Here is a 61,731-nt window from a genome sequence, read left to right as displayed (position 1 = left end):
CTTACTCCCATCCAATGCTATCTGTACAGCTGTCTGGAAAAGAAACACATTAAAAGGACCAATAAAAGGACAGCCAGGACATAAAAGTGTTACAAGCCCTGAATAAGCAGAGGTTGGAAATGAAGGGAAGAAAAATTCTGATTAGCTCACCAAAGAAGGGAAGCACCTAGTGAAAAAAGAACTAGGGCATCTAGTGCTCCAGTCTCCTTACTCTGGGGACCAAGCAGGATGGGGATTATCACATCTTAAGATTTCTAATGATAAATGAAAAAGAATTTCAATCTTAAATCTGTCCCTGCACAGTAGAAGTATATTGCCTACATTAAACAACAGTGATGACTGATGAAACTACCAGCAGGAAGGATCAGCTGGGCTTCTTAATTCACTTTGGGCAACATAAACTATCTCAAAGCTTACCAGTATTAGCTAACCTAATCTGATTGAATTTGCAGGAATGAATTAGAACAAGCTCTCTGATAATTCTGTGCCAGAGAAACAGGAGGTACCAAGGATTTGGGTGTGACATTAATACATTAATTTCCAGCTGCACGGCCAAGATCAGGAAATCATCTACAGTCCATGCATTTCACTCCTCAGTCCAACACTATTAACAGGGATTTCAAATTGGCAAAATTCTACAGTCCGTACTGCAAGAACACTCTTCTGCAGATTTCCTTAAAACCAAACAAATAAAGTTTTGTTCATGCAGGTATCATGCAGAAAAACCATTCTGTCTCCCAAGATGATTTTTTTTTTGCTGGACTAAGAAAATTTAAACAATTAATTCTCCCTGGAAAGGAGGAAAATAACAGGCAACATATTTTCAAGTATCCAAAACAGCCACTGATGGTGTAACCTTTGAAGACAGGTATCTTTTTGTTAGACATTTCCTTTTGTTAGAGCTTGGCATATTCCAAGTCCAGAAATAAATGGAATTTCATTCAGTCAGAAATTAATTTACAGTAACACATGGGATACTATTAGAAGAAATATCTATGGCATGTATTTGTCAGAAAACAAAGACATAGGGGCTCCTCTTCATCCTAAGACGTATGAATCTGCACTGTGCAAGAGATTTAAAAATCAATATTTACTAGCACTACTAAAACACAAAACATTCAAGTAGTATAACTGTAATGCAAGCCCTTGCATGGCAATCCAAATTTATTGAACTACTGATGCTAAGTCATACAAAATTGCACCACTTTAATTAAGGCTTTTAGTTTACATTTGGCCACCTCCAAGCAGTTGTAACATTAGGTTGGTCAATTTAAATACTGTGGCTCCCTGTTGGATATACACACAATCTTTACACCCAAACGTTAATGCATACAAAGCAACAAGGCATTGTTAAATAAATCAGCAAAAGTTAATTACTGCAACTTAGGCCCTGTGACCAATTACACATGATTAAAATTACTTCCCACATTCACATCCACAGTACTCTTCCACCATTTAACATCTCAACCAAAACGTTACACATGTAAAACAATCACTAACAGGCAAAAGTACTAAACCTGTATATTTGGTATTGCAAATACACTTATGCATGAGCAAGCAAGGGAATTCACAGTGAGAATCTACAGCTGCAGAAGCCCAAAAATGATTTACAAAAAATTGTTAAATCATTAAAAAATTGTTTTAAAATATACACTTCTTGTTGTAGACCCCCACTGTACACACAACTATAAACATTGTTCCCTATGTAAACAAGGAAAAGGAAACATACAATAAAAGGTTGAAAAGTCTGGACATTTCCTTCCCAACAGATATTAAAGGCCATGTCTTTAGTCAGACGTTATACTGAAAGGACTCTTAAAGACTAGGTCACTGTCTCCACAGGTTTTTCCTAAAATTAAAAAACTATATAGCCGTTGTGTTAATCAAAGCGCTTTTGTACAATACGATGATGATGATGATCCTGTATTTCTTTAAAAAAGTTACAATAAGCTACAAATACCGATGAAGCAAAGTTATCTGGAGTAGTCTATATAGGAGCTCTTTGGACTTTCTTTTATTATGCTAAAATAGTGGTGCTTTTAGGATTTACATTATTGTACTCTCCAATAGAAAGTGGGGATTGTTGAAGTATACAGTACACAGTTTTCATACATGTACAACATTGGTGGATGAACAATGTCTCTTATCAGTAATACTGGATGTAGGCTCTGGTTTTACCAGTTGCATACACAGAATATTTAGAAGTAAAAATCTCTCATGACACTGGAAAGTGATAGAATGTGCAAACTGATGTAGCTTTCATCCATTTCTTAAAGGGTACCACCACAGGAAAGTCCATTTAAGATGTTGGTAGGTTTAATAAAGTTGGAATGCTGGCACTGTTGAATTGGGCAACAGTTCTTCAGACCTGTAACAACAAAACAAGGTATTAGCATTAGCAACAATTATTTGTCCTTGTTCTTTAGTTAAAACAGCTACAGCAGGAACTAGCAACGTTCTTGACAAACAGAAACCAACTTTAACACTTCTCTAATCCTACACTTCCTACTGTACACATACAAATAACACACTATCTCAATTACTATCCTAACTGGATTAGGATACATAGAGGAATCCAAGCTGCACTGTGGAAGTAATATTTGCTTGATGGGACAAGTTTTGCTTACAGCATGACAGTTCCCATGGCTTTGAAAACAAACACTATTGAAAGATCATCAAAGCTCTTGAATCAAAAGTCCTGTTAAAGAAATGGAGCAACCATTACTGCCACTCTCTGCTAATGCTTTTGGAACCATCTTAGTTTTACTTTTAACTGATCTAAGTTGTTCAAACTGAGGAGGTTTTAATATACCAAGAAAGAGTTACATATGGCACTACCTGATTATGAATAAAAAGCCTACGATTTCTGACAGTGAGCTGTTCTACTAGGATCCTTCAGTACATCCAATAGGTCACCTGGATGACAAAATAATGGATCACAGCACTGAAGTAACTGCACCACTCTACGCTCAGTAACACTGAAAGAAAGGGAGGTAATAGCCAACTTTGATGATGTCAGGTAAATCAAGACAGACTTCTGCTCATACTAAGGCTTGGAGACAGAAAGAGGAAAATAATCTGCCCAGAAACCCCCCAAAAATTTTGCAGAAAAAAAAATCCATGCCTCCTGACTAACTTCTGGAAAAGCTTGCTTAAAGAGCAGGCTGGAGCTCGCTTTATCCTTCAGCACCATTCTTTGTGCACATATTAAGTCATGTAGAAATTTAGCCAACTGCAAACAAGTAAGAAATTGGTCTAGTAACCAATAGCTTCAGGTAAAATATTTGGAGTGTTACAACAATCGCTTAACCTTTGTGATCCAAATATACTAATTACCATTTGGCCTCCAAAATATCCACAGCCTCAAGAAAGGAAGCTAAATTCCTATGACATCACACAAGCATATGCAGGAGTTCAAAGCAGAAAGAGACACCAGCATGCAAACTACAATATTGTAGTGTGTGCATTCCAGATAACTGAGCTCTTGCAGTAGATTTCATCAGGCTTAAAAGAGAAAACCATGTTTCCAAAAGCTTTGAAATATCAGAGGAAACACTGTTAATTTGAGCTCTACCAAAACCTTAAAGCTTGAGAAAAAGCCCCCCCCAGACTAGTGTGAACAGTGTGTCTTGCACATATTTGTAGTTCTGACTTTGAAATGGCAAAAGGAAGACCATTAAACATTTCTATGATAATGTAAATCAATAATTTTCAATCCTGTTCTGCATCAGCTACCAGGGCTGTTTAAGGTTTTTTAGTTGCTGCTTTGCTTGTTTTGAATAGCCATAATGCACAGAAAAATTTAAAATGTTTACCTGGCTCAGAGCTACAGTACAGCTATGCATTAAAGTAGCTGACATGATGACTTTTTGCGTGCTTTTCCAGGCACTGGAGTTTTTCTGTTAATTTGTCGCACAAGGTCATAAAAGATCTGAAAAGACAGAAATCAGATGATTATGGATATTAGGAAGCTTCTCTTAAAACTTTAAGCCTTGAATTTTCACACATAACGCACTCACATACTCAAGGACCCCTGAAAATATTTAGTCACCACAAAGCTATAAATTGTATACTTAGTTACTAACTGGTTGTTTTTTTTTCTTTCTTAAGATAATTGTCTGCCAAGGGTTCTACAGTTTCAATGAAGCAAACTGAAAAGGCATCTATAACCCACAGCTATTTAATCTCTGGGTCAAACTTATCTGAACTCACATGAAAAATGCCACAGTGATCAACTACTGTATAGTATTACTTTGCAGTTTAGCACTAAGGTCAATAAACAGGTCACAGCTTTCTTCTAACTCAAATCACTCGTAGGATATTCTTTTAAAGAAAATTCTAGTAAGTTTTAACTACACATTTTTCATGGTAACTCACATATACTACATATTCAGTAATAGTCTCTTGTATTTGAAGGAGATCATGCTTTTCCAGAAACTTAAAAAATACTGAAGTCTAAAGAACTAATTCCACCTGTCTAGAGCTACAGCATGATGGAAGCATAAAATTTCCTAGAAAAGTAACTCATTTATGAGACTCTCACACTTTGAGTCTCCTAGAAGTCTAATAAGAACACAATTTTTTCGAAAGGCTAATTTAAAACAAATCAACATACAATGTTTCAACAGCATCTGTTTCATTCATAATTGACATTGCTCTAATTACTTCTACATCTCATAAACTAAGGAAGCCCTCATGCTAAATCCATCCTGGCACTTTCTTAAGCACAGGCTGCAAAGCAGCAAATGTTCTAACAAGGATTTGCTGGAAGTTCTAGTTTATTGAGTGTATGAATTTTGTACAGCTATGGTGATTAATTCAAATTTTTTAAAAAGTCAGTGGCTTCCAGAAATTCCCACCTAATTAAACACACATTACTTATTTTAAAAATCAGCTGTGTTAAAACCACCATACTGTTTTGACTACTTGCAAGTCTGGTACAGAGGCCCTTTCAACTTCACTGATGCTGCCAACAGTGTTTTCCAGATGACCTAATGAACTGTAGGATTTATCATAAAATTCAAGCTGTTCCAGAAATGTAAATACTAACACAGATTCGTTTTCTAAATTTTTTGTATCCCTTTCCTCATGCTGGCACCCCTCACTGGATAAAAAAGCATGCATTATGGCAAATCCCCAAAATTCATGCATTTGATTAATTGTCTAGCTCCTGTTAAATAAACAAGTAGATACATAGTAGAAAGGCTTTTGCATCCCTTTTACTTTAGAGAGAAGCTAATTTTAACAAAACATTCAATAGTTTTTCTATTTACCATCTCAAATACTATTAACACCAAGTAACTTAAATCAAGTAGTTTTAGTGACTTAACTCTCTTAAAAGTCTTTAAAAAAAGAAGTCTAGCAGTACAATCTCAATTGATAAGAGACTGCAGCAACTAAGGAATGGAACATGAGGGAAATATTTATCCTAAATTATTACAAAAATAATTTGAAAATTACACTAATTACACTAAAATCAATATAATTTGAAAAAAATTCCATGTCAAAGCTAAATATATCCCTTAACATAAACATCTCATAACATTTGTAGTGAATATTATTTCATGATTTTGTTAGTTTTTTCCTTGACAAACAGTAAAGAGTTATCAGGACAGTGTCCCATTCTTCTACCCCGACACCTCTCCCCACCCCAGGTAAAATGCCTTACCTCGTTAACATTTATCTTTGATTTTGCAGAAGACTCTAAGAATGCACAGTTATTCCATTGCCTTGCTAGGTTCTGACCTTGCTCCTTTCCCACAACTCTTTCATCTTCCAAGTCACACTTATTGCCAACCAGAATCATAGGCACCTAAAAAACAGTTCAAAGCCAGTAAAGAAACAACTACAATTTTATAGCAGCACAGTGTAAACGCACACCTAAAAGCCATCTGATTCCTTAGAGGATACTGATTTTCAAAATAATCAAGCTCTGGTATAATGACTCTTACCAATTCCAAAATCCTGGAAACAGTGTCCTGTCCTGGGTAGCATGATGAAGGATGCTAAAGCTCCTTTCACCATTCCCCTACTCTCAGCATATCACAGAGTTCTTATGAGCAAGCTACAGCACACAGAGAAAAGGAACATGATACCTTACCAGGATTCCCAATTACAGAAAATGCTGAATTGACCTTTGCAGCAAGAAAACATCATAATCTATTTTTCCCCCCTTTGTTTCTTTTACTAATTTAAGGACATAGCTAAAGTCCTCACAGATTCAAGTGTTGAAAAAAAGTTTACAATATTTTGACCATTTAATTTCCCCCCACTGAGAAAGCAAGTCATGCCTAAGCTTGGGCATAAGAAAAACTTTTTCTGGGAATTCTGATGGAAACTGAAGTTGCAACTTGAAGCTTACTATCCTTCTCCTGATACTATGGAATGCCTTTCAGGACTGAGCAGTACCATCTAAAAAAATACAATTCTAAGGAAATACCTCCAAAAATGCTACTAACCAGTGTAAATATAACATACAAAGTAAGATTTTAAATATCATGATACTTACCTTGATTTTATTGTACAAAACTAATTTCATGGTAAAGAAGGCTGTAACTTGGTAGGTTGTGGATAGGAAACTTAAATATTAACCTTCTGAGATACATTTGTGGTAATGGGTAATAAATTGCTTCAAGAAGAAATCTGCTGAACATAGGCAAGACCTGCAAGTGTTTATGGTCAAGAAAGTGCAAAGTGGTTTGTATTAAAAAAGTCTTAATGCACTTCCCTGAAACTGAAATGGTTAATATATTCTGTGTCTGCTGACAGCAGAAGCCTATGCAGTAAGGAATGTATCAAAGTTATCAAAGTTTGCATAAACACAGTTTAAATTATATGATCATGCTTACAAACTGTTTATTGCTTATTTTTTTCTTCAAGAAGGTAGTTTTTCTGCCTGAAGGCTAAAAGCTAAAAGGTGTTTCTGTTAAAAACACACTCTTATTGCTATTTTCACATTTGAAATACTCCTTTTTCTTTATTAGGGGACCAAGCATTAACTTCCTCCAACTGCTGCAAGGTTCTTTTAATAATTGATAAAATATGTTTTAACCTCACTTTATATCTTTAATAATGCTAAGAGATGCATAATAGAAATTGTGGGGGAATAGCTTGACCGAACTTAATTGTGAGCAGACAGACAAAATATAAAAGCTACATAACATGCAAGTTTTAAGGTTACAACTTAAAATTTTACACTTTTAAAATATAAACAGGAGGGATATTGAGCAGAAAACTTCACTCATAGTAATTAAGGCAACAATAGTTGTTTTAGAAATGTTTGCTGCAGTCTAATGAATAAAGTTATACCCAGTTTCAATTAAGTTTATTTAAAATAAAGACTAAACAATTGTCCATATAACACATGACAAGTTACATTTCTCCAGTTTACCTTAACAGTTGCATTCCTGTACAATGCATCTACTGGTTCATACATCTTAAAACTTGGAGACACTGCAACACACTAAGGAAAACTTTAAATATTAAAAATTTTTAGAGATCTTACATCATCAGTGTCTTTGACTCGAAGAATCTGTTCTCTTAGATCCTGTAAATCATTAAATGTAGATTGAGCTGTGATGGAATATACTAACGCAAAACCTTGTCCATTTTTCATGTATAGATCTCTCATCGCTGTAAACTGTTCCTGTAATTACAAAAAAGACAGATGTTGCATTCAATTTGCATTTTACTTGCACAAACTGCTATAAACTTTAGGTCTAGTTTAGAAAAACTACAGTAATTTCACTGGAGAGAAGTACAGTAGAAGGTACACTATAATCTGTAGATTACAGAAGCTAAACTGCTCCTGAACCTCTCCTAACACACCAACATTTTCTCCATATCCTGACAGTTCCTTAAAATGGATCATAAAGTGAATGCATCCCTTTTCACACCCAATTTTGTAGTCTAGGAAACTTCCTAATAAATTCTATATTAATTTTCAAGGAGATGGACTAGAGGATGGAGACACTCAATAGACTTGTCACATTTCCATGACTTCAGGGCCAACCATGACATTGCATATAAAGACTTGCTGGTGCACTTTTATCAGTACAACTGTAGAATGGCACATGCCTCTTTCTCATTGGTGACTTGGCTATGTGGTGCCTGATCAATCACTCCCTGTCCCTTGCTGTATGTCAGATGAAAAGTGCCATTTATTGCTAGAAAACACCCACTCCATCTTACTGTATATTTACAGAGTATTAATCTAATAGGGAATTTAAATAAGTTATTATTGTACCAGATTACTACCACACTTCAGAGAACACACGTTAAACTCCAAGAATCTTGAGCTTAAACTCACTGGAATCAATAAAGGAAATTACTGGTTTCAGTAATATTGGAACTAGTCAGAGCAAAACCTGACCAGTATGCAAAGGGTCAGCTCAAAGCTGTGCTTTGAGCTCCTACAAGCTGACAGAAGCAATACTATTTTTATCCCAATGTCACTGCACATCTCACACACAAAAGAAAAAGGACATCAGAAGAAAGCACGTATTCTCCACAGCAACGGAAATCAAATTGCAGTGGCCAGTGGGTCCTAATTTTTTTCTGGGCAACAAACTTAAAACAAGAGCACAATCTCTTTTAAAATGCTCCATTTCTTTCCCCTGTTACAGAATATGAGCCCATGGGAAGCTTGCAAATAAGTTTCTGCTGTGAGACTCAAGTTTACTTTAGAACACACTGTATTATCAGTATTTAGGAAAGCTGTTCTTTACATACCGTTCCTGCAGTATCTAAGATTTCAAGCATACACTGTTGTGCATCTACTTCAACTTGCTGTCAAGAGAGAAAGATATGGTTATAATTTTTCCCCTTGCAACTCTCCCCTCCAAAGACATCAGAAATTGTGTGATTTTTTTATAAGTAAATTCATAATGTATAAAGCAACATAATGGCTTAAGAAGATTGTTTGGATATACACTTTGAAAACAGCAGGAAGAAGCCTTTCAAAGAGCCCTAGTGACATTTTCAAATGCAGTGTCAGCAGCCAACTACCACTTTGCAAAGTGATTAGGGATTTTTGATTATTTAAAAGGAGGCTGCTAAATTTGTAATGATGGTTATCAGCAACTAGCACATCTAATTTCCACTTGTTTCAGGGATCATCACAGATTGGAAAAAAAGTAGAAGTGAAAGCCAGAAAACTAGACTGGCATACTAAGGCTCATTTAATAGTAATTTGCATCTACAAGAGAGTAAGTAGTACACAGCAAACAATTAAACAGCCACCACTACAAGTGGTGTTCCCAAAACAAGCCTTTAGGAACACTAATTAGAAAAGTGACCCAGCTTGGAAAAGTTTGCAAAGAATGGAAGGTTTAAGAAGACAGAAGAATTTCTGTATTCATTCCAGAGTTCCTCTATCTACTGGACATAATCTCAAAGAAATGGCCCTGAGGGCAGCAAAGGACATGGAAGTGCCCTCAAGCTGTTTCAAGCAGACTAACCACATTTTAATTTTTTTTTCTTTCAAGCTATTGGTAAACTTCTCTTGTTTCCATTTGCGTGTAAAATTCCTAATTAACATATTACATCTTCTGCTTTTAACATTTTACATCTTCTGCACTAGTTTAATTTGCAGCTGTTCTTCTATAACTAGATTTGAGCTGGGGACAGGGAAGAGGAGTACTTCCCCTCCTGTCACACCTCCCCCCTGTCCCCTATGGATTGTGATTCCTTAAAAAAAAAAAAAATCACTATTTTAACAGGTATTGTTGCTGAAATTATTCAGCTAATTAAGTAACATTTATTAACTTTATGAAGAAATATTTGGGAAGTAAACCAAGGCATAAAGTTTCAAGACTTCAAGCTCAATTATTTAGATGAACAAGTCGCATCTCTCAACTTTAAATATTATAAAATTACATTTAACATAAGTGACATAGAATTTCAACTGCCAAAACAATACATTTTGAAGGCAAGAGGCAAGTTAGAATTGTAATCAACAGCGAGAAGGTGAAAATGACTACATAAAATGTTGTCCAGGCTTTAGCAAGACTTCAACAATCTGGCTGATTTGAAAAGAAGAACACCCAGAGTTATTACTAGTTATTTCAGGAACAAACCTGAAAGGAATAGGATAAATCTTTAATAGCAGCAAAACCAAAAAGAAATGTAGTTAGCAAATGGCAAAATTTCTTAAGATGGCATTACTTTTTCAGGCTCCATGGAAACAGTCTCTGGAAAAATTCACCCAGAAAACATCATGAGTCTACTATGACCTAAAGAACATAAATATATAACAAAGGAAACATTTTACTTTAGATCCTGTATGTTTTTTGGAGCCTGTGAATGTTTTTTGGAGTAATTTACTGGGCCTGACCCATCAAAGTCCTGCGCTAAACACTAAGATATGGTCAAAAATTCCTGCTTCTCTAATACAGAAGAAGTGTCAACATAGAATTTTGAACTAGTCAGAGCATTATTATTATTATTATTATTATTGTGTCTTTAACAACAGTTCTAGCTTTGGTTGGAAGCCCCCATACTTAAGATGGACTTGGGTTTTTCCAACATACAGTTTATATAAGGTCAAAGAAAAGATGTTTGAAATTATTATTTTGTTCTCACTAATTCCTGTTCTGTTCAGAAAAGATTCTGCTGACTGTAGGCTGCAACAGTTGTTAATGTACCACCTTTGTTCCAATACAAATGTTGCTCAGTGCTGAAGGAGGAGGTCTTGCAGTTTGCCCATTCTCAGCTAGGGCTTGTCCATTATGCCTCCCTTGTATAGACACCAATATTTTTGTGGCCACACGATGAGCAACATCAGAGTATTAATGTATATGAAAAGTAATTCAGCTAAAGAAGACAGATTAAGAAACTGACACAGCCAAAAATTTATCTCTTGCACTAAATGGTTAATGGTAGCAGTCTGAATATAAATTATCTTAGTCTGGAATCTTAATCGTGGTCTCAGGTGAAACTGAAGAGTGAGCATTATGGAGATTCAAGATGATGCAAGCAGAATCAGACCTTTCAGCCTGTCATGCTGAAGACAGGAAGAGAGAAACTAACAGACCACTTGCTGTAAATGCTTGTTCATTTATGACAGGCTTGTGTTAACTTATTAATAAAACAACAACCCATCTAATGGAAGCATATCTAGCTATCATTTAAATTGTTATGTGTACAGTATGATAGATGCCAGAGTTCTAAGGGTGTGAAGTTGTTTTTAGCTATTTTTCTAGTAGCAAAGCAGCATAGTACCTCCAAGACCAAATCTACCTGGAAATACTAAACACAAACAAACTAATAATAAAGATTATAAAACTGAAAAGTGGTAATTTTTAAATTTTTTTTTTGCAATCCCTGTTCCCAACTCTCACAATGAACTAACCATTTTTTACTGACTAGCCAGAAAGATACTATGCTTAAACGTTAAAATGTTAGTCTTGAATTATTTCTTTTAAGCAAACTTTAGGAGAACATTTATATTTCAAACTTGTTATCTGGTTTAATATGGCATACCCATTTTCAAGCAGTGAGTCAAATATTTGACAATATGTATTACAGCTCTAACACTAGAGACATCTTTTGTATATACCTTTCTGTAGGAGTCTTCTATCGTAGGATCGTATTTTTCAACAAATATTCCTTGAACAAACTGTACAGTCTGCAACACAAAAGTTCTTGTAAGATTCTCTTACATAGTGACATTTTGCAAACAATGTACACAAATCACTGTTCTAGGTATATACTCTGTTACCCATAACATTTTTAAAGCAAATCAAACAATTGTCATAACTACAATTGTAAGAAACAACAGAAAGCTAGATCTGTATGCTTATTTAACTGTTAGATGAAGCAATGCTACACTTGCCTTTATCCACCACCACATGGAGGGTAAGAATTAAAGACAGCATCAATTTAAGGTTTGCCTAACTCTTGAAATTAGTATTAGTTTCTAGTTGACCAGGATACAATACATTTGCACAGCTTTTACATTTTTATTTAGAACTACTTCATCTTCTACTTATTTGTCAGCACAGGAATTAGTCAAAAAACAATTGCCAGCTTTTACTAGTCTTAAGTACACTCAGTAGGCTGTTCCTGTGTACCTAGCACGAAGGATGTTTTTAGCACAAGTCAAAGGGAACTTAAGACTCAATGGCCAAGTCAGAGCAGGCACATTCAAATCCAGAAATGCTGCAGTGAGATATAGAATTCAAAGGTGAACAAAAATGTTATTTCACAATCTAACATGTTTTAAGCTTTTCTTTATGAACTGCTGCACAAGAGAATACTTCTTACTCAAGGGAGTGAGTAAGCTCTGGAGCTTACTTTATGGTAAGATGCACAATTAAACAAAAAGAGGCAAAGTTCTCAGGTGAGCTGAGAGTATCATATTTTGTGAACTTTTTCAATTCTAGGCTAGGTCAGACTAAAACTTTCTGTAATCATTAAACTGTAAATAGAAGAGCTCATGCATTTTAATAATCTACCTGCCACAGGTATATACCTACTCTCACAGAAAGGATACAACAAACACATTAAGCTTCCCACCAACACACAAATCTGTATTTCTCTCTGCATAAAAACATTAGTGCTAAAGACACTATGCAAACAGCACTCTGAAGACCTTTCTAGAGACAGGACTTAGAGGGGCAAGCTAGTTCATATCCTTTGAGAGATTCCCAAAGGAGCTTGATTTCCCACAGACTGATAGCCAGTTTATCTGTTGAAACCAGACACCCCCATAATGCTGCAGCTCTGCACCTCAGTGCACGAGATGATCAAGCACCATCAACCAAACCCATACAACAGCAGCAGCCTGGGAGATTGCACCAATGGATGCAGATGCACCCAGTAAAGGATCTACCTACTGGCCATGATGCCTCACTGGGCATTACTAACACTTATATTTATTTGTGCACACTTACATAAAGAAATATACATTAGTAGAGAGTGAATTAGAGAAAAAAATACAATAAGCCTAAAAAAACACCATACTTGAACTGCCTCATACTTACCAGAGCAGACTTTCCAACACCTCCAGAACCAAGAACCACTAGCTTGTATTCACGCATGATGCAAGAGATAAATCACCCTCAATACCTAAAACACACAAAACACCAGTCTGATTAAAACTTGACCTATATGCAGGAAGTACAATAATGACACCACAATCCAGTTCACTAAGCAGGGTTTGATAGAAGTTCCTTAGTTAACTTCTTTAATACAGCAGGTTGTTTTCTAACTATCAACTCTTATTGCAGCCACAGTAAAATGCTGCAAACCATCAGATAAACTATTTTCTCTACCTCATTACTGGTTCTCCCATAAATATCAAATAAACCCTACTATACTAAAGCTAACAGTTACTATTCATAAGAAATAATTATCCAAGAGGAGATAGCATGAATTTTAAGCATGAATTTTATCATTCTGAAACACTTAAGCACTAAACAAAGAAGCACAGAGACTTTTACAAGAAAATTAAAACCTCTCCTTCCCAGCAAACAAACACTTCTTAAAAAGACCAGCAGAATCCCAGAAATCACTTTCCAAAAAAATCCCTTCCCTAGTCTGAAAACTGTTAAATGTTCCACTAGATCTATTATGACTTATTTAATGAGTAAGTGGAAGCAATTAAAATTGTATTTTGAGACTACATCTCTTCTACAAGCTAGATCTGCTTCACTAGCTGGTGTGGCTACCAACAGCAAACTATGGGATCTGTTTGCTCATCTTTATTGGAAACTGAGCCATCAAACCAAAACAAGGCCACAGATTTTGGGACACGTCTTTGGGTCATACCACTCAAAATCCCTCACCACCTCTTGCAGTCGGGCTGGCAATGAGCCAGCAGGACTGATACTGCTTTCCTGAGCAAGAGCTCAGCTCCTTTCCTGCAGGGACTCTAGCCCTCATGAGATTCAGTTACCCGTTTTCTCCCCTCTCCACCCCTAAAGAAAGATGAAACCCTCCCCAACTAATGAATAATCTACAGGCCAGGGAAAAGGGAAAGTGCAAGGATCCAACTCAGGTGCTTGTAAAAGGTAAGCAGTGGGAAAGTAAGGTAAGAAACACCCATCTCATCAGCAGTAATTTGACAGCATCTCTGAAATTTCTGAAACACCGTCTGTTAGGTGTTGAGCACAAAATGCTAAGATGATTTACACAGAAATTAAACCACCATAGTAGAGTTCTGCCTTTACCATCACAGATTAAATCTACTGATTGTCAGAACACAGAGAAATTAAGAGTCGAGGTCCTATATCTTCATGCAAATGCATAATCTTTCAATTATCTAAACTGTCCCTCACAAAAGGAATGGGAGAAGAAAGCCTTAAGGAAATTATTGACCTGATGTCCAGCAAAAGAGTTGTCTCCACAGGCTTCCATTACCAATACATTTTGAGACTCTTTGGTGATTTTCACACCTAATAGGACATCTTTTCACTCCTGACTTAAAAAACCTCTTTCCCTCCCTACATAATTTTTTGCAAACACAGATCATGAGAACCACTCACACCACAAGTTTCATCTATTTTGCACCACTGTAAATGCTGTTAGATTCAAAAATCCATAAATTGTCCAGTGTTTCCATAAACAGGATTGTTTCCAGCTGTCCTGAAAGGCACCTCTCAAACTCATTACAAGTTAAGCCTATAACTACATTATTGTCATTTATTTAAAACAAACATTCAGTTATCCTTTTATTTTTATAAGGGTATCACTCGAATGACAAAAACATAGTGGAAATCCCAGTAATCTGGGTGAACTGCAGAAATTTCATTGTCTTTAAAAGAAAAGTTTAAGCTGAATTTTTCAGTCCTCAGACTGAAGTTAGCAACTAAATATGGAGATATCAATAATGAAGGCTGACAGTAGTTTAAAAGTAACAGAACTTCAGCAGCAGGTACCACATATCTGTTTTAAGTTATTTCTGACTTTTTCTTACTCAATTATCTGCAATTCCAAATCCTGAAATAAACTAACTTGGTTTTAGTGAGAGACTGCCAATTTCATTTTTGGCTCTGAAACAGCAATTCAGGAATTTAATGCAAGCTGAAGCTTCTTTCAGCATCCAGATTTGAAAGTTCAACCCTAAATATCCAATCATTGTACAATATTCTGGAGCTGATTTTCCTGCTTTAAGTGGTGGCACACAAAGCATATACAGACAGTATTACAGTGTGGTTAGGCAATCTTCTTAATCAATGAATGCCTAAGTAAAAAGCTTTTTAAGATCTTTGAGGACAAAGCCACACTGCAGTAGAAGGTCAACATTTCTCTGACCTTCCCTCCAAACTCAGGCAATGGACAATACAAAGACTAACTTCTTTCCCCATGACAATTTTTTGTCATTTGTACAGTTACTCTTTAACTCACCAAGAGCACACGGTAATGGTTAATATATGCACACACCCATGTAGCATAGAGGTAGCTTGGCTCCCTGCACTGATGTTATCATCTGCCATTACACCTTGGAACGGACACAAATGAATGTATTCTCTAAAACAGTTTAAGAAAGCTAACCTGCACATCCCTAACACTGCAGGCAGCAGAGCACCTGCTCCCTGCTTAGAGCCTGCTGCCACTTACATCTACCACCCCACTGCCTTTGAGCAACAGTACTGATGTCACTCCACCTTTCTTACAGTTTTCTAACAGAAAAGAAAACTTCAACTCCTATCTAAAAGAGCTTTCCTAAGAAAATTTTCCTGCTTGCAGGTCTTTGCCTCCTCATCCAAGAAACCACTGGATCATGCAGGACACAGCAGTCTGCCACACTACTTGTTGTTGTTAAAGCCTAGCACATACTTTTTCATGGACCAGTATGCCTGATACTCAAGCATGCCCCAGACTCAGCTTTGGCTCTGATCCTTCCCAAACTTGACTTTCCAGCGATTCCCAGCTAACCTGACCTGGCTCTGCTCTTGATCAAACCTATTTTTCCATATCAGATCTTGTAGAAACTGCTGGCATCCTAAATCTCAATCATGCCCTTACTTTATTTTTCAGTTGATACAATGCTTGACTCTGGAACTAATAATGTATCCAGATTCATCCGGATGCCAGCAATATTTCCTTCTGACTCATTAATGACAAATGAGTGAGGGAAAAAGCAGAAGACAAAGTCTAAAAGAGGAGGTTTAAGCCATGAAACACCGTGTCTGGCTGGCATTTGTAGAATAAGTTAGGGTCAAGTACAACAACAGTATCTGTCTGTAGTCCCCAGACCACTTTGGGGATACAAAATGATTATACTTGAACAGGCATAACAGAAATAAAGATACTGGAATAAGTGAACAACAGACAGGCAGGATGTCCCCAGATTTATTGAACGCCTGAGATGTATCTACCCAACCATCCAACAGTTAAATCGAAGTAAGTTTAAACTTATTCCTAGCAAATATAACGAGTAACTTGTCTGAATTCCCCTCTCCATTTAATGGAGTTTATTTTAAGGGAGAAATTTTGCTTTAAAGGCTGTCTACCTATAAGGTGACTGATCTGCAAGAAGGGAGAGCAATGCCAACTTTCCTATTCCCCTATCTTTAGACAGGAAAATACTGTCAACTATAGCCCCTATGCAGACGCTAAAGTGCAAGAAGATAGGAAGCATGCAAAAATTAAAACCTCTTTTTTCATTTAGTTTGAGCAGATACTGCCTTTTAACAGCTGAGCTGAGTATTTGTATGCACAGATATATCTGACATAACTGAACTGTGGAGATGCTTAACATAAGATTTAGCTAGAAAAAATGAGAGAAGCTACTCTTTAAAAAACAGCACTATCACAAAATTGATTCTAATGCTGTCTTAAGTGTACAATCACTCAAAAGTACTGAGCTCAATTCTAGACTGCCTCCATTAACTGCCAGTGACACCCCAGGAACTGCCTTCTGTACTTCCTGAGATGTAACTCCATAAAATCATTGTATCTGTGCCTCTCTCACTAGTCTGTTCATATTACCTTTTGTACTTAGTGCACTAGTGCAGAATGTACTAATGAAAGTATTAAGGTAACTGATTAATTCTACTTCATGGCATACTTAAAGTACTTGATAAACTACGAGAGCACATGCACACACTTGATATGCACATGGACACTTTTCCCAATAAAGATTCTCTCTGAAGGATGAGCAGCACATCTTTGAATAAACCTATTAGAACAGAAGAAAGAAAGGTTAACGAGGACAAGACACTGAAAATGCAGCATTTCAAAAGTTTCACATCTGACAAGGACTGTAAACATGGAACTTGCTTTTTGCTTCTGTCCTTCTCAGATAAACCACGAAAAAAGTGCCTCCTGGACATTTTCTTCAATAGCTTCTTGAAGCATGTCTCCAGAAAAATGTAAACCAAAGATAATGCTAAGGAAGTTGAGGAATAAATAACCTTACTATAGAGGTGAATGGAAAAAACCCTGCACACTTACTGCTTGTAAAGCTTTTCTAAAAAGCAACCACTCAATGAAGAATTCAAGGAAATTCATACACCATTGGTAATTGGGCTTGATGTGATAATTGTGAAATTGGGGTGGGTTTTTTATTTTTTATTTAGCTATCTTTCAATTCCTTCAGTTTCAAATTTTGGGTTCTGACTGAACTTTGTTATTTAAGGGATGGGAAAGCTAATAAACCTATTTTTTCAAGTGATAGTAAGCCATAAAAAGCTGTAAGTAGACCTCAGCCCCAGGCTGAAGACATGAACTAAGTACAGTCACTTACTTGAAGATATCCCCAAGACTTGCTTATATGAACTAGTTGTTCAGGTGTGGAATTAAATAAACTGGCCCTCCCAGAAGCCTTATCATTTTCAGAAGGGTTCATGATAATTCAGTGCTTCATGGACACCATGATTCTTATTCAGACCCTGACATTTTGGTTGCACTGTATTCACTAAAATTTTCCTAATTCTTTTGCCTCAGACTATTTACCTCTGTGGAAAAGAGACTCTGTTAGAACCACCTTGAGAACAGCACTCCTAAATTAATCCCAAATATTTGCATGAGAAAAAAAAAAAGAGTCATACACTAGATTGACAGATGAAACAAATTAACTGACTGGGTTTTTGGCGGGAAAAAAAGCCAAGGGAAAAAAATCCAATATTTTTCTCAGAAAGGGGATACTAGCTGTGTGACAAAATAAGATAACAATGCTCAGATATTTGAAAAAATAGCACTAGTTCAGTCACAGGACCAGCCAAACTCAGAGGATTATGTCTTTTCAGAGATGTTTCTCATTTCTGATACTGGAATAGACTCAGATGTCCAAACCATCCCAGATTCCACTATGTTTTTAATCTCCTGTTTTAGAACCTTCTTTTCAGGTAAACAACTAATTAAGAGATGATGTATGCTGTTCTTAGTATTCCCCAAACACTTGCATCTGAGATGTCCTAAATTCTTATCTCTTATCCCAGAGGGGTCCCCCCCTCTGATATAATTTCAGGGCATAAGCAAAACTTTGGCAACATAGCCCCAACTGGAAGCCTGTTCATTTTCACCAACTTTTAGAGGCTTTAGAAATTAAAGCAATTCAGATAGCCCTTACTCAACAGGGTAAGTGTACCTCTAATAAAAGAAATTAAACTACTCCAGAGCTGACTTTGACACATTTATAAAAATTCATAAAAACCATTATTCAGAAATCAGTTCTGAAAAGCTGATCGGGATCTAATAAAGACTTTCATACTCAAGATTCCTGTAAGTACAGCTATCAACTGTTCAGTAAACAAAGCAAGAAGCAATTTTTATTTCTAGTTTTTACTTGTTTTTGATAGTTTCTGGTCTTGACAATGTATTTCATCAGTTGAACAGCTAGTATCTTTTGGGCACTAATACTGTAATTTTTCTTGGGACAAAAATAGCTCTTCAATTATGTTCAAATATTTTAACTGATGTCAGACAACCTTCAGAGGATTTTCAAAAAGCTGGCTGAGTGGTTAAGCTTATTCAGTGACATGAAATCATACTGACCACCTGAGAAAGAGCCAGAGACCTGAGAACAAGCTACTGCAGCACAAACATGGCACTAAGGTTTAACCTGCTCCTCGAACAGCCCACAGGGACACTGACACAGAGAAAGCTTAACCAAGTTTTCCTTCCACTGAAGGGAGCTACCTTGATTAATACTGCACACAGGGACCATTTCTGCAAAAGCAGCTAACAGCATCTGACCTTGTGAGACTAGCTCCACTGTCTATAATTAGTATGGCTGAATAAAACCAGATTTTTTTTTCTTAAGTCAAAGTTAACTCCCAGCTAGATCTTAAATTTGAACATAAATTTATTGGATGTTGTAAAAGTAAAAGCAGCCTGTTTAAAGTCCCTGATACCTCAAGATGAAAGTTTCCTGATGTGAAACTAGCAATCATGTGCAACTTGCAGTAGATTCACACAAAATATAAAAAAGCATTTTCAAAGCAAGTGATGTAATGAACATTCTTATGCTACCAAGGATATGCTATGCTTCAACACTTACTGAGTTAAAGTTTCAACTTTGTGCAAAAATTCTAACCTGTCAATTCAAATGTGTAGTACTATGCTGCAGAATCTATTTAAGTTTCAAATGCAATTTGTAGCATTTATCAGGTATATTCTTAGTTTTTGTGGCTGTTTGCCACGATCTTGCATTTTCTCCCTATTCCTGTCAAACAGTCACCATCCCCCAGGAAAATTGTTTGTGAATGTCCTACCAGTCAGACTTACAGTTAAAATTATAACCTTGTAATTCCTGAACAAACTGAATTGCAAGTAATTTTTATGCTTGCAAAGAAAATCCAGGCAGGCAATAAACAGAAACAACACAGAGATTTTAAAAAATACTACAAGGATATTAAATTCAGAGAATGCATAATTACTATGTTACAATATCTGGCTATGCATAAGCTAGATATTCAACCATAAAGCAAGTTCTGAGAACTGAGCCAGCAATTTGATGCTGTGAATTTGGCTCTGCTGTCATTACAGAGAAGGATCAGTATTTAGCTCTACAATTTTTCCAAGTTAATGGATTGCCACATCATAGTACACACAACATTACCTGATATGCATGCTCCTGATTAAAAGCAGATGTAACTATTTGTTTGTCCCCATAATTGTCACACTAAATTTTTTCTTTCAAACTTCAAAACAAGGTGATACCCAGCAGGACTACAAATAAGGCATGGAAGTTTTCAGAGTTAAGATATTTCTTTTGTAAGTGCAGTTTGAAAGTTACTTTAAGCTTGCCAGCTGGCTTAAGGTACTCTTCTTTGGAAAAAGGCATCTTAATTTCTCTTTCAGAAGCAAGACCTAGTCTCAAATTCCATCTGGTATCTGCTTAATATCTGGCAATCCTAGCTGTACTTTGATTGTGACACTGGCTGCTGAACTATAAAGCCTGGTATCGGGTTTCCTCCTACAGCTGTAAGCCAATGCTGGGTTTAACTGCAATTCCAGGATCACCTTTTGCCTCTCTATTTTTCTCCATAACATACAATTACATATATACCCCTGGCAACACCAGAGCTTGCAGGCCAACATATCATTACTCGTACTATCTTCGCTATAAGAAGTGTGGGTTTTATTCAGGTTTGTTTACATTATGAACACATCATCAAGGCACAGATATAAAGATTTCCTTCATCATTATATGAAGTTTTGTTACTGGCCATTTAAATCCAGCTAGTGTAGGCCCTTTTATGTAAAAAGTATCCTTCTGCAGTACAATTTACAAAAATTCTATTACTAATCAGGTTGGTAGCCAGAGAGAAGTTTTACAAATTCCCATATGTCATTTTAATTAAGATTAGAAGCTTTATCTGTTGAAAAGACACTGATTCTATGCAAATTGAGACTACTCAGCACTAGCATTCATTAACAGGAATAAAATTATCTCTTTCATGATAACTGAACCATACCAGTTCAAGTCCCAAGTAATTGTAACTCATGTCTGTTTTAACTCTCAATACTTCCCTAAGAGAAACATGGTATTTGAACATGAGCAACAAGCCTCACTGAAAGTCACCCAAATGACACATATTTTCACCAATGGTTCTTTTGTCACAGCTTCAGACATCTTCCTGAGGGTAACCTGAAAAAGGCATACACTGACCCCCAGCAACAACCACTATTTTCTGCCACATGGTTTTGCTACTTGTGCAATGACAGAGGTTCAACCTTAACTGCTCTTTTTCGCAATTAGCTTCATTAGCTGAATCCACTGATGAACATGAGTTTCTAAAAGGTCTGACATGCTTAATGGAAGAGGGTGAAACCTGAGCAAAAAAAAAAAAAAAAAAAAATCCTGTTCTCTTTCTGGCAGCAAGGCAGTATCACTTTGAACCTAGGGATGGTTGCTCCACAGATAATGTCCAACCCACAAGCAAACCTTAACCAGAAGGTGACAACTGCAGACATCGATCTTCTCACCTCTGCCCATATGGAGATGCACAGACAACTTGGTTGTTCTTTAGGCAACTGTTAAGTTGCTACAAGCTCCAGAAGAGGGTATTTAAGAAAAACCCCAAACACAAAAAACGTTCAACCAATTAAAACTAAATCCCACAGAAAAAAATCCCACCCACTAAAACAATTCCCCATCCCCTTGTCCCCTGCCAAAAAAAACCCAACCAACAAAACAAATCCAACCCAAAAAACAAACCAACAGCCTACATAAAAACAACTCTAGCTAATGTCTGCACGCAAAGCTGTGAACAGCTATAGCTCTATACCTGCTCTCTGAGCAGCTGATGCACCTTAGCACTCCCAGAACTCTCATTTAATGGGCCACAAATTTTCAAGAGGTGAAAGATCTGAGTTAGGAGCATAACACCAAAGGTAAGCAATTCACACTTGCAAGCCTGAGCTCATGTCCTCTCCCATGAGGACACCTACACAAAAAACTGAATAATTTTAACCAAATGAATTTGAATTACACTCATCCCCACACCACTTTCAATTACATGAACTAGATCTTTAGTACCAAGTTACCAAATTAATGAGGATTAAACTTGTTTAATCAAGTCTCCACAAGATTGTATTTGAATCTTCTTAAGATCACTCTCGTTCACATTTAGACCATAATTCTTGGTTCCTCTGCATCTTAAAAGCTTGCCATTTTCTGGAGAAACCTGTCATACCTCAAAACTCACTTTGCTAGAAGCCAAATTTTATTTGGTTTGCATGGCAATGTTTTGTTAGCTAGGTGGCTTCTGGTGAGAAGCTGCCAGAAGCTTCCCCCATCTCCAGTGCCAGGTGAGCACCAGGACAGACCCGCTGCAGGCCAAAGCTGAATCCATTAGTAACAGCAGCACCTATGGAACAACATATTTAAGAAGAGGGTTGGAGGGGTCAACTGTGAGGGGAACAACAGCAGCAGAGAAAGGAGTGAGAATATGCAAGAGCAACAACTCTGCAGACACCAAACTGAAGTGAAGAAGGAGGGGGAGGAGGTGCTGCAGGTGCCTGTGCAGAGATTCCCCTGCAGCCATGGTGAGACAGGCTGTCCCACTGCAGCCCATGGAAGTGCACAGTGGAGCAGAGATCCATTGGCAGCCCATAGAAGACCCCAGGCCAGAGTAGCTAAATGCCTGAAGGAGACTGTAACACTATGGGAATGATATGCTGAAATAGTTTGCTCCTGAAGGACTGCACCCCCAGAAGGGACTGCCACTGGAGAAGTTTGTGAAGGACTATCTCCCATGGGAGACCCCACACTGAAGCAGGGGAAGAGTGTGTGGAGTCCTACTGAGGAAGGAGCAGCAGAGACAACACGTGCATGGTACTGACTGCAGCCCCCATTCCCTACCCCACTGTGCCTCTAAGGGAGAGGTGGTGGAAAATTAAGGAGCTAAGTTCAGCCAGGGAAGAAAGTGTTACTAAGATTTGGGTTTATTTCTCATTATCTTATCCTACATGATTTGCAATAAATTAAACTGATTTCCCCAAGCTGAGTCTATTTTATCCCCATGACAACAACTGGCAAGCGGTCTTTCCTGACCTTATCTTGACTCACAAGCCTTGTGCTGTATTTTTTCTATCTGCAGTGAGTTGACACTGGCTGGATGCCAAGCACCCACCAAAGACTCTTCACCACAAGCCTCTGCCATGGACAAGGGAGAGAAAATATAATGAAAGGTTCATGAGTTGAGGTAAGGACCAGAAGAGATCACTCAACAAATCCAATCAGAGGCAAAAAAGGCTGGAATTAAAGATATTAACTGAATTTATTACTAACAAAATCAGAGCAGGATAATGTGGTTTTAAGAAGACTGTAAAACACCTTCCCCTCACCCCTCCCTCCTTCCTAAATTTTACCTTCTTGCCCAGAAGCACAGGGAGAAGGGAATGGGGGTTATGGTCAGTTCATCACAGGTTCTTTCTCCCATTGCTCAGGGAGAGGAGTCCTTCCCCAGCTCCAACACAGGGTTCCTCCCACAGGAAACAGTTCACCACGAATTACTCCAATGTGAGTCCATCTCACTAACAACAGTTCTCTGCAAATGGCTGCAATGAGTCCATTCCATGGGCAACAGAACCCCTCAAACTGCTGCAGCATGGATCACTCTTCCATAGGGTGCAGTCCTTCAAGGATAGGCTGCTCCAGCATTGGTCCCCCATAGGATCACAAGTTCTACCAGGGCACTTCTCCAGTGCGGGGCTCTTCCCTCCATCAGTCTGCAAGGCCCTGCCAGCAGCCTGCTCCAGCACAGCCTCTCATGGGTTCGCAGTCTCCTCTCAGGAATCCACCTGCTCTGGTGTGGGCATCCTCCACAGGCTGCAGGTGGATCTCTGCATCCTCATGGTCCTCCATGGGCTGCACCACGGCTGCAGAGGAATCCCAGCTTTGGAGCCTGGAGCACCTCCTGCCTCTCTTTCTTTACTGACCTTGGTGTTTGTGGAGTTGCTCCACTCACATGTGCTCACCCTGCTTTACTCTGGCTGCAATTACAAATGTGCAGTGACTTCTTTTTTCTTTCTTCTTCCTAAATCTGTTATCACAGAGACATTACCACCATTTCTAATTGGTCAAGCTTTGACTAGTGGCACGTTCATATTTGGAACTACCAGGGACTGGATCTGCCAGGCACAGAAGAAGCTTCTAGCAGCTTCTCACAGAAGATAGTCCTATAGCCTACATACTACCAAACTTTGCCTACGCAAACCCCATATAGTTGAGAAGGGGAGTGATACAGCAGCTTTGGTGGGCACCTGATGTCCACCCAGGGTCAACCCACAACAAATCAAACACATTGATAAGGTAACAGAAGATGTCCAAAGGTTACTGAAATGTAAAATTGACTTTGGAGTTTTGGATGGGCAGACCTTTCTAAACAAAATCTGCACATCTGTCTTCTAAGAGTCATCTATTATTTACGCTATGACAATCACAATCATCACAGCACTTGAATGAGCATCACCACTACATCCTTAATCCTTCACTGAGGAGTTTTACTGTTAGCAAGTTAAATACAAGCATCTCAAAACAATCTGTATTTGGGGCAAAGCCCAAGCAGAAGAATGACTTTTCAGTCTGCCCTGACTGTCCCAGTGAAGCAAGTTTATCCTTCAGGGAACCAGTCTTTCATCCCCACGTTGCTTAAGGTGCCTGCAGTTTACCAAATGCTTGCTCTCTTTAGGTTCTTGTGATCTGTGACTTCAGCCTTCTGTAGGCAAGCCTGTGAATGATTCCTTATTTTTACTTCCACCACAGCAGATTCAGCATTCAGCTCAGAAAAGAGGCTTCAGGTTTCCTCTGTGAAACTTATAGCTTATTTTAAAAGTAGTCTCACAATAAGGTTAAGTAACAGAAGAATTGCATTACCTGTAAGTACAAATATTTTCAAATTAACAAATTTGTCTTTGAAAAACGTTTTTGCAAACTGGATCTTAAGATCCTGCCTCTGGCTAGAAGCAGAACTAGTTAGCAAGATTGCACATTGTTCAAAATATTGGTTACTGCAGCTTAATTATGTCCAAACTAACGTGCACTTAATGGCACTTCTCCACCTGTTTCCTGGCAAATCAGGACCCAGATTTCCAGCAGAAAAGGAGGACTTCAGGACTTTTTTGCTTTTCAAGCATAAAACTGGACAACCTACTAGATCTTTCTGTTCCAGGCTCCACATGAAATATTCTTACTTTGTCACTCTAATTTGTACTTACATTAATACACCACTCTTCTTCTGAGATTACTCTTAAGAGTTGATGAAAAGCAACACACAGATCAAAAGGATGCCAAACACAAGCATACACAGCAGCCTAAAGCCCTTAATTGTAAAACCTCATTTTCAACTCCTCAGTCTTCGCAGAATTTCAGCTACCACACGTGAGTTTTCTATGCAAGATCTCTGGCTGAACCTCAATTTAGCTTTGGGCAATTCCTGAAACAAAAGGTTTAAGGTGATCAAGACAAAAACCAGAGGATCATTAAAAATATAAGCAAACAAAAATTGAAGCTCAAATATAAAGAAAGGTGAAAAAGTAACAATAAAATAAGGACATAGAGTAAATACAGGTATACATAGCTGTAATTTAGAAATGTTTGCTTCCCTCTCTAGTATTCAGATTTAAAAGCAAGTAGAAAATTGTACACCAAAAGTAAGAACATTTGAAGACCAAGCATCCAGAAAAAACTAGCTACAAGTGCTTGCTTATTATAGTATTACAGCTTCTCTCTATTTGTCTCCAAACCTACCCAATGTCCACAGAGATTAAGTGCCAGGGGGTCTCTTCTTTGGCGAAATCCCATCTAATCTGCTACTAAGTCAAAAAAGATATATCAGAAAAATGGAAGAGTGATATTCTCCAGCATGACAGTCAGCTAGCTATTCTTGCCTCTTCAGTGCTCCTTGATGCCACAGGACTACTACAGTCTCTTTGATTCTACCAAGTGACAATTTGATGACAATTTGGCATCACTTTCTAGAAGCATGGCACATTCTGAAATAACTTATCTTGGTAAAGGGTTAGATTTTTGAACATAACAGCTCACAGAAAACACAAGTCCAAGGCATCTTGAACTTGTTGCTATAAAACCGCCTTGGAAATTCATCCATAGATTGGCATTATATTTGTAAGAATTGTGAAGGAGAGTTCACATTTGCCACAAACTCATTTTTGACACTCCTCATCATAAAACCCATGAAGACAACATTGCATTTTCTGTATGCTTCTACCAATATAAAATACAGACGTTAAATAACAAATATTCCTGAATAGGAATAAAATCACCAGACTCACAGAATGTCTACTGCCCATCAAATCTCCATTTTAAACAAGTCAGAAGAGTCACAAAAAGACAGTATGATACATCCTTATTCATACTAACTACATAAATATAACTCCAGAAGTGCAAGAGTCAAGATTTTGCCAAGCTGTATTAATTTATACACTCTCCCAACCAAAAGAAAATCCTTCAGCAATGTTTTATCCAAAACACAATCATATGAAGCCAAGTAGGCTACACTTATGGGTCAATTATTACATCAGAATGTTACCTTGTAGGTAGCTTCACAGTGAAAGATCACAGGAGAGTTACTGACAGCATCTTACAAATTCTAACAACCCCCATAAGTGCTTCATGTGTACAAGATTAGTGACAGAGGTCCCCGCACGCACCAGGACACAGCCAGGCACACAGAATGGCCTGAGTAGAAAGGGACCTGTGAGATTGTGTAGTTCTGCCAGGCACAGACAGGGATTCCACCCCTTAGATCAGGCAGCTCAGGGCCCCATCCAGCCTGGCTTTGAACATTTCCACAACTCAGTAGCAACAGTAATTGACACCTGATAAATAAATCAATCTGGTCCTAAACACTCTATTGCAGAAAGTAAGATTTTTAGGTAATTTCCACGTGAATGGAGATTACTTCTGCTTTACATTCCAATTTACCCTTCTGCAACAGTTTGCAACTTTCCACTAGTCTTCTAATAAATCACTTCTAGGGGAGGTATTAGATCAAGTGTTATAGAAATTTGATTAACTGCAAACAGGGATTGTACAGTTTCACAACTTAACAATCACTGTTATCTGGGTTGTGATGCAGTCCAATGTTCATCTCAAATAAAAAATACTGACCATACATGAAACTGCTAAAAAAAAAAAAAAATCAAAGTAGCTGGTCTGACTCTGCAATTACCAAAACCACTTTCACTTGTGTAGTGCTGAAGTGCCACTCCTAGTGACAGGTTCTCCTTCTATCTCCTGTATGTGCCCTTTGAACTCCAACAGATAACTCACAAGTGTCTGCAGCTCATCCTTGACAGAGACGTGGTGGCACTGATTTTTTTGCTTCCTCCTGATATACGAAGCATGCTTTTAAGAAACTTTTCTTCACTGCAGACATAAAAAAAAGTGAAGGCACAATTGGTTAGCTTTCAGAAACAGAGACTGTGAGTGGGAAAAAATAGGACAAGACTTCAAAAGCTAAGACAACTAATGCAGAAAAACAAAAAGAAAGTTGCAGGGACTATCTGTGTTGACAAATTATTTCAGTTTAACTGAAGACAATGTCACAGAAAGTTATAGAGTAAGCCATACTAATAGAAATGCTGAAGTACATATTTTCTTTTAATCCAGATTACCTAAGGAAATTAGGTAATAATGCTATAATTAAAGCTTGTAAGAGTCACTTCAATGTCAACAAATCTTGATGCAAAGAACACATTCTCTTGAGTTTCTATGAAAAAAAAAATTAAAGACAGAGCCTTGCTTTGTCTTCAGTTATAAAAATGAACTGTTCTCCCATTCCAGGTCCTCAATACTGCCCAAAAGTTTAATCACGTAAGGTTTCTCACAGCTCTACAATGTATCTTCCAATTAGAGATATACTGGAAATTATTTCAGGAATGAGTAACAGTGGCACACAATATCCATTTTGCTGAAGACCTGGTCAAGTCATTCAGATTTAGGCCAGCTTCCTGTGTTGCAACAGCTGCAGGAATGATACCAAGTGATCTAAGAAAGTACAGATTTCCTGAAGAGAACTTCAAGCTGGGGAGAAACATGAGATGTTGCTTGTCTGGCACAGGATGCAAACACCAATCCATGAGAAAGGCTAGGCTGTCCTACCCCTGCACTATGGTCTAGCCTTTCTCCCTTGGTCAGGAATGAAATAACCATGTGGACTTACTCGGCAGTCTCTTTTTGTAGTTGCATAGCCAGGACTTACTTCAAATAACATCAAGTCCTTAGATTAATAACTAAAGAGTGCTGACTGGGACAGCGTACAAAATAATGTCAAATGCCTCCTCTTCTTCCTGGTTCACCTCTAAAAAGTTTCTGTAATTCTATAACACACATTCCTCTAGGGTCTGACAGTGACTTTCACTCTACTGCTTCAGTAGTAAAAATCACAATTAAAACACTACTCTTGAAAAAGAAGCATCCTGAATAGCTAGAGGGCCCCCAAATAATTAATTTTATATTTCAAAAATTGCCCAATAGGCAGATTTCCAACCTGGTGTTTACAGCCTTCCTCCCTTTCCTTGCTCTTGGAAGAGAGAACATGCAGTATGAGTACGTCAGGAGCTCACGACAGCATGCATGAGAAGGCACACATATAAATAAAAAACTTTTTCACTTTAGTTGTTACAATGTTTCTTTACACATTATGTAGCTTGAGAAATGAGAGTTTCCAGTAGCCATAACCTACTGCTGCTTTTGAAGGTAACCTCATTCAACTCCTTCATGAAGAAACAGTCTGTACCAGCAGACAAGGTCTTTGACTTTCTCAAAATAGCATTTGCCTACTACAAGCAAACTTCCATAACTTCACTAAAATATTACCTCTACTATGCCTGTCTCACCCAGTTGCCTCATGCATGACAGGCCTTAAGGAAAAAGCCATATATTAGATGCCCTAAGATACTACAGATCTACTACATTCAACTGTTAACTTTGAAAACTCAGCTTGAAAACAGGTGTATTAATCGCATTAAAGTACAAAAGCACTTCTTTCCCCTGCTTTATGCAAGAAAAATAGAAACACAGCATCTTAACCACATCTGAGCAGGAAAACAAAGTTTGCCTTGAAATATGAAGGTGTAGTTACTGTAGATACTCCTTTCATCTCCCTGAACAGGGAGGTTGTCTAAAATATCCCTGTACCTGACCTAGATGCAACAGAACACAGCAGAGGCCTGCCCCAGCTCAGCAGGGATCCAGCACACTGACACCACACAGCGCACTGGGTCTGCTCTTGGATCAGTTCTGAGCTGAAGGAGCGGCAGCACTCACAACCACAAGCTAAACACAGACTGGTGTGCACAGCTCGTGCTGAGTGATCTGTTCTGCTAAGGGAGCAATTCTGATTAAAACTCCCAACTGGAGCCCAACCTGACCAACACTCTCAAATGTCAGCGAGGTATCTGACAGCCATCTAAGCATTCCTTAGAAAGGCCAATTCATACAGGAGCCGCCTACCCACCCTCTCAGCGTACACCCAAGGACAAGAGTGCCAGTTTTTATCAGTAAGATATTCTTATCCTCAAGAGCACCTCTCTGTACCTAACCCCGAGCAGCTCAGAGCTCTGTGCATGACAGCATTGGCACGGTAGCAGTAACCATCAACTACTCAAGTACTTCTGTGACTCTTGCACTTCCCACACCCCAGATGATAGGTGGACAACTGTTTATTTTAGTTCCCTGTCACACTTACTGTGAGATCACAAGCTACAGTGTAGCCTTCAGCACACTTCCTTCCTCAGCCATGGAAGCAATTTCTTTCTCCTTTTGTAGGCCCTCACCTAGATTCCCATCTGTTTGCCTCTGCTCCAGAAAGGCTCTCAATTAAAAAGACAGTCAGTTTTACTCTGCAAAAACTGGCACAGCACAAAAAGAACTGTCATGGCTCACTTCAGATTTATTTTTGATGAACTGTCCTACAGGAGAGCTTTGGAACAAAATAGCACAATTTTAATTCCACTCAGAAAACTTATCTGGTGCACATATACAGTAATAGAAACACAAGCACAGACAGTAAAAAGTCTATTGGGTTTTTCCCCCCCATATAAAAGTTCTGGTTTTACTTTTTTTTTTGGTCTTTGAACCCTGTTTTGCAGATGATTTCACCCCTAGGCAGACAGGTGCTCCAAGTATGATCATCTTCATTGCAAAAAAAAATACATGGCACTTACACTGCACAGTGTAACTCCAAACTCAGTTACTTGGGTACAGAAAATAATACGGTTTTACACTACAGCTCTAAGCTAAACCTGAAGTAGCTCATAACACTACAGAAGCATCCCTGAAACATAAATGTACCAAAGGAATAAAACATCACATCTAATTAGTCAGTTTATTTTTGCAAAGCCTTTAATGTGAATAGTACAACTATACGCCACTATTCACTCAGTTCATTTTTATCTAGAATGAAGTCTACAGGATAGATTTTGAGGAAGAGTAAAAAAAAGATGCAATGAATAATAAAAATTTAAATACTCAACTCTACCAAGTTTGGTTAGTTTTTTCCCCTCCCAAAAGTTTGTGATTTTAATATAAAGGCAAGCCATCGAAAAGGTAATAACTTAAATAATGTTCCAAGTTTTTCACAGAGATAAGAGACTCTTTCCAAAGGGAAATACACTGGTTTTAGAATGGTTATTCTTAAAGGTAATGTGATTGCTTCACTGCCCTTTAATTATAATTCACAGAAAGAAGAGTGTTTCTTGACTCCTTTTCTTATAAGAGTAATTTCAACATATACTTCACAGTGAAAGACTACTGAAAAGTCTTTGTCATACACTATCTACACATCTCATGCTGGGGTAAGATGTAGCTGTTATATGTGAAAAATTACAATTACATTAATCAAAACATCTAAATGCAAGAACACATAGACAACCTGTATGATTTTCAACCTGGGCATCTCTGACATACCCTCTGTCTTGGAACTCTACTACCTTACTATCATATCCCAAAGCAGTACAGAGAAAGACTTTCCTTTTTTTGTTTCATTTACCCTGAGCAGCATAATCCATGCCTTCAAGATGGAAACAGGAGTAAAAGCATGCTGTTCTTTTTTGCAAAAACCTTGGTTTCTCATCCTCTTCTATAATCTAGGGCCAATGCGAGAACAGGCAGATTTGGTTCTATTCTCCCCTCTGCAAACTTTGTTTTCCTTCCACCACCTCTTCACTAACGCACGCAGAAGGGTACCAGGACCTCAGGCTCAGTAAACGGGTTTGGCGCAGGAAGTGTCAGTCAAATTCTTCCATTTGCTTTGACACGGGTGATGGTGGGGCGCTTAGACGAGGCGAACATCCCTCTCATTTCCTTTTCATTTTGCGATAAGCAGGAAGGGAACTCGCAGGCCCCGCGCTGGCCGCCTGTCCCGCTCCGTGGCCCTCCCAGCAGGCACAGCCCGGCGGGCTGCCCCGGCCGGCCGCGCCCGGCCTGACCCCCCCGCCTCGCCCCCACGCACCGGCCGGAAAGAGCGAGCGGCTTCTCTCCCGCGGCCGGACTAGGTGGGGCTCGCCTCGGACTTCCCGCTGACAACGCCGGCGGCCGCCGGGCACCGTCCCCTTCCCCGCCCGCGCCGGGCGTCACCCGCCCCTCCCCGCGGCCGTGCGGGCCCCACGTCGCGGCCCCGACCCGCGGGGTTACAACTTTCCGCTTCCGCTCCAACTTCTGCTCCGGGGACCGGCGGCCGGGGGGCGGCGGCGAACGGCAGGGCCGGGCCCTGGGCCCGACCGCGACGGCTGCCCCCCGGCGCCCCGCTCCCCCCACCCCCTCGGGGTCCCACCACGCCTGAGGCCGGACGAGGCGGCGGCTCCCGGTTCCACTTCCGCCATGTTCCGGGCTGGTGCCCCTTTCCTCAGAGCGCGCCGCTCCCCGTCGCCGCCGCCGCCACCCCCCTCTCGCCACCGCCCCCACCCCACCCCGCCCCGCCACCTGTACCAGAGACGCCGCGCCGCTCCCCGCCACAGCGGCGCGGCCCGGCCCGCGCTGCCCTCCGCAACCCACCGGACAGCGCCTCCGCTCCCCGCCGACCGCGCGCCGCCGCCTCGCCGGCCGATCCCGCTGCGCCGCGCCCGCTGCGCTCCGCTCGGCTCCGCTGCGCTCCGCTCGCCGCCTGTGCCGGGGCGCGGCTCGGGGCCGTCGCCGTGACGCCGCACGCCCAGCCTCGCTCTGGCGCGGCGGGGGCGGAGGGAGGGGCGGGCGCGGGGAGGGCTGACCCCGCGCACCGCCCTCCGCGCACGCGCGCGGCCGCCCCGCCCCGCCCCACCGCGGGCAGGGGGCGGTGGGGCCGGGGCTGAGGGGCCGGGATGGCCGGGGTCTCCTGGGGGGAGCGGCGCCCCTCGCCCGAGTCCTGTGCGCTCCAGCTGGGAGCCGTGGCTTAGTCACAGCTCAAAGGTGCGCCGAAAGCACATCATGGTTGCTTAAAGTTAATTAAGAACGTAAAGAGATGGAAAAGTAAATGCCAGCGCACTATTTCCTGCGTTTCTAAAAAGGTGTTGAGATCCACTAGTGAAAGGTGTTTCAGAGATGCCGCATACTGCTGGTTTTATGTGGACCATTATGCCTCTGGATGTGAAAAGTCTTATCATTATTCTTGCCGGTACAAAGGAGGATTCCCAGTGCCTGCAAATAATTACCGTATTAGCTTTTCTGTTAATTTAGTCCTAAGATATGCAAATCACGTTTCACCCCCGTCCCCCCGATGTCACCTATATTTTCCAGTTACAAAGGGTTTAGCTGATAAAGATTAAATGAGCATTTCTGTTTCTAGGAAACACTGAGTAAGCAAAGAGTTAACGTGGTGCTTTCACACAAAACTTGCGCTCTGAGGAAGTCCACGGCACTTCCACACTTGCACAAGGGCGTATTAAACTGACAGGAAGTTGCACTGAGGCTTCTGGCAAGGAGAGTGGGTGTGGAGGAAGCAGCGGCTTTCTGTTTGTAGGACAGAGATAGAAAAGGGAGACCTTATGAGTTCAAGCGAATCTGTGGGAGATGCTAAAGCTCAGAGCAGGGTCAAAGGATGAGCAGGGAAATGAACTGCCCTCGGTAGGGAAGACTTCATCGAGATACAGGGCATCCAGAAAGCAACACACTTCAAAAAATATTTTTCTTTTACATTGTTGCTGCCAAATCCTGAATGTCATAAAATCTTTTCCAAAGTCCAGACAAATCTCTTGGTGTTTTACAGCTTAAACTCGTGTGCAGTCCTTTGATAATGAATCCCCGTAAATGATGGATAATGCAAGAGAGCTCTGGTTGTGGGAAATCAAGTCCATAGAAACCAGTCCTTTCTCAGCAAAACAAACATCCTATGCAGGACAAAAATCATTAATGAGATGAATAGGTGAAATACAGCCTTTCAAGTGAAAATAAGAAGAGCATTTCATGCAATTATTGCTACTGTGTAGCATATTAGCTCACCAGACAGAAAAATACTTGTGTTCTTATTTTTTCTGTCACTAGATACTGTTATCAGCGCCAGAAATATTCAGAGGAAAAGAACAAAGATAAATATCCTCAGCCCTCACAACTTTCTTCAGTGAACTAGGTTAATCACAAATAACTTGCAGTGTTCCAGGAACAGATATGTGTCATTAATGTAATAGAACAATATGTATAGAACAATATGTTCTATAAAAATATATGTTTTATATCTGGGGCAAATCCTCCTCTTCGCAATACAATAAGAAAAGAGGAAGGTGGCCTTTGGAGGTCTTGAGTAAATATCTGTGAGCAGATCCTGGTGTTCTGAGTTTCACATAGGGGTAACTGGAACTTAGTATTTTACAAGAAGTGTATATACACACATATACACATATGGTTTGCTTAATATAGACATGTTTGGAGATTGATCACTGTAGCCAGAAGAAATAGGCAATTAGGATTCATTCTAAGCAAGAGACCAAGTGTTCCCTCTCCCCAGCTCTCTCAGCCACATAGTTTGAATGTAAATTGGACCCTTAATTTTGGATTTTCCTATGAATCATCTAGCTAATCCTCAGCTCAATTCTTAAACCAGCTTTACTCATATCAGTGTGACTGGCGAAGAGCAATTGGTGTGCTAACAAGGCATACTCACCCAGTACTTCCCAGGGCTTGTTCTGCTCAGCTTGCTCAGAGTTTCTACCTCAGGCAGCTGAACAAGTGCTGAGGTTTCCCTGTGATAGAGCAACTCCCCAGAGATCCAGGAGTTTGGGTGAAATGAGGAGGATGTGGCTGCAGTGATATTGTGTTTAATAGGAACAGCACAGACACATCAGCTTGCTTCAGTGGGCCTGCCCGTGCCCAGCACTGATCTGGAATTTTAAAAGAAGAAGGTCAAATACTCAGCTGCCTGTTTACTGAACAAAAAGCAGTAGAGACCTGCTTATGCTCATGAATCTTAACATCAAATGGACCTTTCTAAAGCACTGTAACACTTGTCCTTTGTGCTGTAACCTCTATCTCCCAATTTGCCAGTTGCCTGCATGTACTTCAAAACCCTTTTATTTCAATGACCAGTGCTTAGCTGGAGGTAGTTCAGCCTGCTCATCACTAACACAGTGAACCATCTGATAATGTCATGGCTCTTGAGAGGAACAAGAGAATGTAGAAGATCCCCTCATGAAGATCTTCCTCATGCAAGATGAGGAGGAAAATACTGACAAATCTTGTTAAAAAGTTCAGTGGAACTAGTGGGGGAGTAAGGTGGGGGTCGATGGATTATTTGGGGAAAACAAAGTAATATATTTTAAATGATTCTTTAATAAAAGCTTGGCAGGGCAGCCTTTGGTCACCTCCATGCAGTTTTTCTAACTTTGCCTGCATTGTTTTCACTGGGACTGCATGGGTGTTGGAGTGAAGAATGTGGCACTGTGTGTATTGCAGTTTCATTACTGCTGAAACACAGCCATCTCTGGGACAGAATGCAGAGCTGGCTTGTGCCAGCAAACTCTAAAGTTAAAAGGGTATGTGGTGCCAGGGAATACAGTGCTGGCTGCATGCCAGCTAGCTGTGAGCTTTTCTAGAAATTTGTCATGAAGGAAAAAGAAACACCATTTGGTAAATCCTAATAGGATGCTTTGCTTTCAGAGGGAAAGTAAATTTCTCATCTTTTAAGGGGAATGGACTAAAAGGGATCAATTCTTAGCTCTACACCTCAACTATTCCAGCAAAGAATGGTTACTAGATTTGAATGTGCTTTGGATCATGGGAGCAATAAAGAGAAAGCTTCTTCAACAGTAAAGGAAAATAACATATTTTTGTGACATAGATATGTGAGATTTTTTTTTATTCTGTATCCTTCAACATGATTTTCATTTTTTATTTCTCCTTACTCAGAAGATTTAGTCACACAGAGTGGGAATACCTGTCTGTCTGGATAGAACCTTGAGATGTTTCAGGGATGTGTCTTCCCCTCCAGACTCAATGCAATTTCTCTGTGTCTTTGTATCTGTTGATACAGCTTCAGCCTGAGGTTTTTCACCTGGTAATTATGGGTTCTACTTGTTCATCATCTTCCCTTCAGACATAGCTTCCATTATGCAGTTCTGCTTCTTAATGTCTCTTCATTGCATCTTCTTGATGTATTGCTGTTTGCTAATTCAAAGGTGTTTAAACATTGGTTTAATCACAGGCTTGACTGAAACTTAATATGGAGACTTTTTTCTCAACTTTCTTTTCACTTTCCATGTGTTTACCCCATTGCTGAGGAAAATTCTGTCACTTTGCTCCTCTTTCTCCTCCAAACCATCTTGAGTAAATGCTTTTTCTTATCTCTAAGTGATGCTCCATGACTCTTCAATTTATCTGCCAAAATCTCTTACTGAACTGGCCCTTTTCCTTATCCTTGGCCAAAATCCTATTATTTGTTCATACAATATAGTCCTCCCTTTACCTTGTGATTTGTCTCCTTCCCTACCCAGTGATAACTGCTTTGAGGTGCAAAATTTGCCATTGTTTTTTTAATCTGGGGAAGAACAGGCAATGGGCACTACTGCAATTTAAACTGTAAATGTCAGCACTTATTTACAGGGATCTAATTTTTTAATCTGTTTTCTTCTGTCTTTGGGAGACTACTTTTATATCACTGCAGTTACTTCAGATAAAGCAAGGAATAGCTGTTTCACAACATAGCTGTTGTGAAACTGTACTCCGAATTGCAGAGGAATTCAAGAAAATGTCCTGATCTCTGGAATTTAAACTTTTAAAAATTAGGATTCATTTGGTAAAAGGAAAAGCCTACTTTATTTTATCCTCTGTGGAAAACCCTTTTTAAAATTGCTTTGGACAACCAGCTCATCAGATACGGAACAAGATTGTCAAAGCAACATAAGTGCTTTAAAAGTGTAAATTAAGAATAATGTATCTACTTGAAACTAGAGAATGAATGTAATTACCTGGAGGAGAATCTGTCCAGGATATGGGTGACTGTTTTTCTCAAGAAAAGCTGAAAGTCACACACAAATTTTCACAGTTTCAAAGCTTCAGAAGTTTCACTTCCCTGCTTTTCCAGGAGAACACTTCTAGCAGTGCATGATGCAGAAAGGAGGTTGCTACTTTCTGAATCACCAGCTGCTGTGATACCTGGATAGTTCTTCAAAGCCTTCCATAAAAGGGCTGGGTGCAATGGCATTGTGATGACTGATCACAATGTGTCAGTATAAAGTTGTAAACCAACAGTTTCCTCATTTATAATTCAGCACTATTCCCAACAATGTCATTCTTCACACCATTACCAGGTATTTTAGAATAATGCATTGAGCAAAATAGAACAACCTGATCAAAGATAGCACTGGGTCCATGGTGGTAGTGCTATCAAGTATGGGGAAAATGGGAACTTTTCATTCTGCTTTATGGGAACATAAAAGTACAGAATTTTTACTTGGTAAAAACACGTTTATAACTGAATGTCAGTAAGAACATTTTAACTATTGTATCCTTCTTTTGTTCTTTGATTTTTTTTCATTGGTACTTGTTTCTAGCATACTCATTTATATCCAGATTCTGACTGCTGGAGACAGAAGAAAGGTTCCTGTTGATTTTAATGAGCTTTAAACCAGGACCTAAATTCAGCCCTTGAGGGATGTGCAACATTTAAAATATATATTCACTTCTGGTTCATGTCAATATTAAGACGGGAACAAATACATTTAACAGTGACAGGCCTAAAAATACTCAGTGTTTTTGTCCTGCTTTCCCTAGCAGCCGAATTATATTCCAATGAATACAGGAATTTACACTGACATAGATATGGAAGTGACTTTTCATTGCTTTGTTTTTTCTTTCCGTCCGCTTCAGAATCAAGCCTTAATTAACACAATGGGCCAAAAGCATTAATGGGAAAATAATTATTTGCATTAATAGTTCATTACTTTTGGTACTCAGTTTGGTTAGAAAAATGAAATGTACAGCACAGAAAGGAGAATTTATTTCATAACTTTGCTAGATCATTTTCTTCTTAGCTTTCTTTGTACATGTGGCCTTGTTCTTCCATATCTTTCCTCCGGCCATGAAAACTGTTACTGAAACATGTTACAATCATGACAGAGGTCTTAATGAGTGTAGTTAAAGTCTACACCAAGGAATAAACATATTCCTTGCCTCTTAAAACTAGCCAAAAGCAGATTATTTTTTTCCGGTTATTACTTTTTGTTTTTTCCAGAATGAATGCATTTCAGGTTCTTTAGCTGGTTTACTTCTTCTTTTAAAATTTCTGGTTTACTTATTTCTTGAAAAGTTCATAAATTGCAAATCTCTGAAATAGTAATTTCATTAAAGTGTTTACTACTAATCCAATGGTATATATTATAATTAGAAGAAAATATTTTAGTGAAATTTTGTATCCTCTAAATAACCAGTGTAAAACCAGGAAAATATTGATTTTGAATAAGTGCATATATTCAAACCATGTCCAGATAAGACGATACATCTGGCACAGGCTGCTATATCTGTTCACAGTCTGATCTGGAAAAGTTCAGATATTTTTTTGGGTGGTATGGGTGCAGTGATAATTGATGGCACCAGATCTGTGCAGTGATGCCCCACTCTGCCTCCTCTTGCTCACTCTCATCACACTCTGCAGCTTGTTTGCTTCCCTTTAGCCCGACTTTCAGGGTGGTTTATCAGCTAATAGGCCTATCACCTATTTGCCCCTTTCTGCTGTCACCTTTAGGAGGACTCAGGGGTCAAATTCCTTCTTGTTCCTTAACTGTCCTGGAAGTCTGAATAGAAGATCTGTACTATAGATTTATTTTACGAATACTTTCATTTTACTTCTGCTGTACTATACAGTTCTGTTGAGCTTCAAATTGAAGATTTCACAATATCCTAGTCACATGAGTTATCTTTGTTGTTATATTCACTTTTTATCAATAAAAACATGTATTTGAAATTAAAATGCCGTCCTCTCCCTTTCCTAGAAATCCAGAAGTCCCCAGACTTTTAAGTGCCTCTGCACTACACAGAATCTTCGGTTACAACCTCAAGCAGCATAAAATTTGAACTCCAGACAGGATTTTAACATTCAGAGAAGGCTGGTGTAGAGGAGGCCTGTGAATCACTACCAAAGACAGGGACAGAATGGGAGCTGTTGCCCTGGTGTTGCATTTCCTTCTGTGCAAAGGATACTCCTGTTGCCCTGGTGCTGTGTTTCACATGCTAAGGTGATACTCCACGGGCTATGCTAGTTGTGCAGCCCGTTTGTGTGCCTTGTGTGGCATTTCCAAATTCAATTCAAATTAAAGAAGACACAGGGCCATGATTGTAATGATGTGGCATTAAATAAAAATTCTAATTTGTTTTAATGTTGTTGACACCTGAATTGTTAGTTTTCCTCCCTGCTTTTTCTAATTTTCGTTGTTTTGTACATTTTTCCTTTTCTATTCTTCCCTTTAAAAATCATCAAATTATATGAGTTTCAGACCCCAATGAGGCCACAATGAATTCAAATAATGGGTTTCATGCTGCCTTTCTCTAATTCCTGTAATTGTGTCTATCCTTTATTTCACATAATCCCATTATTTTATAAAATGGCAAGTTTTCCTTTTCCCCTTCTTCTCTTTATCTTTTATCTTGTCGCCCTTTTTGCTTTAAGATGGTATTTTAAAGACTTCAAGTTAGTTCTAGGGTGGAGTTGTGTGATATAATCAACTTCAAAATGATATTTAAATTTCCTTTCATCCACTACAATACTGAAATTTATGCTCAGAGATCAGCATTTACTCTTACTGCATGTTTTAATGCTCTTTCAGTGTTATAAAGAGTGGACTGTAGCTTATTTTGCCTGAAATCACTGTTAGATTAGTACCTTGTTATTAACAATTCTGGTACAAAACAGTAGATTCAGGGAAAGAGCAGTGCCTTGTAGATAACCAGTTCTTGCGAATAGCTTTTTATCAATTAAGTGATTTTTTTTCTGTCTCTGGCATTCAGTAATGCAGGAAAAGTCCTCAGGGGGTAATCCTTCCTTTTAAAGAAGAAATTCTGAGGTGCTTCAGGCTTTCCCAAGTTAGCCCATTTCCTACTCTCCCCATATCTGCCCTGTTCTAGGCATAACACTGTATTTTAGTTCTCAGGAATATTCTGTGCATGGCTGAGGCTATTCATGATGGCACATGGACCCCAGAAAGTGAACACAACTGCCCACAGTATTTAATGTACAGAGAACACTGAGTGTCAACAACTCACAGGGCCAGTAATTCTCAGAATTTTGCCTACACAGGATTTTTGCTCATCCAGCTCAAGTGTGATTAGATGGCTTTCTCAGATGCCAGTGTAGGGAGGGCAGTCAGTCAGATGCCACATACAGGATACCCGTGATGAAAAGCTGAGCCTGTCCAAGTTACACTCTGGGGATATATTTTTTAATGCTCTATAATAAGCTACCTGTGCACAACAGAGTCATGAACCATTCTGTCATATGGATTCCTGTCAGCTTGTTACAGCTTGTTCCAGGTTTGCTAGTATATGTCCAAGGCAGCTTGGTTCATAATTAGGAATCCTAAACACAGCTAATAAATCTCAGCCTCATTTTCTTTCGGAGTGTATCAGTGGCAAAAAGCTTGCCAGCTGAACCTATATAGAAACTACAATTTCCCTAAAAGACAATTAAAAACATATTATATACTCAGTGTCCTGTAGTTTGGTGCCAGTATCACATAAAACAGGTTCCATGTAGTTGCATGGAATTTGCAAGATGGACAGATGAACCTCAGTTCTGCCCTCCCATATAAGCAATAGCATAATATGTAAGTGAATTACAAAAATTTTAAATACATCTCCAAAGGGAAATTGATTTGGTTATTTGCTTACCCACACACTTCATGAACATATACATGTAGGCAAAAAAACAAATGCACAATTTTGAGACAGCATTTTCCTAACGATTTTTCTGCAGTTTAATGGGTTTTCAGTGACAACATAATAATATTTGGGATAATGCACTGTACCTACATACATGTAAACATTTAGTTAGAATTACTCTGGGAATCCTATTTTTGAATTTCCACCCTTCTTTGCAATGCAATGTTTGACCTTCATGATGTATTAACATAGAGGGGTTTTTTAAATTTAATATACCGATGAAATTGGGGCAGAGAACACAGATGACTGCCTCTGAGCCCTCAGGCTCCTGATTATCTCAGGATAACTGTGCCTTCCTGGAGTTGCTCAACTGCTGCATTAACAGTCTTTGCTGTGAAGAAAGCAGTGTTAGATAAACATCATTCAGAAGGATATCTCTAATTGTTTGAGCCTATGGAAATAATGTGCCCCAAGCATCAGCAGTAGATAGGTGTGGTTTTGAAATCATCAAGAAACATCTTTGGCTACTATCAGCTCAGTGCTGTGTCATCCTCTTGTTTTAATTGACAGTGAGTGAGTGTATCACTTGCTCATTTTAATGTATTTACAAATCTTGATTAAGTCACAGTAGTTAAATGTCAATATATTCACAGCAGCTTTATAGGCTAGGGAGTTACCTGCCCTTTTTTGTGTTTGAATACCTCATGCAGAGACAGTAAAAGACAGTTATTTATGCCTGAGTATTGGCTAGTGCCAGCAACAGCTGCCAGCAGCTGAGGGTGGCACCGGGATGTTACAACACTCAGCAGAGGCATCCCGGTAGGTATCAGCCCTCCCCAGCTGAGCAGCTCTTCAAAGCCACCATCCCTGTGCCTGCAGTCATCACAGCCAACAAATCCAGGGAGTCAGGAACTTGTGAGCCATTCATGGATTCGAAAACTGGTCGATAACTCCACTGGAGCTGGGACCTTGTGCTTGCCCTCTCTGCATGTTGTTGACTAGGAGTGTTTTGAAGAGGACCTTCTTTGCCTCTCATATCTTCAGTGTGTTGGTTCCTTTTTACACATCCACCATCTTGTCCTCCTGCATATGTCACCCCAAGCTTCTCATAAATGTCCTGATACTCTCCTTCCTCAAGTGCAGAGGCTGTGCACGCTGTGTCACTACAGCTGCAGTTCACAGCTCATGTAAGTCCAGCACAGAAAGTAGATATGCATATACCTTGTAGGAAGCTTGGTGAAATGGAAGTGTTGGGGTACTTGGAAACTCCAACTGGAAGGTCTGTCCCACATAAATGAGGTCACTATTCCAGTAAATTGCATCTATTTCTGCTGTGTGAAACTAGGGAAATTTGGTTTCTTGGGACCTTTCTGTCCTTCCAGATTAATTGCATCTAAATTAAATAGAAGGTGGTGATATTATACTAGCAATATCTGATGGTCCTGTTTCATTTACTAATATACAAGTTCTGTTATATTTCCCCATGAATGACAAGTGGTCTGGTGACAGTTCCTGAATATGTTGGAATCTATCTGAATACAGTAAAAAATCAAAGTCATTCTAGAGGGGAAAAAAAAAGAAAACATACCTTGATTACTATTTTCTTTTTTGGGGTAGTTTTATCCTAACTTGTCATCAAAAATACTTTAACAACTTTGATATTGATAGAATATCTCTACCACAAGTCCTTTTTCTTATTCCTCAAATTTTTATTAATATGTGCCTCAAACTGTGATACTCTGTGTCAAAGTACCCATCACAGACTTGCGTATATATGTATCAAATAATATATATACACTAATATTTACCCTTTATTTATACAACTGTTTATATAAATTAATATATTATTACACAATACATTATTGTAATGACATCATACACATACTAACACATATCTTTGCTAATTATTATATGCAATTATTATATGGGGCTATGTAATAATAATTACAATTGTGTATAAATTGTATGTGATGAGGAAGGTCATAAAAGGATTGTATCAATATCCTAGCCATTGCTAGTGGTACTTATTTACCAGGAGAAAATTAACTAAAATAGCTGAAGTGGATTATGTGTGCCTGAAAAAGTAGTTGTCCTGGAATTTGCATACCTTGCTTTAATCCAGAGAAATGTTATGAGGTACAGAAACCTCCTTGTTATTGCTAATAGCTTTCCCACAAACTGTGAGATGTATGTAGTGAACATTTATCTACAGACAGAAGTTACTTTTTACAAAGACAACGCAGAACCACAGAAAGGCGTTAACACTTCAGCTCTTACACTGTGGTTTGTGAACACTGATGGCTTCTGAAGCCTCTCCTCTTTCCAGGGCAGGCACTCACAAATCTGCTGTAAGAAGAGATAAATACTAGACTTCAATCCTAGCCTGCTTCTGCTCCTCATTCAGTAGCATTTGGCTTTACAGACATTTTTTCCTGAGGCTTTTATCGCTGAAAGGAAGTGGGGACTTGATTTCCCTGTTCCCACTGCCAGCTCCCTCCCCGGTTGCATGCAACAGATCTGCTGCTACAGTAGGCTGTAGTCATGTTTCAGCAGCAAACATGAAACAGGCCATAGCTACAGCAAACAGAGAAATAATAATACTAATAATACTAATACTACTACTACTACTACTACTACTACTAATAACAACAACAACAACAACAACAACCATAACCATAACCATAACCACCTCATCTGTTCTCAAGCTGACATTGATCCATGAAGTGCCGCTGGTATTTTGGTTGCAAGATGATGATACATGAACTTGTTAAAATGATACAAAGTAATCCCCTATAATTATACTGATTAAAATGAGAAGGATACAGACCATGCACTCTTGCATCATAAATATTGTCTGTGAAGTTTTAAGGTTTGAAAATCACTTGTTCTATCTTAAAAAAAGTTTCTATCAGTGCAAAGTTTAGCAGTTTAATGATACCTTCATTCTATGCAACACATAGTCCTCTATTTAAACAAGTCAAGGGTCTGATCACATATTTACGACCAAGCTATAACTTTCAGAGATCAGAGTGCACAAAGAATTTATAATCACATTTTGGGAGACTCAGTTGTACAGCTCACAGCTGCCTTGAGTATCCCTTAACAACATATATTCCTAAGGCTTCCTCCCAGCTCAGATGGAGAGAAAAAGATATTAATTAAGGGTGCTATGCCAGTTCATACCAGACTGAGATCCAACCTAATAGTTATAGCCCACAATAGAAATAAGAGTCTTGATGGAGGTCTCTAAGATACAGATGCTAATTATCCTGAACATAATTACTGGGTGCAATGGTAGAAGATGATGAGTACTCTTTACTCACAGGAACCTGTGGGCCAAGTGTAAAATGACGCTGGCTCCATCCTACTGGCTGGTAAAGTATGAGAATCACAGATACTCAGCAATGCTAAGGAAAAAGCCCCATATGAAAAATGCATGGACATTAACCAGCAACTCTTTGGAGCACAGCAGGAATGTTCATATTTATATTGATAGTAAAAATGAGTGCAAGAAACTGGCTGTTGGATTTTAAGTACTGAGAACTTTATCCCTTTCCTGCCATGTTAGAGTACTACAGTAGTTTTTCTGTGTTTATTCAGTCTATGTGTTCTATATTGTGCTCAGAAGGTTTTGTCTTGCAATCAGAGGTGTTGATCTGCTGAGAAGATGCCTCTGGACCAGAAGATATCTTGGCACTATGGCCCATAATGGTCATCCTGACAATCATTTGCCTAAGTGTGACAGAAGCTTTCCTGAATGTCCTCAGTACATTTATAGCATTAGTGCCATGTGTTCATCCCTCACTTGTAGAAAAGTCATGCTCACTGTGAGATCAGGCTGTTGGGAGCCTTGCACCTGCTGTCCTGATAGAGATCAGAGCAGGAGCTCTCCAGGGAGGGTCAGGGAAATGTGTGAGGTGTGTGTCCAGAGGCATTGCTGTGCAGTCCATCTGGCTGCCTTGCTTCGTGCCCACGGAAATAAAAAGCACAGCAGATTTCCCAGGGTGGGACCCCAAAGCCAGGCACCAGGGTGTGCGGCAGCTCACAAGGCTAGCTTGGGCAGATCAGATCTAAAGGCTGCAGTGTCACTCCCTTCTGCCTCGCCCTGTGGTTGTGCTGCTCTGCAGCTGGGGTAGAGTCAGTAGTGTAAAAACTGCTTTAAAGCTGGCTGGTAGTGATCAGCAGGAGGGGAGCCATGGACTTCAGTCTCTGTCAGGTTTGCCACTGACTAGAGTTTGGCCATATCTACAGGTTAACAGTCCTTCATAATGAATGTTCATGTAAATTGGAACCTTAATTTATTAACTGAGCTGTTGAAAACTTATCTCCTTCTCTACCATGCACATTTAAAGGGTTCTGTCAAGAAATAAAAAAATCCCATCTAAAATACTTTCTATCCCCTAGGGATCATAGAGCACCTCCAAAGTCTGTTTTACTGTCATTCTCCCAATCTGTTTTCCACTTCTGTTGAGCAGAGCTTGTACCTAGGAGCAGTTCTTACAGAATGCTACATGACACCCATAGGTTCCCCTGTTGTTTTGGTTGTCTTGAACTTAATGCTCCAAGGACATAAACAGATTTGGCATTTAGAATAAATGCAGAAGAAGGTGATATCATTACAACTGCAGGAAAAATTAAAAATAAATCTGCATTGTAAGAGAAATTGTTAATTATTTAGAGAACCTGTTAATTATTTAGAATTCATCACCTGCGTGGGACAGTAGAGCTTTGTGATTTATTAAAAGGTTAATTTTATTTTGAATTTTGTTTCCAAGTTCAACAATTATATCAACCACCCCCATAGGCCTTTCAGCCCCACACTCTGCATGCAGCTCTGCCCTGCAGGCACAGTTTCAGGGAAAGCCACAATCCTTTGATAAGCTGTATATTATTGAAAGATAAGCCTACACCTTAGCAGTATTCTTCCTAGTTTTGCTGTGTGGGGGAAAATGTCAATGATCTCAACTTTTCAGTATCTCCTCCATTGCAGAGGGAAGTTCGACCTGAGTCCTTGTTTCCTCCCCAGTGAGGGAGCATACCTGCTGCTTCATGCAGTAAAAAGAAACACTCCCTGTGCAAGACCTTCCTTTAATTTTTTACTAGGGTATCACGGGAAGGTCAGATGAAATCTGGCCCTACAGCATTTAATCTGGCTCATTTTTTTGTACAGCTTCTTTCATGTAAACAGTGCAGTAGAACACTTAGCCAGAACAAAGGAGTATTTGAGAGGCCTGCTAAAGATGTTGGGTTCATTAGATTCACATAAGGCCAAATTCTGTTCTTCAGGACACACCTTTAATTAGGAGTTAGATCATGCATCTGGGGAATGGAAATTATCTTTTAATGGAGTCGTATCAAAGAGATTCCATTTGGCAGTTTTCTCATTTCTTTCTGCAATTAGAAATGCTAGCAAAAGCCCTAAAACAACTTCATTTTTCCTTTGATTTATTCCATGTCTCGAGCTTGTTGCTTAAATTTTAAATAATTCTGTATGACCATAGGAGAGCCACGTTTCTGTTGGCAACTTGCAAATGGCTAATTTTCCTCTCCTGCCTTTACTCTTCCACAGAAACCAGTTCTTCAGTTTCAAACTATTTCTTGGAAGAAGAAATGTTGCAGAACAAGAAGGAAGACATTGTTCTGGGAAGGGACCCACATGCTGTCATTCATGGCCCAAGGTCAGTCTCTGAGTCAGCTGAGCCTTCCTTGCAAAGATGATGGAGAGTGGGAAGGCTTTGTTGTGTTACACAAGGCATATGAGAGGTTGGGAAGGTGGAATATATCAGCAGGACAAAAAGAGATGAGGCAGATTTGCAGATAAAATGTCAGTAAACATGCTAACAGCAGCAGGCAATGCACCATCAGACATGCTACAACAGTAATTCTCTTGCTGGGAGATGTAAAAGAATGGAATGCAGAAAGTGTATAGACTCACATGCTCGCCATGAGCAACATCTTCCACTAAAGACATCTTCCACTGGTGCCAAAATACTGAATAGGATGCATCATTAGTTTGACTTGGTGGGACATTTCTGGTGCTTTTAATTAGGACCAGATAATTGAAATAATTATTGTTTTTCAGTGAAATTTTCATAGCACTTTGATTGTAATATCCATAAGGAATCTAATCAAATAACCAAAAGTCACGTTTGTCCTAGTTTCTATTGCCACAGGATGTGTTAGTGTCTTGTAGGTGTTTTTCACTCTTCATTTACAGCACATAATATAACAAATATAGAAGCCTCCGTCTGTATTTCAGGGACAGGGGAGCAGTGCATCTAAATGTCATGGCTTGATGGAGAAGAAGGGAGAGTGAGAGAGCCAGAGGAAGATAATGTACCAGATGTGGACTCTTTTTTGTAAAATCCAAAACTTCTATTCCAATTTTTAAAAAATGGGTTTTTTTATTTTTTATTTTATTTTATTTTATTTTATTTTATTTTAATTTTATTTTATGTTTTATTCCAGGTGGAGGGTGATCTAGTCTGACACACTGAGTTTTTTCAGACTCATATTCTGTTATCAATTTGATTTACCTCACTTAATCCCTTTGGAAACTGTATCTGACCTAATTTTTTTCTGCAGTGACTCTTATGGCAAGAACAAATAATAGGGGTGACCCTGTGCATTACTGCCATATCTCTTTTTCTGTAATGTGGATCACTCCAGTTTCAATTCACATTTTTCTATGAAAAGACAAAGTCAAAGATCAGTTCAAAGCAGCTGATACATTCTTGCAAATTCACATTTGGCAGCACTCTAAGTGGGTAAATATTGCCAACATGTATTGATTGCTTTTCCTGCCTCAGCCAACAGACCCGAAGTTATCTGCCAAACAGATTTTTTTTTTGGTAAATGATACCTCATATTGCCTGATGTTACATGAGCTATATCAATTTACTGTGCACCTCACCTGCTCTGAGAGGGTTGGCTCTGTAGGGGATTCTTCTTTCTTGACAACAGATTTTGTGATTTCCTCTTTAATACAAATTTAGCAGAGAAACAGTCTGCTAGTAGCGAGACTTCAAATTATGGCCATTTGCCACATTTTAGGAAGCTGTCTGTCCTTGAATTTGCTGTGACACTGCAAGGTGGAAGCATTATAAATGACTTTTATCTCTCTTGGGCCACTGTTCCTTTTCCCGTGTGCGTATGTGCGTGTTAGTGTGTGCACTTGGGTGTATGTGTAACTGATAGGGCACCTCAAAGTCTGTTCTGTTAATGGCCTTCTGTGTTGCTCCTGCTGCAGCCAGCAGCCAAGCTGCCCTCACTGCTGGTGGTGGGTGATGGAGAATGCTCAGAATGCAACAAGTGTCTGCTGGCTCAGCTGCCTTTTTATCCACAGCAAAAGCAGGCTGGCAGTGTGGAGGAAAGTGAGCTGAGCTCCAAGGAGCAATAGTCCAGGCTGCTGGTGGTGGTGAGGGAGAGATTCTTTTGGATTCAATGACAGATAAAAAACCCAAATGTTCTCCAAAGAAGTTCCTTCTCTTTGCCAGAAACAGATCTATTTAATTAAAGAACTGAGGAGCTGGATGCTGTTCCATCACCAGATATGGAAGCTGAGATAAGAAAATAATTTTTATACAGTTGAATTGTACTTATAAGGATTATAAAATAATAATGCCTTCTACTATGATGAGGTCTAATAGGTCCAATATCAATGTCCTAGGCATTACAGAAACATGGCAGAGACATACCCTGTTTTAAGAAAGACACAGGCAGTTTCAAGAAGATGTGGAAATCCATTATTGCTGCTTTTGACACAACATTAGTGGTTATTGTGAAGACCTGTATGAATAAGCAGTCAATAATGCAATGTGAGTGCCTCCCTTTAAAAGCAACCACTGCAATGAAGTTTATTTTAGAATCCTTTGCTGGACTGGAAGGTATATAGTGACTTAAAAATGCTTTCACTCCTGGTTCTTTTTCTGCCATGATCATTAATCAACTCAAAGTCTCATTTAGCTTACTGTTACGAGGAGAATTATGCCTCTTGTATTACAACAGCTGCAGCTTGATGGGGAACTTCAGGCCCTTCCTCCTCTCAGCAAACTCTTCCTCAGTGCCTCTGTGCAGTGACTTAATAGTTCCTGGCCAAGACAGTATTACCTCCTTTAGTTGGTGGTGCTGAGAATTGCCCATCTGGGAGATCAACTGGAAAAGGCTTGAACAACACCCCTTCACCTCAACCCACACTGTTTCTGTTCCCCATTCCTAAAATATGGGCCTGAACTAGGAGCAGTTTAATTCTATAATGAGATTCCTATTGATTGAATCAGTCTCTCAAATAGAAGAAATATCATCTTCAAATTTAAAATAGTCCTGGGTTTTATTTTATTTTATTTTATTTATTTATTTTATTTTATTTATTTTATTTTATTTTATTTTATTTTATTTTATTTCCCTAAATGAAGGGAAACGGAGGCAGAAAGGAACAGTAGCATGAGGGACAGAAGTTCAAGGCTTCAGTAGAGTGGTCTTCCCTGCATTTTTATGCAGTGGGATATGGAGGTCTTCATGTGGGGTCCTTGTGATAGGATGGATAGTGCAAGCTGCTGACAGACTGTTTTGAGCAGGCTTACATGCCTGCAGTTGGAGGGCTAATGGTAAGAAATTATTACCTGCTCTTGGACCTCAATTATGCAATCTTTTTCTCTGGTCTTCTGTGAAGCAAGGAAATTGAAAGAGAAATGAATTTTATTAGCTGCTTTGTGAATGTGGTAAATGCTGATGTCTTATTGCAAATGAGGCATTTGCTAAATAGAAATGCTTTTAAAAGAGTATAATCCTTCACTGTCCCTCCAGGACAAACAACTGGAGAGCAGTGATTGCAGAAATCATTTAGGTCATGCAAATCAAACTCCAGCAGCAGTGTTTCATGCAGTGAGAGGGGAAAGCTAGGCCATCTTATTAAGAACGCTTGTAATGATAAACATTATTCAAATAACTTAGGAGAAATTAACAAGTGAGGGTCGAGAAGGGCTAAAAAGGGCAAGATGACCGTGGCAATGTGTTTTTAAGTGGACTAATTCCAAAGAAGTGTGTTTATCACAGTCGCACATAAATGGCTGAACAATAATCACACCAAAAAAATGAGAAAATCATGGCCCTTACAAGGTCTGAGGGTAGTTTAGAAGCTTTTTATGGAGAGAGCTGATTTACATCAAGTGACATAGGGGCCTAAAATTCTCACGTAATGTTTTCATAAAAGATGACAATCAAAGCTTTCTTCTGGGCTTAAATCTAAATGTCACTTGGAGGAATATCAAGTTACCCAATATTGTACGGTGTAAGCAGAATGTAATGAAAGGTACTGCAGGTAATGCTGCTGTAGTAAGCTGCATTGTCCAGGGTTCGTCTCTGTCATTTAGACATCCTGGAGATGAATTTCCTTTACAGTGGTTCTGGCCTGCCAGTGCAGCTGAATGAAGACACTAATTGCTTTATTTAATGGCGCTAAATAATCTGGGATATTTTTTATGTGTGGTAGTACCTGGAGGAAACATATCATCAACCAAACACACTGTTTGGTTACAACAGGCTGTGCACAGACCCTTTGCAACTTGGAGAGCACTGAATCCTCAATGCTATGGCACAGCTGAGCTGGGAAGTACCTCTTTGTAGGCTAATGGGTACAAACCAGATTGAACAGCAAGCTGTCTCTTGGCAAACACTGAGAAGCATGTCTGTTTCTCCTCCTGCCTCCTTTCCAGCCACCCCTTATTTCACTTCTCAGAATTACTTCTATTTCCATCTTCCAGAGGTTTTGGTGCTGTGGGCCCAAGGGTGGTTCTGGTGTGGGCAGCTCCCTGAAGCCAGGAGCACCAGCCTGAGCTCACACACACACACACACACACACACAACTGCCGAAGCTCCCCTTCAGACCTGCCAGCTCCAAATTAGGTTTTGAGGAATGCAAATTTCTGACGAGTTACCAAAGCAGGAAGCTGGCTGGCTCTGAGGCTACATCAGCTGCTTTCCAGCCTTCCTCACTGAAGACATGTGGATGTAAGGGAGAAGAAAGATTTAGGAAGACAATGGTGACTGCTAGCACGAAGGGGAAGGGACAGCCAAGGCCTTGTCTTTGGTCAGGCCATGGAGCAGTAGCAGGGAAATTGAGAGGCTAATTAGATCTCTACCCCACAGGAAGATGAGGACTACACCAGCTAATTACAAGGTGTTACTGTGACAACCCACGAGGCAGCAGCAGCAGGCTGAAAACAAAGTACGGAAATGTAAAGCTGAAACCAGGGGAGGGAAAAAGGAGAAGACAAGAAACATGAAAGAAAGGAGAAAACAAGTACTGTAGAAGCAAGAGCAAATTAAAAGGTCAAAATACATTTTGAAAGGATGAGGGAAAAAAAAGTAGGCAGTGAGGGGGCGCCAAGAGAGATGCATGATCAGAAATTAAGCATCTGATAACCTGGTTAACAAACAAGATGCCAGGATGTGGTATCTTCACAGCAAAGTCTCAGAGATGTTTTGGATTGGGTTTTTTAATCTGACTTTAACCATCTCAAAAGTTAGATGTTCAGCCTGAGGAGGTTTACTAGTCTCTGTCAAATAGTTTGCAGAGAGAAACAAGTACCAGGAGAGGTTCAGTTCTGCAGTCAGTGTGGATGTGGTGGCTCCACAGATGTTTTCTTTGCTGTCAGCTATGGCTTTAATTAAATTGCAGCTCTTTTGTCTTCCTGCCTTCTCCCTCCTCTGCACTGCTGCATGACTGGTGCTGGTGAAGCTGTTGTTGAGGGACACAGTGAATTATGTTGGGAAATCAAGGGGAACTCCTATTGGTCCATGTTGTTGTTCAATCTGGTGGTCACAGAGCAGCTGCACAGAGTTTCACTGAACAGCTGGGACAGTCTTGTGGAGCCACAAATGAGTGCCTAAAAGAAATGGTGAGATCTGGTTAAGGTGTCACTGCCAGTGGAAAAGCTGGCTGCTTGCTGACAGTGGTGACTTGTCCACTGGAAGTGTGTCAACAGGGAGAGAGCTCTACTGGCTAGTCTGGCCTGGCAGCCTCATTTCTCTGTGGCCTTACTCTGCAACTGGCACTTTAGGTCAATTACTCATTGCAAAAATGATGTATCTGGACTGCTATGTGTATGGCAGCGAAGTTAGCCTTGTGACAGAGGGGGCCAGGAGAGAGTGAGGGAGCTGCTCCTGAGGAGTGTTGGTTGCTTGTGGTGAACCACAGTGTAATTCACCTGGGAGGTGTTGCACACCACGTGATTGCTGTGTGGCTCTGATCAAAATCATCACAAGGCATTTCACATTGCAGGGGTTCACTTCTGTGAGTCTTCCACATTCCTCCCTGCTCATTTTCCTACTGGGCAGGGAAATGAGCAGGGGGAATAGTGTACTAGCACTACATTTTGGCAGTGCTAGTACAAGACCGCCAGTGTCAGCTACCTTTCATATTTAAACACTGTTCATATATACAAATTTGAAGTAACTAATTACAGAAAGGAAACTCTGATGCAGCAGCTGTCAGAGAGCAGTGAAAATTAATGGAAACTACTTCAGTAAAACAGCCTTCATTTGAAACAGCTAAAATGCCCAGTTGATTTAAGTACCTGGCCATGCTGGAGTAAGTAATCTACGCTAGGCACAGACTTCAGCAGTCACTGGACCGCTAATGAGAAACAATTCTCTTATAAAATCATTATCAGTCAATAAAATGAGCTCAAACCACAAAATAGGAGCAAAGTTCAGGGATCTAAGAATTCATAGTTTAGCCCCATCAGTGAAAATGTCAGGAAATTAAAAGAAGCTCTATGTAAGTCGCCACACAGTGGAACCCAACACACAGAAACAATCCCTGAGTGCCATGGCAACTCTTATGGGCTCTTCTGAAACTAATTGCAGTTTCCAAGGTGAAAGAATGAGGCCTTAATCTTTGCTCTCAGTTCTCCATGTCCACCTTCCTCCCATCAGCATGGTTCACGCAGCTACTAATTATCTAGCAAAATGCAGGCAGGGAAGACAGAGGTCAATGCTTGGCTTGAGGAAAAAAGTGAAGAGCAATATGGTATCTAAATTATGGTTTAAAGACACACAATAAGAGGAAACTGAGCTAGCATTACGCCTGCAGGTGATCACAGTTCCCTCTGAAGGGCACATACTACCTCTAGACCTGACCTGGGCTTGTGCAGAGCTGTCTCAGGAATTACTAAGAGCAGGATGAATAATGATAATTAGTGATGGCCAGTTGACATCTGACTCTTGCTGAAGTTTACAGTGAAAGTAACTGGTGATTTTTCTCAACAAAGGTTATATTAGAGGAAGAGTTTATTACATTACACCTCTCATTTGGTTAGGATCTGCTCCTCAGGACTTGGTTTGGTTTATTCAGCACCTTATTCCCTTTAATTTTTGGAAGGAAAGAGAGGACATTTAGGCAGCTTCAGCAGCTGCATGCTGGGACTGGTCTGGTCCCAGCTTCCCAGATGGGCCTTGGTCTGCCTGGCTCTGCCTCTTGCAGTTGTGGCTTTCTGGCCACATCAGGTACAATCAGGGAGGCCTTTGTGCTAGACACAGACTATTTGCAGCCACAGAAGGCAGCACTGCACCAGCTGATTATGCTGTCAGCTTCAAGGCTACCTTTGTGACCTTCAGGAGAGGAGCAGGTATCAGGGCAATTCAGACTCTAAACCAGAGTCCCAAAAAAAGGAATCCTTGCAAATTCGGGAGCATGTCAGCAGAAAATACTGAAAATGTTTTCAAAAAGTACAAACCCGTATAAAATAGCAGTAAAAAGAGAGGAAATTTATGAATCATAGCTAGCTAGCTAGATAGATAGATCTGAGATACAGCAATTGAGTTACTTAGGATAATAGTACTTAACTCTGCTGTGCAACTCTTTTATTTGTAGATTTTAAAATTCTTTATAGAAATGAGGGAAATGTACTTTTGTTTTGCATATTAAGGGGATTGAATCACAAAGAAGCTTAATGACTAACTCATGGAGAAACACTGGGTCTTTGTCTGTCTGGGCCTAGACTGGACCTTTTTGTATGCCAAAAATTATCTTAATCTGTAGGGGTTTTTGGAACCTGATGCATATCAGAGACTACTGTGAGAAACTTTTGGATCTCTGGTTCGTTGCAAAAGCTATAGTTTCAGATGTAACATATTTAGGATGCCTCACAAATGGGCTAACCTTGTAATAGATACTTACAAACTGTGTAACTACGCAACTAAAAAAAGAAAAAACCCTCTCAGGTGGTTATCAAATTTGTCTTAGGAAACCCTTGTCCTGCTGTGCAACTTAAACCAAGAGAGTGTCTTGCAATGTAATTACATTTTATCTTAAATTAAATTGTCTCATAATTTATGCAGCTGTATTATCTGAGTTTTACGCAGAACCATCAGTCTGTATCAGAGAGGCAAAATACTAATTTTTATAGGATTTTACCTCTTTTTATTAAATAACTCTGTTATCTAAATAATAAAGCAATCTGGTCTAAGTACACATATTTTATTTCATTGCGTCTGACTTCTCTATTGTTAATGAATGAAAACTAAGGGAGGAAGCATAGCTCTGGGCTTTTTCTGTTCCTCTTTATGTATTCCAGTTTGTAGGTCCCAAGAGTAATTTGGATTTACTGTTTTGAATATCCATGGTAATACACAGATCACATGCAGTGACTGCAGTCCTTGTCAGGAAGGTCCTGCAGAGGAACACACTCACTTCCACTGGCCAAGCTTACCCCCATTTACTCCTTGCTATGCTGAGTCCTGGTGACCTTCAAGAAGTTTACATGTAGCAGATGTTGTGATGCAATGCAGGTGATGAGCTCTCACAGAAAACTCAAGAAATGCAAAGCCAGATTTCGTACAGGTCTTTATAAACAAGCTACAACAAGACACATGAAGTCGAAAGGTATCCTAATTAAACCTATATATCCCCATATTATGAAATAATAACTATTTGTCTGTTGTAACGATGACTTTTAAGGTTGTACAGAAAAGTCATATTCAAAATATAATTAAATGCTCTGAACTGAACTGAAGGCGATAAAAACCATAAATAACATAATTATCTGACCTAGTAGATTATCAATTTTGATGATACCTATATAGCTTTAAAAAGGAAAAAAGATCACAATATAGTTTAAGAACCCCTTCAAGAATATTGTAAAGAAATGCAGCAGTGTTTAGATAGACTCATCTGTTTCTGCAGAGGGTTGAAATACCTCCTCAGGGAACAGCAATTCCCAGGCACAAGTGCCAGTGTGAAATGCTCAGAGCGACTGGAGCCATGATGAAAAATCAGCCCTTTCTTTCTGGATATATCTGAAGTAATCTGTGAACAGTTCAGGAATCTATGTGTTTCCAGAAAGAGATTAATGATTGCCTGTTTTCCAATAATTTGTTTGTAAAGCCAGGCTGTGTGGAACAACTGTTATGTGTTACATCCTGAAAAGTTTGCTATTTGCAAAACATTTTACCATTTTCCACTTCAGAAGCGTCTAAATTTAGTAATGGTGCATAGCTCTGTGTCCCCAGGGGCCTGCAGTTCAAAAGTCCATCTCTGTTTTGAGTGTAAGTTCAGAGCAAACAGCACAGCATGATGTAGTGGCTGAAGAACAACCTGTGTCTGTTTCTCAGTGCAAAATCTTTAACCACTCAACCCGAGGGTGCAGAACCCATGTGGGATACTTGGGGGTGCAACAACTGAAGGCATTTTCTCTTCTTCACAGACACATGGGATGTTCTGGTTCTCTCTGGACAGCTGTGGCCCTGTGCCTGCTTGCAGCTCCCACCTCTCATGCCGAGAAGCAGTCAGCCATGGGAACAACAGCGCTATGGTCTCGTCACCCACTCTTCCCCTGTGAAATCTGCTTGCTGGGCTGCCAATGTATGGAGCCATTCTATCCCCTCTCCTGCTTGTACCCGTGCTGTTCACCGTCCCACTGCTGCCCAAGCCTTCGTGTCCTTGGAAAGAAAGAGAAAGCAGATCTTGCCCTCCTTGAACTGCGAAAGCAGAATCTATTAACCACTGTGGCGAACAGTCCACACTGGAGAGGTGGACTTTTGTAAAGGGGGAGATACTTGGATGTACTGGTGCAAAGTCAAAAGTATGAGTCTTCGACCCTTTCATATATTATTATATTTCTTGACCCAGATATTCAGAGAAACCATTTTGGAATTTAATTTATAAAAGGATTTTGGATTGCTTCCAGCCACTTTCTGTTCCTAGTTAGTCCCATGCAGGGCCATGTCATATTGAATGTCTGCCATCTTACTAATTTCTGTTCCTGCCTCCTTCCTGCTCCTTTTCCCCTTCCAGGTTACTGTGAGGAGTCCATGGTAAAATTCCCCCTGGTCTCCCCTTCTTCCTGTCTACATTTGACCCAACATAATCTCATCTACCTGCACAAAATCAGGTGACAACCCTGTGGGCATCTTGGACTCCCATCTCTTTGCCAGAGCTTTCTGTCCAAATCTCAGCACCTCATTCTGCAGCAATTCCCAGACGATGTCAGGTAAAACTGGGTGTGCCAGCAGAGTGCAGTGGCTATTGCCAGCTAGGCTGTGCAAAGCCAGCTCAGTGCTTTAGTGGTTCTCCTGGTTCAGTCTGTAATAATAGAAATACAGAATCCTAAATGCTTTAGAAAACTTTTTTTTCCTTTTGGTATTCTCAGCAGCGTTAGTAACACCAATAGAACAATTTCCCTAGGAAAAATTTTAAAGTTGTGAACTCTGGATTTAAACAAGGAGCATTTATATTAAGTAGGAAAGAGAAGGCCTTTGTTTGAACACAACAATCAGGCCTAAAGAAAATACAGAAGTATGCTTGGCCAAAATTTTCAGCTTCATTTTCTGTCAGTAAGCTAGTTGTAAAAGAATTTTTCTTGCTGAGCTTAAAGCTTGTGCTGTATTATTTTAGATATGCTCCATTACCTAATGGCACAAAGAATTTGTTTTTCTCAGTATACAATAGAATTCCCACTTCTGTTGCGAATTCCTTTGAACATTATGAGGAATGGCACAGGGAACTGGGTCCTTTGGAAGAAGGGATGGTGAAAAACAGGAAATGCTGATTATGAAAATCCATGGGAGTCTGTCTAGCCATACTGCAGTATAAATTCAGTTCAATACTTATCAAAAAGCAATATATCTGCACAGTCCCACTATGCAGCCAAGTTTAGATAACTTTTTGATAACTTTTCTAATGGATTCAACTCTGCATGATAAAAACCTTGCACCTGAAACCAGATTCAAATACTTTCACTGTTAAAAAACATGCTACTGTTGGGTTTAGTTATGGTTGTTTTATGTTGTTTCTGTAAAGGCAGAGGTACATTTGTCTGATCTTCTGAAGGGGAATCATATCTGTCTCCACCTCAAGGTAAAAGATTTATTTGTCAATTCTTGAAATATTTCCTGAAATATCTTCTTCATATATTAAAGCCAAGAACCTTAAGTAAAAACATGGAGGAGAGAATGTTGATGTGACCCCCCTCACCACAAAATGCTGTAGATGAGTAAAATTAGTGTGGGTTCCAGAGTGACTAGACAACTTAATGAAAGGCGAATCCATTGGTGGTTATTAAATGCAAAATCACCATATCTGGTTCAGGAGTCCTCTGAACAACAAATTGCTGTGTACTTGGTAGATATTCTGAGAACAACATGATGCACTTACTCCATTCCTAATCCTTTTCTAGGCATTTACTGTTGCTCACTGCTAGAGCCTGGGCTGTGCTGATGTTGCTTGAATTGGTGTCCCTATGTTTTGAAATATTTCTGTGGATTATTGCACATTTCTTCACAGGAAAGGTGGCAAGAAGAGAGGAATCAAATGATAACTCAGAAAGGAAGGTGAATGGAGGTCACAAAATTTTAAGAGAAGAAATTGTAAATATTGTCACACTTTTCCACTCTCCTTCTGTAACATAGTTATGATGTGGGGAGAGGCTATAAGCCACTTTTGGATACACTGTGTGTAACCTGATGAATCTTAAAAATGTGAAGAGCTTGTTGCAAGTTCTGATCCTCTTTCAGTCCAAACAGTCTGCCTTAGAGTCAAAAGAAAACAGTGTGGTCAGTCTCACTTGCTCTCTTCACATTCCCTAGGGCTGCTAAATGGGTTATTTTAAAAGGCGCATGTTATTCCAGGCAGTCATGCTTTAGTGAGTCCATTTAGGAATAGGGTACCTGTCCCCTGTCTTCCAACTTTCAAATAACTCTCTTTTCTTGATCATTTTTGTGGTACCCCTGTGTGGTCATGAAAGCTCAGTCCTTGTAAACTCAGACCTGTTGTTTACGCCCTTTGTCTGCTAAACCATCATTTTTTGGTTCTCTTTCATGAGTTATGAGTTCCTCACCCTGTTGTTCCCTCAACTGGTGAAAGCAAGGACAGAAACTCTAGCCTTGTTTTCACAGAGTAGTGTGGACTAAGAGCTGAAGTTTGGGAAAAAGTTGAGTTAGTTGGCAGCCATTGACTGCTTACTGACATGCAGGATAAATCATATTCTGATTACAGAGGTAGTTTGGATCTGACCAGGCTCAGTAGTTTAGTTAGTGTTAGTAGTAGTTTGGTCAGTTACATAGCTATACTTTACCTAAAGTAAGTTTGCCACTGAAGAAGCTCAGCCAATTTTGTACATTCTGCACACTGAACTACTTAATCCCATCAGAATGAAGCTTGCTCTGAACAGAGGCAACTTGGGTGTCCCAGCACCCCATGGCCCAATGTGGCTTTGCACAAAGCCAGCTTCAGTTTAGCAAGTCTGGCACTAAGTTTGAGGTACTAAGTCCAGCTGGAGCTGAGCTAACTCCTGCAGAGCCCTGCCTACAACTGCACTGTGCTTCTCAGCCAGCTCTGAGCATCCCTGCAATGTGGAACATGGACAAAAGGCCCCAACTGTGTGGTCCTGAAGGAATCAACATGCTCCAGAAGGGCATATTAGCACTAATGTGGCACCAGCCATCCTGGCTGACTTCACAGCAAACCATTCAAATGCCTTGGCACCAAGTTGCTCTGTACCATATTGCCTGCAATTTTCATTAGCTAGGTTATTTCAGGCCTTTGTTCCTGTTCTTCTCTCCCACAGCTCTGGATACCGGCTAGTTGGCCACAGCATGAAAGCAATAATTTTGCCATAACTGTATGGATTATCAGACCCTGTAACTTTTATGGCCATTTAACGCACTCTTTCAATTTTCGTCCACCCTCTTTGGCTAGGCAGGCTGCATTTTGGGATCCTAGCCATGGAGCACAATGAAATTACTGGTTAACACATCCCTGTAATAAGCTGTACTTACAAGTCCTGTGTGTGGAATATGCGGAAGGGATGGGCCGGAGAGCTGGAAATAGGACTTCACTGCATACAGAGAGCCACAGCAACGAGCACAATGTTGCTGCTTAGGCATTTAAGCTCTGTAGCATGCACACAAAATGAAAAACAGAAGTCACCAGTTTTGATAAAGATGGCTCCCACCAAAACATACAGTGAATTATCTGTGGGGATTTTTTCCAAAAAGGAATATCGAGGTGTTTTCAGATGAAAGATGTAATTGTAAAGCATTATCTCAAAAATAAAATCAGTGAAATGAGTAAAGAGGACTTTAAAAATTTGTCTTCCTTTATCTATCCTCAATCAGATTTGAAAAGTTTCCAGCACTGTGTTCTTCCTTTTAGATGGTACAGTACCTTGGCAGCATTTCCTGAAGGCTTTTCATGACCTCCTACCATAATTGCTTTGAAACCTACAGCAATCTCTGTAGACTCTTCTTAAAAGAATATTACAAAAGTTGTAATGCAACTATTTTTTCATAGATTTAAAGATGGAAGGATCACATTTTCTGATGTTTATGAGAGTCAGGTATCTGCTTTTTAGATCTATCATAATTTTCCTCTTTTGTCTTTTTTTTTTAATTCTTTCTTAAAAACATAATAGGTACACCAAATTGCACAAATATATCAATATTTCAAAAGCTACCAAATCTTGCACATGCAAAAAAGGAAGCTTAACAATCTTTGCTAATCTCTAATGCAAGATGCATCCATTATTTATGAAGGCAGCAGACAAAGGGGAACTGCTCTTGAATGGAATCCTAAATGCTAGACAAGAGAAGCCCACAGCACAAGATCCCTGTTGTAAAGCTACTGACCAGTCTCTCTGGAGGTTAAATCTGAAAGTTAGTCTCCAGAAAATTTTATGCTAATTGGCTGTGATCTGAATTGGCATTTGTAAAAGATGAAAAGAATGAAGGTGGAATCCTGCTATCCAATCATCATTTTGTACCAACACCAACTGAGTTCCAGCAGGTCAGCACTTAGTCCCTCCCATCTCAGATTTTCTGCAATGCAAACAGCCCTCAGTGGTGGGACACTACGGTGGAGGCCCCTACATGGCATGCAAGAGGGGAACACGTCTGGATCCAACAGCACCCATAACTTTTCTTCCCTCTGGGTGGGTATTCACTTGTAGTAGTGTATCTGGTACTAACCTTAATGCCTATTAATGCTTTCAAATGGCACAATGAGGCCAAACTGCAATTTCCTGAAAGCTGAGCTTAATAGATCTTTAAATACTATTTGTTTCTGCCGTGACTGATGAAGATTTTCCATATTGATATTCCATATTGAGTTGGAGAGGAAGCGTTTGACGAGGGTGGGATCTTTTTCTCATCCACACAGAATCCATTCTGGGGTATCCCACTTCAGAAAAGGCAGAATTTATGGCAGATTTTCATGAGATGAGCAACAAGAATGCTCAAGAAATAATGAGGGAACAGACTCTGAGGAAAGGCGGGTTATTTTCTGTGGAGAAATGAAGACGGAAGAGTGTCAGCCTTCAATGTGGGTTTTTTTCAGACACATTGAGGCCTGCCAGGGAGAGGGCAGGAAATTGTCTGACCTCTGTGTACATGTTGGATAAGAACAGAAAAAATGTGCTAAGGGGGATAATGCCCATGCATTGCACAGTCTGGACATTGGTGAAGGTTTTTAATGGTAAGGATAATGAAGTGTTGGAGTATATGTCCTAGGAAGCAGAGGAGCATCTGTGGGAAGTGGCCTAGATATGGTCTATCCTGCTGTAGCTAACAGGATGGATTAGAGGACCTCCCATGCTCTCTTCCTGCCTGCTGTTTGTGAGTCTATTCCTACATATAAACATTTCCAGGATATTTCAGATGGAAACATATTTTAAAAAAATCTGGGACATAACTGAAACTACTCTTCTCTTAGCTCTTTTTTGTGTTGAATTCTCTTCCATAATCCACACAACAGGTACAAAACACCTACAAAGCCCTGAAACACCTGAATGGGGGCCCAATGTGAGGACAGCAAGAAGTATGATGCCACACCACTGAAAATGGTGGGCAACCTTTCAAAACATTTTGAGAGGAGACTGGTGTCAGCCAGCTCAGGAGCTCAGTTATGGATCTGAATTAGCTCTTAGTTTCCTTCTTGCTGTTATTACATTCAGTGAAAATAATAAAAAATAAAAAATACCAGGAAGAAAAGCACAAATGTAATAGAAAATGCTTTCATCTCCCTAAGGTTTCGAAATGTTCAAACTTTTTAAAACTGGGGAATAGTTCTCCTCAGGGAAACTGTTTTCACCATTTCCCCCTTGTCTCATTTACTAAAAAATCTCAGTGCTTTGAACTTAAAAGGAATCACATAGAAATGAAGGGTTTATGAACATGACAAGGAGAACAGTGTCCGACATGTTTTTCCCCTTAGAAGTATGTTCCGGTTTTCTCTTTGTGAATTTAGGCATGCTAAACTCTCCATTCTTTGTTTTAACCACACACTAAAAACACTGCCTTTATAGTTTACATCAACATTAAGTATAAGCCTGATCCTTGTGCTCTGAGCAGAACAATTCTGTATGTCAGAGCCCTACAAGGAGTTTAACGTCAGGGGAACAAGCTCTTAAAGGAAAACTACAATGCACAGAGTGCTTTTGTGAAATGTAGTGAGCTAAAAGGGAAAGGTGGGATATACACTATATTCTTGGGGCACTTAAGAAGCTGTGGGATAATTCTATAAGTCATCTTTCCTCCCTTCCTCACATTCTACTCATTTCTCCTCCTTCCCTGCTATGCTTTCTCCCCATTTTGTGATCTCCCACAGTTGTGCAAGTGTTGTATTGTTGGACTGGGGTTCACCTTCAAGCAATTCTTGAAAGTGAGTTTTAAATGGCCTTCAGCATTTTGGCTTGAAATTTAAAATCCATTTTGAAAAATATAAGTATATTAGCTTTACTGCTAAACCAACCAATGCTTTCAAATACACCGGACTTTCCTTCAGTGTTATTGTTGTTGTTGTTTCTAATTTGCATATCTTTGTCCTTACCTTTAGATTAGAAGACCAAAAGTGGCACAAAGACTTACAATTATAAAACAACTGAAGATGTTGGTTTGCATCCTCCCTTTTTCCCCCCCCTTTTTTTTTTCACCTTAGGTTGATAGCACTACATCGACTTCGTGTCTTACTTATTATTGCGTGAAAAATTCAAATTAAGTAAATCAGACAGTTGTAAATTGCTGGCATGTGTAGTAGTAAATTA

General features: G+C 39.6%; 1 protein-coding gene across 1 annotated transcript; it reads right to left on the bottom strand.

Moving 5' to 3' along the window:
- Nucleotides 1–1,146: 1,146 nt before the first annotated feature.
- Nucleotides 1,147–31,989, bottom strand: RAP1B (RAP1B, member of RAS oncogene family). Its single transcript, XM_054273177.1, has 8 exons — nt 31,916–31,989; nt 12,984–13,068; nt 11,558–11,626; nt 8,731–8,787; nt 7,505–7,645; nt 5,669–5,812; nt 3,816–3,931; nt 1,147–2,368 (listed from the first exon to the last, which is right to left on the bottom strand). The coding sequence occupies exons 2-7, from the start codon at nt 13,038–13,040 to the stop codon at nt 3,845–3,847; spliced, it is 555 nt and encodes a 184-aa protein (XP_054129152.1). The 5' UTR covers nt 13,041–13,068; nt 31,916–31,989; the 3' UTR covers nt 1,147–2,368; nt 3,816–3,844.
- Between the last annotated feature and the right edge of the window lie 29,742 nt (nt 31,990–61,731).

Source organism: Melozone crissalis, unplaced genomic scaffold, assembly GCF_028551555.1.
Source record: "Melozone crissalis strain CALT ecotype California unplaced genomic scaffold, PUWL_Pcris_2 ptg000004l_1, whole genome shotgun sequence".
Lineage (NCBI taxonomy): Eukaryota > Metazoa > Chordata > Aves > Passeriformes > Passerellidae > Melozone > Melozone crissalis.
The sequence above is the reverse complement of the archived record's forward strand: the minus strand, read 5'-3'. Positions and strand labels throughout refer to the sequence as shown.

Bases quoted from the DNA above. Each gene is read 5' to 3' on its own strand.
- RAP1B (XM_054273177.1), bottom strand. From the start codon at position 13,040: ATGCGTGAATACAAGCTAGTGGTTCTTGGTTCTGGAGGTGTTGGAAAG. The intron at 11,627-12,983 runs GTAAGTATGAGG...TTTGTGTTGCAG, and splicing joins GTGTTGGAAAGTCTGCTCTG to ACTGTACAGTTTGTTCAAGG. The intron at 8,788-11,557 runs GTATATACAAAA...CTCTCTTGACAG, and splicing joins TAGAAGACTCCTACAGAAAG to CAAGTTGAAGTAGATGCACA.